Source organism: Girardinichthys multiradiatus, chromosome 5 (assembly GCF_021462225.1).
Source record: "Girardinichthys multiradiatus isolate DD_20200921_A chromosome 5, DD_fGirMul_XY1, whole genome shotgun sequence".
NCBI lineage: Eukaryota > Metazoa > Chordata > Actinopteri > Cyprinodontiformes > Goodeidae > Girardinichthys > Girardinichthys multiradiatus.
This window is the reverse complement of record NC_061798.1, coordinates 31,369,172-31,433,574: the sequence shown is the minus strand read 5'-3', so window position 1 is coordinate 31,433,574 and position 64,403 is coordinate 31,369,172. Positions and strand designations below refer to the sequence as shown.

At 39.5% G+C, this 64,403-nt stretch overlaps 2 protein-coding genes and 1 long non-coding RNA gene across 5 annotated transcripts; 1 reads left to right on the top strand and 2 right to left on the bottom strand.

The window, feature by feature from the left end:
* Window positions 1-19,474: 19,474 nt before the first annotated feature.
* Window positions 19,475-26,212, top strand: LOC124867856. Its single transcript, XR_007038162.1, has 3 exons — window positions 19,475-19,621; window positions 22,894-22,984; window positions 26,108-26,212. It is a non-coding gene; the product is annotated as an uncharacterized LOC124867856 (long non-coding RNA).
* Window positions 26,213-28,908: 2,696 nt separating this feature from the next.
* dennd1c (DENN domain containing 1C) lies at window positions 28,909-48,265 on the bottom strand. 3 transcript variants are annotated; one of them, XM_047364794.1, is made up of 23 exons: window positions 47,600-48,265; window positions 47,102-47,166; window positions 44,048-44,091; window positions 43,477-43,526; window positions 43,249-43,368; window positions 41,899-41,968; window positions 41,732-41,812; window positions 41,573-41,638; window positions 40,716-40,769; window positions 39,123-39,233; window positions 38,752-38,852; window positions 38,631-38,676; window positions 38,429-38,530; window positions 38,183-38,308; window positions 37,973-38,074; window positions 36,624-36,714; window positions 35,693-35,733; window positions 35,566-35,616; window positions 35,426-35,473; window positions 35,237-35,344; window positions 34,998-35,071; window positions 30,338-30,551; window positions 28,909-30,257 (listed from the first exon to the last, which is right to left on the bottom strand). In XM_047364794.1, exons 1-23 carry the CDS (start codon window positions 47,614-47,616, stop codon window positions 29,313-29,315), a joined length of 2,727 nt encoding a protein of 908 aa, XP_047220750.1. In that variant the 5' UTR covers window positions 47,617-48,265; the 3' UTR covers window positions 28,909-29,312. The 3 variants fall into 3 exon arrangements, with proteins under 3 accessions (XP_047220750.1, XP_047220751.1, XP_047220752.1); XM_047364795.1 differs by having other exon boundaries at window positions 41,573-41,629; XM_047364796.1 differs by lacking the exon at window positions 41,573-41,638.
* A 133-nt stretch (window positions 48,266-48,398) lies between these two features.
* Window positions 48,399-54,677, bottom strand: LOC124868031 (tubulin beta-4B chain-like). The gene is made up of 5 exons (XM_047364797.1): window positions 54,444-54,677; window positions 51,313-51,421; window positions 51,108-51,218; window positions 49,614-49,858; window positions 48,399-49,541 (listed from the first exon to the last, which is right to left on the bottom strand). The coding sequence occupies exons 1-5, from the start codon at window positions 54,498-54,500 to the stop codon at window positions 48,729-48,731; spliced, it is 1,335 nt and encodes a 444-aa protein (XP_047220753.1). The 5' UTR covers window positions 54,501-54,677; the 3' UTR covers window positions 48,399-48,728.
* Window positions 54,678-64,403: the final 9,726 nt, after the last annotated feature.

The window sequence follows — 64,403 nt, the reverse complement described above, 5'->3', positions numbered from 1 at the left end:
TCAGGTTTAATGCTATCTAGGGAGAGAAGGTCCTAGAAATTTAGGAGGACATCCTGCCCCTGTATTTTTGGTTTTTTGTTTTAATCAGTGTCTGAGGTACTAGGAACAATTTATCTTGTTTTCTGTCCTAGTCATGCTGAATCATTATTTCTCCGTTCAGGACAATCTCTGATCAGATGTCCTTCTTTTCCACAAAACCAGCACCCTGAGGTGTATTGTCTGTAGTTTCCTCTGCCTACTTCTCCTCTCTGACACCTGCGATTTTGTTCTCTGCCTCTAAATCCTCTTCTTCCTCTGTTGTTCTGATAATAAATCTGTTCTTCTTCTTCTTGCTGAAAAAAGGTGCTGGCTATCTTTTTCTGTTTTTTTTTATTTTTATTTTTTTTATCCTTCATCATTTTTTCTGCATGGAGGGCATGATTAACATAGTCTTCTAGATTTGCTGTGGGGAACCCTACAAAATGTCTCCTCACCCAGGTATTAATTGCATCCCTGGAACCAGCATCTAGTGCATTTTTTTAACTGCTGTCAATAAGCTCCTTGCTCGTCTTCATCATCTTGTAGACCACTATGTATTTTAAACACTTTTGTCAGTCTAATCCTATATTCTTCAAAAGGTTCTTCCTCTTTTTGTTTCACTCTGGCTATTTCTGCGTAGTCAGCTCTGCGTTTGTATCTAACTGTAAGCCTATCGATTAATCCTCCCACTCTGTCTGTTAGTTCCTGGTCATTATGTACAAGTACTGCATTATTGTGTATAGGGTTCCAATTTCCCCTAACGTGATGCCAGTCAGTTCCTGTGACTGTCATCCATACTTGTTGAACTTCCTCACCATTCAAATGATAAGATCTCTGAAGACTCTCTAAATCTTCTCCACACTGAATGGAATCCTCTCTGGGGGAGGTTACTCCCTCCACAGCCTTTTTAACATCCTCCATTGTCCATGTTCTATATACCAAAATGGCAGGAGGTTGATTATTTCCAACGTTTGGATTGGCCACCTGTATCATGGGATATGTTTCTGCTAGACTAGTGTTTTCGTCATGAGATAATTTAGGAGCTGTGGGGACTACTCTTGGGAAGTGAGTTAAAGTTGGAGAAAAAGTTCTCCCATACTGTCTAGACCATCTTAGGGAGATCTTATTTGATCTAGTCTGCGGTGGAGTGGAGTATTCAGGAGGTAGATCTTGTAGGGGCAAACCTGGATAAATAGATGAGGTTACAGCTGTTGCATGTGCCTGTGGTTGCTCATCTATCTGTGCTTCCTGCTCTTGAGCTCCTTGTGGTTGTATAGCTGCATTTCCTGGTTGTCTCCGTCGAGCCCCAACACACCCAGTCTCATTATCTTCTGCTCTATGAAACATTAATTATTTCCTACAATTTTCTTCTTTCTTTTCTTTATCTTCCTCCTCACGCTTTTTACTCCTTCCTCTCTCATTTTAGCTACTTTTAACCAATAATCTACATCCTCATAACCTTCTTTTTCCATTTTCTTAAATCACGTGTACTTTTAATGTACTTTTAATTATTGCATCCTATAGATTAACAAATTTTTTAGAGTTTAAACGACCATCATAATGATATGTGGTTATCCATTTATCTAAATATTTTAATTTTAATATTTTAATTTGATCCTGTGCTTCTATAAATGTCCAATCTTTGCATTGTTATTAATTTTTAGTTTATTTTTACTCGCCCCTTTTCCCGTTTTTTTTTATTTTTTATTTGGTCCAGCATATAAATACCTAGGGTATTCTAAATGCTGGATTATTCTGCTCAGTAGGGTGACAGAAAAATCTCCTTTTGTGGTAATTCTCACTTCAACTCTTTCGAGTGGAGAATTCTTGCCTTTGCATCCACAAAAGTTAGTCACTTACAATCCTACTGCTTTGGTATGAGGCAAAACCTAGTGGTTTAAATCCTCCATTCATTTCTCACATGCACACATTTTTAAATGCAGAATTTTCTTAGTATTTTTGTTTAAATACTTAAACGCGGACTCCGCCGTCCTGAAAACACGGAATTTCAGTATTACTTCTTAATACTTAAGAGGACTCCGCCGTCCCCATTTTAAAACACGGAATTTTTAGTATTACTTCTTAATACTTTTTCAGGACTCCGCCGTCCTACTTTTACCTGTTAGGACCTAGGATTCACAGGGTTTTATTTCACGCAATGATCCCCAGTCATTCGTCACACTTTTTAATCCAAACTCAAACTCACCACTTTGTCCTCTCCTCTCTCTCAGAGTTCCGTCAGCCGTCAGACCCCAGCGGGCGGGCCGAGATCCAGTCCCGGTAAGGGTCTGTGAGTCTGATGAAGACTTGCCGTGCGCACGGTCTTTACTGGTATCCACCAACCCGCTGGAATCATCAGGCGTAATTGGAATCCAGCTCTCGAAGGACCAAATTAATGTCAGGTTTAAACAACCTAAAATACTTATAACAACACAAAAAGAAGAGAAAGACAAATAATTTGTTACTTTACTCGCCGCGAGGAGAACGGACAGGGATGTGCTTCCAGTTACAAATCTCCTACCGCTCTGAAAACCATCTGTCCGTACCTCTCTTTTTATTATCTTTAGGGGGTCCCTATTTACAAAGAACGTTACTCTCTAAGGATGGGAAAAACAGCTGCATCGTAAACAGGTCATAAACACCATTATCTTGTAACAACACACTTCCACAGTCTCCCCCCATCTTAAGATCAGTGTGTCTTCTGTTCAGCACAATCAGCCATTATCTTTATGACCTCCTCATCTGTGACTGCTTCCTTCCCTGCTCCACCTTTGATCCTTGCCTGCAGACAAACTCATACTCACACAAACATCATGAAAGGTTATAAAGATCAAATAGTCAAGTTAAAGAAAAGGAAAATATATAAAATAAATCTATATTCAATTATTCCAACATTTCCTCCCTGTTTATCTTATATTTGCTCATATTCTCATATCACTTAACAGCCACTTCTTTCGGATTTTTTAACTGTAAGAGTATTTTCATGAGTACAAAGACAATTATACTCAGAGGCACTTACTGACATTTAAATCACACATTCATATAGAGATGGATCTGGGTATAGGCCAGAAAAGTGGTCAGTCGCATCCTCATCATCTTCATCATCCTGATGTTTAAATAAAAGATAGAGTTGGGTAACTCTGTCTTCCATAGAGAAATAGCTGTGGTGATGAGATGGTTAAGAAGAGAACGAAGACAGGGAATACAACAACATCCACACAATGTCAAAATTGCAGCAAACACTGCAAAGGAAATTATTACTGATGATACTAAAATGTTATACTTCCCAAACACATCCAGCCAGGAGTCCTACATCGAGGCGTCTACTCCAGAATGCTCCTTCATTTTGCCATTTAAAGATCTCAAACTTTCTATGGCTTTAGTGAGGCTACCGTCAGCCGCAGTGTTGTCAGGTATGAATGTGCAGCATTTTTCTCCAAAAATGGAACAAACTCCTCCTTTTTCAGCTAACAACACAGTATCAATGGTTACTAATGGTAACCATTGATACTGTGATCCCAGTACTCTTCAGGTCATTAACCAGGTCCTTCTGTGTAATTAGTTCAACATGAAAGCCAGAATCCTTACTGGTTGGTAGGTGATCAAATACTTATTTCATGCAATAAAATGCAAATTGATTATTTAACTATCATACAATGAGATATTCATTGTACATTATTTGTCTCACAGTTGAAGTGTACTGTCGTGGTAGGAAAACTTTACTGGCCATGCGTTAACTCTTACGTTACTCCTCACCTCTTATCGACTCTTTTTATTTGGCACCCCAAAGGACAATTGTCAGTCAGAGATCAGTTGTATGTTTCCACAAGTTTATTAAAACCAATCTGAATTCAGAGGGGAGACATCACACTTACACAGGTACCTGGTAACCTCTGTGTGTTGTCTCACTGGGGGCTGCATTAAATTACATTTTATACCCCACGCTGCTATGCTGTACACAAACACAATCATTCTGTCTGTGGATGTCTCCCCAGCAACTGTATCAAAGAAACAGAGATACATTTCATCATTTAATTAAATAATTGTTTCCCACACGTCTTCAGGAATCTTCAGGGAGAGGAGTACCATGCCTCCCTAATCCACTGCCAGCTTCTCACGATACAGACAGAAAACACCTGCAAGCTTTAACCTTGAATAATAAACACTCATTGTGTGAAATACTAGAGGCTACTTTTAAGGTTTTTTTTTCTAACTATCAAAAGCATAACTAAAAACTCCTAATAAAAATTAATCTATAAGCAGCAAAGTCCCAAATATATCTTAGTTTTAGCTACTAATAATAATGCATTTATATTTCCACACTACTAATAATAAGGCATTTATATTTCCACAGTACCTACAATGAAAATTACAGACCTCTCCATTCTTTGTAAGAGGGAAAACTTGCAGAATCTGCTGTGGATCAAATATTTATTTTCCACACTTTTACTTCTGAATGCAAGTTAATTGCAAAATCACAGAAACACAAAAGCTGCACTGAAGTGCTTTTCTTAAATATGTATAATTCATGTATTGCAATTTTCCTTTGAAAACATTTGCAGTTCTCATCCGGCCATTGTTCAATCAATAAGCAGATGCAGGATTAGAGACACTAAGGCAAAATACACAGAAAACCGATGTTGCAAACGTGTTGTTATGCAATTTCTAGGAAGATATTAGGTGGGACTTTTTGGAGTTACGAGAGAGCGTTTTCAAGTCACAGAAAAACATCACATAGACAAGTATGGTATAATGGATTTCATTTCGCTTCACATATTAATACATATATTGTAGGTACCTGTATACACTTGTATACTGTTATTTTCAATAAATTAGAATCGGGACGATGAGGCTCATCAGTCAGATTAAAAGTACCTTTAAAAATAACTGCTTTTAAGCAGGTGTTAAACATGCTTTTTATTGAGCCAACATCTCTGTGTTAAAATGTTTTTTATTGGTCTGATGTAATATTCTAATCTTAAATGATGGGTTTTCATTAGCTGTAAGCAGAAAATCATCTTAATTAGCAGAAATATAGGTCTAAACATATCAGTCTGTGTGTAATGAATCTATATAATGTGTTTCATTTACTGAATTGAGTTACTGAAATAAATTAACTTTTGGTTTTTAGATGTGCAAAGTTGGTAGGGACATAAACCAAAAGACTTGCAGCTGTAAATGCAGCAAAAGTAGTTTCTACTGGACTCTGTGGCGCTGAATAAAACATCACATCAAATTTTTGAGATTTGTATTTTTTAAAAGATTTTGTAAAACGTATCGATTGCTTTAAGCTTAATAGGATTGCACTAATTTGTGTTGGTTTATTAAATACAATTTTAAGATAATACTTTGAAGTTTGTGGTTGTAATTTGATCTCTCTGTTGCCATTGTGAAGCAAAAAGTAATTATTATTAAATATTTTCACAAGACTGTGGATTTTATTCACCTCTTGGCATAAATATTAATGACCATTTCCAGACTAATTTGTTCATTTTTTGATTACTATTTTTGACAGTATTTAAGGAATAGTAGAGAAGCTTTTTTCTGTTCAGTTTTATGTTGATCTAGATAAACTTTCTCTGGGGCTGCAAGCATCCAAACTACTTCAGAAAGTTAGCTTTTTCTTGAAATTATTTTTCCAAAGTTCCTCAAAAAGATCCAAGTAAGGACTGACGTTTTTCCCAACATAAACATTCCAAATAAAAGTAAACACTTCCAGGCACTGGCAGCATGTGTGTGATGTAACTTTTTTTACCCTTCACACTGCAAAGGTCCAGCTGGTCTATATAACAGCTAAAGGCCGTCCGTTAACTTACTCCAGTCTAGCTCAAGGTGGCGCCATTTGTCCCTTAAAGAGAGAAAGAAACTAAGAAAGAAAACAAGAAAGCAAGAAAGAAAATGAATAAAGTTTCATGCAGTTGAAGGTTTCTCTGTGAGAAATACATGTCTACACAATAATGTGATGGTTGTAGCATTATCTCCTCTCTCCTTCAATAGTTTCTCTTCTGTTTCTGGGCAGGGAAGTTTTTGTTTGCTCTTTTCTACAAGTTTTCAAGGTCATGTGAGGACTTTCACCAGGTTGTCTCGTTAAAAATTACTTTACAACAGTTATTTGGACAGCCTTGTTTGAACAGCGCAGAAGGCATGTTAAAAGGCAAACAAGGCAATCTGAACACAGGGCCTTCTCCCTCAAATTATTAAACCCAGGTCGTCACAAAAAGCAGGGTGACAGGATTTGAGTATTTTTCAGATACAGACAGATACAGATACATTTCAATATATTTGAATACTTTTTAAACATTTCTTTACTATATTTTAGTGATTTCATTTAAAAAGGTAAATTTATTCATAATGTAGATCCAAAAGTGAGATATGTTTCAAGCATTTATTTCTTAATTTTAATGACTGTGGCTTATTTAGAGATTTATATTATTGCATTAAGCAATAAAAACTATAGAGTTTTGAAGTGGTATGGTAATTTGATTTTCTGTGCAATCAAGGGAAAAACGCTTGTCTGGCACACAGTCATTAGAACTCACAACACGAAGGGTAAGCCATAATAGATCTTGCTACATAAGCTGGCTGTTAACAGAGCGGTGTATCCATCGCCGGCACTCCGCTCATCACGCACTGCGCGTGAGGCACCAAGGGAAAATTTGGCTCTTGAAAAATCATCATAATTATAGTAGGGGAGAGTGGGGATGGTTGCAACAGTTTTTACTTTTCCCTCAATTTCTCACAGGCTATTTGTATTTGAAAGACAATATTTTAACATAGTAAACTCACATCTGTCCCCTACATACCCATACAAGTACAACATTCAGAAGTCTGAAGTAAACCAAGTTACATATGGTTGAACAGAGATTGTCAAATGTTGCAACTGTTAGTCACGAGGGACAGTTGCAACAGCAATTTATTAACAAATAAAACTCATTTTCACACTTTTTTTTTTCCAAATTATCGGCTTATTCAACTATTTAACTGGACAATGTCTTTCATAAATAATCATATTATATTATCATTAAATACAATCACATAAAAAAAACCTGATAGTTATTCTATCCCCTCCTTGAACCGCCACCACAACGTGGTGAGAGAGAATTTAAGTGCACCCACCTGTCAAAATGTTTGATGGAAGGGTGCACTTAAATTCTCTGTGGTGGAGAGGTTTGAGTGCTCGAATGATCCTAGAGGCTATGTTGTCGGGGGCTTAAATGCCCCTGGTAGGGTCTCCCATGGCAAACAGGCTCTAGGTGACGAGTCAGACAAAGAGTGGTTCGAGAATCCCTCATGACGACTACAGAATCGAGGCACGTTACGTCGCCCGGTACGGCAGAGCCGGGGTCCCACCCTGGAGCCAGGCCTGGGGTCGGGACTCGTCGGAGAGCGCATGGTGGCTGGGTTGCTCCTCGTGGGACCTGGCCGGGCCAAGCCCGAACAAGAGACCGAACAAGAGACCATCCCCCAGTGGGCCCACCACCTGCAGGGGGAACCGTGAGGGACCGGTGCAAAGAGGATTGGGCAGCGGACGAAGGTGGAGACCTTGGCGGCCCGATCCCCGGAAGCTTAGGCTGGCTCTAGGGACGTGGAATGTCACCTCGCTGGGGGGGAAGGAGCCTGAGCTTGTGTGGGAGGTCGAGAGATATCGACTAGAAGTAGTCGGGCTCGCCTCCACGCACAGCGTGGGTCTGTAACCCATCTCCTCAAGAGTGGCTGGACTCTCTTATACTCTGGAGTGGCCCACGGGAAGAGGCGGCGAGCTGGGGTGGGTTTGCTTGTTGCCCCCCAGCTCAGCCGTCTCGTGTTGGGGTTTACCCCAGTGGATGAGATGCATCCCTGCGCCTTCGGGTTGGGGAGAGGTCTCTGACTATCATTTCGGCCTGCAGGCCGAGTGGTAGTGCGGAGTATCCGGCCTTCTTGGCGTCCCTGTCGGGGGTGCTGGATAGTGCCCCTCCTGGGGTCTCCATTATTCTGCTGGGGGACTTCAACGCCCACGTGGGAAATGACAGTGACACCTGGAGAGGCGTGATTGGGAGGAATGGCCTCCCTGATCTGAATCCAAGTGGTGTTTTGTTATTGGACTTCTGTGCTAGTCATGGATTGTCCATAATGAACACCATGTTCAAACATAAGGGTGTCCATCAGTGCACTTGGCACCAGGATACCCTAGGCAGGAGGTCAATGATCGACTTTGTTGTCGTATCATCAGACCTTCGGCGGCATGTTTTGGACACTCGGGTGAAGAGAGGGGCTGAGCTGTCCACTGATCACCACCTGGTGGTGAGTTGGATCCGCTGGAGGAGGAGAAGCCGGACAGACTTGGCAGGCCCAAGCGCATAGTGAGGGTCTGCTGGGAACGCCTGGCGGATCCCTCGGCCAGGGATGTATTCAACTCCCACCTCCGGGAGAGCTTTGACCAGATCCCGGGGGATGTTGGAGACATAGAGTCCGAGTGGACCATGTTCTCCATATCTATTGTCGATGCTGCTGCCCGTAGCTGTGGCCATAAGGTCTGCGGTGCCTGTCGCGGCGGCAATCCCCGGACCCGGTGGTGGACACCGGTAGTAAGGGACGCTGTCAAGCTGAAGAAGGAGTCCTATCGGCTGTAGTTGGCTTGTGGGACTTTTGAGGCAGCTGACGGGTACCGTGGGGCCAAGCGTGCCGCGGCCCGGACGGTGGCAAAGGCAAAACTTGGACCTGGGAGGAGTTCGGTGAGGCCATGGAGAAGGACTACCGGTTGGCCCCGAAGCGATTCTGGCAAACCGTCCGGCGCCTCAGGAGGGGAAAGCAGTACTTCGCCAACACTGTTTACAGTAGGGGTGGGAGGCTGCTGACCTCAACTGGGGACATTATCGGCCAGTGGAAGGAGTACTTCGAGGATCTTCTCAATCCCGGCATCACGCATTCCGTGGTGGAAACAGAAGCTGGGGACTCGGGGCTGGACTCTTTCATCACCCAGGCTGAAGTCACAGAGGTGGTTAAAAAGCTCTGCGGTGGCAAGGCTTCGGGGTTGGATGAGATCCGCCCCGAGTACCTCAAGTCTTTGGATGTTGTGGGGCTGTCATGGTTGACACGCCTCTTCAACATTGCGTGGCAGATGGGGACAGTGCCTTTGGATTGGCAGAGTGGGGTGGTGGTCCCCCTACATAAGAAGGGTGACTGGAGGGTGTGTTCCAACTACAGGGGGATCACACACCTCAGCCTCTCTGGTAAGGTCTACGCCAGGGTATTGGAGAGGAGAGTCCGGCCGATAGTCGAACCCCGGCTTCAGGAGGAGTAGTGTGGTTTTCGTCCCAGCCGTGGGACACTGGACCAGCTCTATACCCTCTACAGGGTACTCGAGGGTTCATGGGAGTTTGCCCAACCGGTCCACATGTGTTTTGTGGACCTGGAGAAAGCATTTGACTGTGTCCCTCGTGATGCCCTGTGGGGGGTGCTCCAGGAGTATGGAATCGGTGGCCCTTTACTAGGGGCCATCCGGTCTCTGTACAAGCGGAGCAGGAGTTTGGTTCGCATTGCCGGCACTAAGTCGGACCTGTTCCCGGTACATGTTGGACTCCGGCAGGCCTGCCCTTTGTCACCGGTCCTGTTCATAACTTTTATAGACAGGATTTCTAGGCGCAGCCAAGGGCCGGAGGGGGTCTGGTTTGGGGACCAGAGGATTTCGTCTCTTCTTTTTGCGGATGACGTGGTCCTGCAGGCCCCCTCTAGCCAAGACCTACAGCATGCACTGGGGCGGTTCGCAGCCGAGTGTGAAGCGGCTGGGATGAAGATCAGCTCCTCCAAGTCCGAGGCCATGGTTCTCGACCAGAAAAGGGTGGCTTGTCCTCATCAGGTTGGAGGGGAGTTCCTGCCTCAAGTGGAGGAGTTTAAGTATCTCGGGGTCTTGTTCACGAGTGAGGGAAGAATGGAGCGGGAGATCGACAGACGGATCGGTGCGGCTGCCACAATAATTGGGGCGCTGTGCCGGTCCGTTGTGGTGAAGAGAGAGCTGAGCCGAAAAGCGAAGCTCTCGATTTACCGGTCGGTCTACGTTCCTACCCTCACCTATGGCCATAAACTTTGGGTCATGATCGAAAGAACGAGATCCCAGATACAAGCGGCTGAAATGAGCGTCCTCCGTAGGGTGGCCGGGCACTCCCTTAGAGATAGGGTGAGGAGCTCGGCCATCCGGGAGGGGCTTGGAGTAGAGCCGCTGCTCCTCCACATCGAGAGGAGCCAGTTGAGGTGGCTTGGGCATCTATACCGGATGCCTCCTGGACGCCTTCCTCGGGAGGTGTTCCAGGCACGTCCCACCGGGAGGAGGCCCAGGGGACCACCCAGGACACGCTGAAGGGACTATGTCTCTCGGCTGGCCTGGGAACGCCTTGGGCTCCACCTGAAGGAGCTGGAGGAGGTGTCTGGGGAGAGGGACGTCTGGGCGTCTCTGCTGAGTCTGCTGCCCCCGCGACCCGGTCCCGGATAAAGCGGAAGACGACAAGTACGAGTAGTTATTCTAGAAAATTATGAGAACCCATTAGAATTTTTACACAGCAACACCCTGTCATAGGGATAAACCTGAGATGGCAAAAAAGATCCAAAAAATGCAGACCTGGAGACCAGAGTTGGTGGTGGTGACTAAAACAAATTTAATATTGAACACAGATTTAATAACAAAGAGATGAACAGAAACACACACACATGTGCAATGTACAAAATAATCTGGGATCTTGAATAGGCCTACTGGGGGATCAAAACTGAATGAGGTTTGTGGATCATATTAGCAAAACAAATCCAGGTGTGACAAATTAACCGGGACTAAAACAGGAAGTGAACCAGACTGTATGTAGAGGGTGCTGGCTGTCCAGCTTGGACAGGAGGAGATGTAGAGGACGCTGTCTGCCCAGCTTGGACAGGTGGAGACATAGAGAGCACTGGCTGCCAGGGTGGCACTGGAGAAACAGATGGCAGTGGCCTGTCTGTCACCAAAGAAGGTGCAAAGTTAGAGTCGTTGAATTTATCTCGATTTAAAGGCCAAATTCCAGTGGCATGAAATCTTGCCTGCACATACTGTCCCAGCCATTGGGAGGGCCAACCTAACAATACCAGGAATGTCATAGATGGGCAGAGGGAGTTGACGTAACGTTTCAGAGGCCCAAAAATGCTTCTGTCAAGAGGCTGAAGCCTTTGGGAGCAATGAGGGGGGAAGGAAAGCATGACAATTCCACTCTCTCTGCAGAAGTTAATTCCTTTGACAGAGAGGTGAGAAGAGTGGTTGTCCAGTATCAATAGGACTTTTGCACTCACTGAGGCCTTTGTGTGGTGCTGGAAATGTTTCAGGAATTGAAGGAAATTCAACAGTGTGTGGCAACTGTCCTCACCATAACTAAAATCTTTAAACTAGCAATGCTAGCTTAAAACATTAGTTTTGGCCCATGGTGCCCATGACTGTTAGAAGTAGAGTTGCCAATCGTCCCTTGAAAAATGGAATCGTCCCGTATTTAGAATAAAAAGTACGCGTCCTGTATTGAGCTGAAACGGGACGCACGTAGTCCCGTATTATTAGGTGGATCAAAAATCTTCACTAAAATGTCAATAGAATCAATAAATGATGGGGTGCTTTATATTTAACATTACAGTAAATTCATTACCAGCCATATCCTGCTCTGTGACCAATGAGCTGACAGAATATTTCGGCTCAGGTACCGTTGCTAAGGTGTTACGTCGATTCGCGTTTTCCCATCAGATACGGTTTCCCCAGCGTCTCCTCCCCGCTTACGTGACAAAAAAGGCGTGTGCTTGTTTATCGCTCGTAACCAGCGCGCCGTGCTTCCGCCGCAGGAGAACTACGGACACCGTGAAAGTTCAAACAACGTGTTTCGGCGAAGTTGTCCCACTTTCTTTCAACTGTGTTCTCATCACGGACGGACGGACGGACGGACGGACGGACGGACAGACAGACAGACAGACAGACAGACAGACAGACAGACAGACAGACAGACAGACAGACAGACAGACAGACAGACAGACAGACAGACAGACAGACAGACACAGACAGACAGACAGACAGACAGACAGACAGACAGACAGACAGACAGATAGATAGATAGATAGATAGATAGATAGATAGATAGATAGATAGATAGATAGATAGATAGATAGATAGATAGATAGATAGATAGATAGATAGATAGATAGATAGATAGATAGATAGATAGATAGATAGATAGATAGATAGATAGATAGGTGGATGCAAGTTCTTCAGGCAGCTAACATCCAGGCTATTGTACCATTTGTCCTCAGCATCCCTTCTTCTAGTGGGTTGGTGGAAAGGATTTTCTCCATCATGAAAAATAAGTGGACTGATGTGAGGAACAAATGTTCTACTGAATTAATGAGAAGTGAGCTAATTGTCAGTCTAATTAATGAAATGTCCTGCTCAGAGTTTTACTCGGTAGTCCTAAAAAGCAAACAACTCCTTGCAGCAGCAAGAGCTCAAATGAAATACAAATGGAAAAAATAGCTTGTTTCCACATAATTCAGCACTGCAGTTTTAGTTCACAAGTTCAATATTTCTTTCACTACAACTGTACAGTCATGGCCTTTAAGGCACAAGTGTTTATGTTTACAACTTTTCTACAGACTTTTTGTTTGCACTAAATGCACTATTACAAAAATGTTTTGCATTATACTGTTATGCTTTTTTATATTGTTTTAAGTTAAGCAGGACCGAGGTCTTTTCAATAGTGGTTTATTTATTTTAGAAGGATATTTGTTTTTGTCTAGTAATTTTATTTTGCAAAAAGAATAAATTATTTTATAAATTGCTGTATAATTGTTTTTCCATGGATATTTGTATCAGTCAAAAACATGCATCAAATTAAACTTGGGTTCGAGTCCAATGTTTCCAAAGTCATTTCACACAAAGAAAAATGGTGAACAAAATCACCAGGCCGGTAGAGGTGCAGACAGTGGGGTTGGATAGCCCTACCAGGAGGTGTCTCTTATTTATTTATCAAGGAGTTGGCAACCCTAGTTAGAAGCTAAGAAACTGCTGATTCAAACTATATAACTGTTAAGTTCTTCATACATGCAGTGTGGATGAGATCACAAAAAACTAATCATCAAAAAGATTACTTTTTTACCTTGAATTCTAGTTCTCCCTGAAGGAATGAGAGGTTGTGGCTGCTGTCTTCCAGAAAGAAGGAAGGGTTAACTGAGAATGTTCTGGAAGATGCTCATCAGTCCAGCTGAATGCTTATTGGTTAAATCAACAGTGTTGCAATTGCCACACGTTGCAACTGTCCCCACTCTCCCCGATTCATAATACATATTTAAAATAAATATGTATAAAGCATGTTATCAGATATTAGCAATACAAAAGAAAAATATTTGCTCAACAAAAGGATGGCCCTCTCTCTAGTCTCTCGTGGTGCCCCCCTCCCAGTGGTATGCTACCGATGATACTTTAACAAAGTGAGTTGATGAATGGAAAACGGCTTAGTGACGTGAACGTTGGAAAAAAAAAACCTGCTGTCAATATTAACATGTAATTGCGCGTTCATTTTTTTTAATGCGCGATTAACACACATGCTTCAGTACTTTGTGGGCCACGCCTGGGCTATAGATTGAACCTTACTTTGTTTTCTGTTTCTCCCGCTTCTTAAAAAGTCAGGGAGACAGCTCCACCCTGCCCCGCCTCCTGTCCACCTCTCCTACAGGGCCGCTGGTAGCAGCAGTGGGCACAGCTGTGGGCGCCCCTCTGTAGCAGCTGAGAGGGAGAGAAATAGAAAGTACATTTGGAGCTTTTTACTGTTGTTGATTTAAAAAAAATAATGCAGCAAAGCATCATTCTCATCCAGTTATTCAATACTGAAGCAACACTGAACTTCTTTGAAGAAATAAAAAATATGAAAAAGATTAATTCAAAAGCAACAAAAACATGATCCCATGTTCACCCTGTTACATCTGGAACTATAATTGTCCTCCCCAATGAATCCATTCTTATTTGTGGGGGCTGAGAAGAATACAAATACACCTTGAGATGGTTATGAAGCAAGGCGCATTCGTGACTCGAGATTCACAAGGCGTGGACTTGCAGCTGGAGTTGATGCTTGAAGAGCCTATGCCAGATTAAACAAATATTACCACATATATTAACAGCATAGAGAGCATAAATGTTTAGTGTTTGAAAATTAGCTAACATTTATTGCAATTCTTTGTGATATGCATACAGTGATATTGCAATAATGACAAATTTGAAAGACATTGTGCAGCCCAACAGAATCCAAACTGCTTGAGCTCCAGTTTTCACAGCCAGTGATGATTTGGGAAGGCATGTCATCTCCATGTGTTGGTTCACTTTGTTTGTTGCATCAGGTCCAAAGTCAGTGCAGCTGCCCACCAGAACATTTTAGAGCACCTCATGCTTCCCTCTGCTGACAAGCTTTATGTAGTTGCTGATTTTATTTTCCACCTGGTGCCTGCCCACAATGCCAACGGTACCAATGCTTGGTTTAGTCTTTATGATATTCCTGGGCATGACTGACCAACAAATTCACTTGAACCTCAAAGAGAAGCTATAGAGTATTTTCAAGATGAGACGAGAGACACCAGACCCAACAATGCAGATGAGCTGATCCTGAAAGCATAAGATCTATTGATACAGCAATTGATTCAACTGAGTATTTGTTGGATATCCTATATAGTACATCCACATACGTTTTTGATATTTTTGCATAAAAAAACTGAAATAAATGCGTGAAATATCCCACATCATGCAACCGATTTATAAGACTAACCTTTTGACAAGATTTGCTGAAAGAAATTATTGGTAATATTATAATTTAGAGGTCTTGTGTGAAATTGTGTTCCCTGTGAAGATCTGTTGCCCCCTGTGTCAGGAGTGCACACTGCAGCCAGACAGGCGGTTCTGACAGTCTCCACAGCTTTTCTGAACGGTTGTTCGGTAAAACGACGACACATAGTCATGTCAAGGTTGTTACTTTATTTTTTAATCTACAGCTCTGGGTATAAAGAGGAAATAAATAAAAAAATAAACCTGGTCTTGTGTTTTTAAAACACAGTTTTGAATGGGTTACTTTGTTTAATCGCAGAGAGAATCAAAGTATTTTCCAACTTGCGTCATGTTCATTTGATGGATATCAATCAGCCACCAAAAAGTTTTCCAACACATCTGGTTTAATTATAATGTTCTGTTACTGATGTAAAAGATTGGAAGCTCTTTCTGCTGGACACGAAAAATAAGGCTCCCGAAAGGTGAGAGTGCAAGTTATTATTCTGGTAAACCATGTTCTAATGTAAAATATGACACATTACTGAATTAATATAAGATATTTCTAGTAGCTAATTTTTCATCGTTAACATCTGTTGTGTTTTGTCTAAAATAATCAGCCTAAGCACGTGTATTACTTAAGGACTTTACATATTCCTCTTTCAAAGAATCCCCATGACATGAGAACATATTTCCTCTCTTTTAAAAAGAGAAGAAAATGTTTTAGGAACATCAAAGGGGAACAGAATATTTCCGCCTCACGGTCACATAAAGTTTTATTACCCCATGGGACGGGGATTAACCAATCATCTTATGTTTTGAGTTGTTCATTCCCCACATCATACACAACTATCCTTGTACATTTTGTCTTTATTTGCCAAAGTTACAGGGAGGAGCCTAATATTTCGACTGTCAGAAATATTCTGTTCCCACCTCATAATATGGGAACAAATTAACTGACCAGCAGGCTTTTTACTGTGTTTATTCCTTTCATCATAGATGATAACTCCTGTAAATTTGGACACATTTGCTGTATATCACAGAAACCTGGGAGGACAAGCAAACATGTCACCCTTACTGTAGAACGCATAACCGCCAACATTTTCTATACCTTTTCCTTTTTGCTTTGTACAAAACAAATCTTATACAACAAAGTCCAAAAAAAACCCAACCTGCATTTTTCTTAAAACACTAACAACATGCCAAACAAACAAACGAAACATTCTTAGAGCTGCATGCTTAGAGCTGCAACAGGTTGGCATATTTGCTGACACTCTAATAAAATCAATACTTACTGAACATTCTGCATTTAATCAGCTTTTATATTATTAGAATGTGAAGTAAATGAAAGACCACCAGCAGAGAAATTATGGATAAGAAGACAAAGTTAAAACACAAATTTGGGTGAGTGGCTATTTAGGTGCATGGCGCAATAGGCTCCATAGCCAAAGTATTTCAGATATCCACAGGTATTAATACAAAGACAGAAACTCTGTGCCAGGAGCGTTATCCCAGTGATCAGATGATGGCCTTACATGATAGGCACCTTAACCTGTGCTATAAAGCATTTTTTTTTATCAATTTACTGTGGAGAATTAGAAAGTTTTTCACAGTCCAGGAAAACATAACATGCCCAACTTGTACTGCAGGTTATTCACATCCACCCCAGTTCAGATGAGCAACAACACAAAAATTTATTGAGTTTCTTATATCCATCTGTGCCTGACCTAATACATATTCCTGAGATCAATTGTCCACTTAAGCAATGTAAAATCCTTCTGAATGCTCTTAAGGAAACTAATATCTATAAGCTTCACCTAGCTCATTCAAATTTAGTGTTCCAGATGTATTTTTCCTTACTGAAACAGAGTAAGTTGGGGCCAGACCTTAATGGTGTGCAACTTATTGTTTATATCACATTCCGCATAAAAACAGAAAACAAGAAATAAAATATTGTTGGGTTGGCTTATCACTGTTAAGGCCGAGAGTGATGGCAATGTCAAGCCAAAGGCTGTTAATTGCCTTTCTTGTGACGGGAAAATTGATGGGGTCCTTTGACAATATTCTTTCTGCAAACTGATATTTATTTCTTAAATTAAAAAGTATTATTACAGACAGACAGACAGACAGACAGACAGACAGACAGACAGACAGACAGACAGACAGACAGACAGACAGACAGACAGACAGACAGACAGACAGACAGACAGACAGACAGACAGACAGACAGACAGACAGACAGACAGACAGACAGACAGACAGACAGACAGACAGACAGACAGACAGACAGACAGACAGACAGACAGACAGACAGACAGACAGACAGACAGACAGACAGACAGACAGACAGACAGACAGACAGACAGACAGACAGACAGACAGACAGACAGACAGACAGACAGACAGACAGACAGACAGACAGACAGACAGACAGACAGACAGACAGACAGACAGACAGACAGACAGACAGACAGACAGACAGACAGACAGACAGACAGACAGACAGACAGACAGACAGACAGACAGACAGACAGACAGACAGACAGACAGACAGACAGACAGACAGACAGACAGACAGACAGACAGACAGACAGACAGACAGACAGACAGACAGACAGACAGACAGACAGACAGACAGACAGACAGACAGACAGACAGACAGACAGACAGACAGACAGACAGACAGACAGACAGACAGACAGACAGACAGACAGACAGACAGACAGACAGACAGACAGACAGACAGACAGACAGACAGACAGACAGACAGACAGACAGACAGACAGACAGACAGACAGACAGACAGACAGACAGACAGACAGACAGACAGACAGACAGACAGACAGACAGACAGACAGACAGACAGACAGACAGACAGACAGACAGACAGACAGACAGACAGACAGACAGACAGACAGACAGACAGACAGACAGACAGACAGACAGACAGACAGACAGACAGACAGACAGACAGACAGACAGACAGACAGACAGACAGACAGACAGACAGACAGACAGACAGACAGACAGACAGACAGACAGACAGACAGACAGACAGACAGACAGACAGACAGACAGACAGACAGACAGACAGACAGACAGACAGACAGACAGACAGACAGACAGACAGACAGACAGACAGACAGACAGACAGACAGACAGACAGACAGACAGACAGACAGACAGACAGACAGACAGACAGACAGACAGACAGACAGACAGACAGACAGACAGACAGACAGACAGACAGACAGACAGACAGACAGACAGACAGACAGACAGACAGACAGACAGACAGACAGACAGACAGACAGACAGACAGACAGACAGACAGACAGACAGACAGACAGACAGACAGACAGACAGACAGACAGACAGACAGACAGACAGACAGACAGACAGACAGACAGACAGACAGACAGACAGACAGACAGACAGACAGACAGACAGACAGACAGACAGACAGACAGACAGACAGACAGACAGACAGACAGACAGACAGACAGACAGACAGACAGACAGACAGACAGACAGACAGACAGACAGACAGACAGACAGACAGACAGACAGACAGACAGACAGACAGATAGATAGGCGAAAGGCTGGGAACACCCTGAACAGGTCGCCAATCCAATCCATCGCAGGACAAAACAGAGACACACAGAACAAATTGCAAAACAATTACCATAGTGGTTATACCTCGATTTCCAGTTCCATACCAGGACCAGTGTGTTTAATGTCCCACTAAAAGACTTGCAAGTAAATTAATTTGTTCCCATGTTTTGAGGGGGTAACTTTGGCAAATAAAGAGCAAATGTCACCAGATTCATATTATTGTCCATGATGTTAGGAATAAACACAGTAAAAAAAAAAAAAAACTTGCTGATATATTAACTTGAACCCATGTTATGAGGGGTAACAGAATATTTTAGACGGCTGAAATAAAAACCAAATGTCTCCAAATTCACAAGGAAGTTGTGAGGAATGATCCCAAAAGGATGATTGGTTAGTCCCTGTCCCATGGAGTAACAAAACTTTACAAGGTGTGAAAGTCAGGCGGAAATATTCTGTTCCCCTTTAATGTTCCTAAAATAATTTGTTCTCTTTTTAAAAGAGAGGAAATATGTTCTCATATGTCATGGGGACTGTCTGTTTGATAGAGGAATATGTGAAGTAATACACGTCCTAGAGCTGATTATTTTAGATAAAACACAAAACAGATTTTAAGGATCAAAAATTAGCTACTAGAAATATCTTTCATTAATTCAGTAATGTGTCATATTTTACATTAGAACATGGTTTACCAATATAATAAGTTACACTCTCATCTTTTCGGGAAGTCTTGCTTTTTCTTGTCCAGCAGAGTGAGCTTCCATCATTGTTTGTCAGTAATAAAACATTATAATTAAACCCGATAGTGAACATGAAGTTGGAAAATACTTTGATTCTCTCGGCGATTAAATCTAACAACACAGAATTGTGTAAAAAAAATGACCAGGAATATATTTTTGTTTGTTCGTTTTTACCAGCAGTTGTAGATTTAAAAAATAAAGTAAACACCTTGACATGATTAGGTGTCATCGTTTTACCGACAAATCGACCAGAAGTGCAGTAAAGAGTCTCTCTGATTGGCCCGGATGGGGCACGTGATCGGACTGATTCACCTCCGGCAGACAGGTGAGCGTAGAACAACCCAGTGTTACTTCTGCGTTGAACGTCTACGCGCCTAGCTCATGGATTATGAATCTTCTCGGTGTCCCGCAGCTTCTCGCATTAAACCCGGAGTCAACGTAGCAGCTGCATCTCACCTGGACTCTCACTAGCCCACAGGTAACTACCCTCATTAGCAGCGAAACCTGGCGTCTGACAGATGAGTTTCGTGGTGTCTGTGTCCGTAAGCGGTTTCACGTGTCATCGGCAGCAGGCTCACCCGGGCAGGAAACACAGCAGGTAGTCAGACAGGTGCAACAGGATCCGCGGCATTCCTCCCACCGTGAGCGGAGACCTGCGTCCGCCTGTGGTGGTATAAAAATGCTGCGGGAGGGTCATTGGTTTATAAGCTCTTTGGAGCAAAAGCAACATAGTTACCTCCGTCTGTGTGAGCTTAAAAACAAACGGGTATCTGATGAAAAATGATTTGTATCTTCAGCTTGTCACGACATTAATGGTAAGTTTTTAACTTCTCCCAGCCCTGCTGTATAATTAATACACTGGAGCTGTGTGATATCCTTCCGCTTCTTTCAAGGACTGCGGTTTTCGTTCCGGTCATATATGTTTTCTTCTATCAGGAAAGGGTGTAGTGCTGTTGAATTTTGTACATTGAATGTTTCTCAACGTTTTGCAATTAAACAGATTATTTTCAGGCCAGAATTTGACAATTGTATTAGGGGATTTTATATATATTATAGACATTTCTAATCTATAATGCTGGTATCCTGTTGTTACAGCTGACTGGCCAGGTGTATGTTGGGGGAAATGTCAATACAATATTAAGATACTTAGTGTATTTATATGAAAAGATAAAAATTAGAGTTCAAACGTTAAAAAGACATAGAGATGTCATTTAAGCTAACGTAACACACAGAAACAAAATGTATGAACATCTGAATTAAAGTTTCTACACTGCATTTAACAGGTGTTCCACACCTTTCAGCACCCTTGCCAAAACCGTGTGAAAAGGTTTCAGCTGTTTCCTTCCCAGTTGCTTAATCCAACACTGATACATTAGAAAAATTCAGCCTTTAATTTGGATTCATTTTTTCACTTCGGGTGGGATTAAACCCCTCTTATGGAAAGATGATCACAAGTACCACAATTGTTGGTACTACTTGCAGTTGTAAATTATTATTGGAGCATTTTATATTTACTGTTTTCAGCTGATTTGGAGTGCTTAGGAGCTTTTAATCAGTAATTTGTGACTTTCTGTTTCCCTGCGGTATAGAGATGATGTAATAGATGGCCATTCTTCATAATGGAAAAGACAAGAGAACATGCAACTCAAGTAAGGCAATAAGTCAGGATATGGCAACATCGCCCTAAAGTGTCCCATATCTACAGCCAAAGTAGGACATATAACAGCAACTGTGAAAAACAACGCTGGATTATCTTTCTTTTCCCTCATCACAATGTCTCTGCCACTTTTTGTTCACCCAACAGGCCAAATATACTGGCATGTGCTCTACTCAAACTATCATATTCGATCAAATGTTGCATCCAAATGGTTCTTTGCGATGTTGCATATAATGACATTGCAGTGGTGAGTGCAATGTCCTGCATGATGCAGCCCTAATGAGAATCAATACTTGTGGGGAATGCTGTAAATTTCCTTTCATTAACCTGAAAAGGCTGCAAGTATTCACCTAAATGTACAAAGTCCAAAGCAAATCAGATTTGTAAAAAGTTAGCAGTTATTTGGTTATTTACGTTAACTAATCATTGCAACACTGGATTATCTGCTCACAAAATGCCTTAATCGTTTCTTTCTGCTCATACTGCTGCTGGCTGTATATTTGAGTCAGACTGCTGGTGTTTTGGTAATAATACTGCCCTAAAGATGACAACACATCATTGTGCAAAACACATTCAGCCTTTCAGTAGGCATGTTTCCTTGGTGGAATTTCCTTTTTAATTTTAAGTCCAATAACACAACAGCTCGATCTTCCTTAGGGTTTCTTTTAAGAACCTGACATAATGCTGGTTTATGCTTTCAAGTACCTATATACCAAAAAGGCTATTTTGGTCCACGAGTATGTGCTTTTTTTTTTTTTTTTTTTTTTTGGCAGTCATGACATTTAAAACTGTGGGAATCTAGGAGAGGTTCATCCCCAACCTCCCTTTCTAGCATACAGCTTGAACATTAAATTTTTTTTAGCTGGTTAAAATTTAATTATTTTTTTGCATACAACTCTCATGAAAATTGTGGCTTACATATTTCTCATTTTAGTGTGTCTAAGAACTGAAAAAACAGCTTTTACATCCCTGCTTCCTGGTGTGTTGAGTTGTCTTTTACTTCTCTTAAACAGCTAGAAACAGTAAATCTGTCATGGTGGTTGTTGAAAGGCAGCAGTGTGACTTGTCGTCTGTTACTAAATCAAATTGCTAACGTTTTTGTCTTAACTCAGTCATGGAAACTATGATCACTTGGTATTTTGGGTGATAAGATCTTTCTCCTGCTCACTTCCTCTTTGGTGATGTTTTTTATTTTTGCATTACATCCAGCTGTAGGTTATTAGATTTAGCTTTTGAAAGTTTCAAAGTTACGCAGCTTTGTCTTTTTGTGGTTTTAATTTTCCTTCATGGGTTAGTCCAACAGCTTCAATTATAATATTGATAAAATATTTTTAGGACAAAATAATTAGGTGGACAATAAAATCACTTTCATCAAATTATTCTTACATTGATGTTTTTTCTCCATTTAGTAGACCAGGTTTTCTTGTTGTAGGTGGGCAAAAGAGGAGATCAGATGATCCCAATTCCATCCCATAGTTTACCGTTAGTCAATATACTTTAATCTAGCATATATGTCATTTAGCGTGCATGTATTTAAAAAGAAACTGACATGTTTGAGAAAAGGAAAAAAGGCATGAATTTATTTTCAGCACTCTGAAAAAGTGTTTGTCTCGTACAGATTTCTTCTTTTCCTGCATTTTTGTCACACAAAATTATTGTCACATAAATTGAATATTGGATCAAGATAAGCTGATTAATAACAAAAAGCAGTTTTGAAACAATGGTTTCATTCAGTAAGGGCAACAACGCTATCAGAGCACACATGACCCAAGGTGGAAAAGTAATTGCTCCTCTTGTTAAATCACAAATTAACTATGATTTAAAAAAAAAAAAAAGCTTGGCTCAATTTTACAGGCCAAAGGCACTTTACAAATTAAGTTTGATTTTGTCAAAACAAGTGTTCCTTTGGATTCAGCGTGGGGCATTTTCATCACCATTTTATCAAACATTGTAAAATTCATTTGTTTTGCAAATCATAATCACAGGTCATGATGGTTTCACATCTTCTTGGTATTAAGAAAAACACAGTAAACTTATTTTTTTGTTTTTCAACAAACTGTTTACATTAATCTTTTTTATTTTGCGTCCTTCAGGTGCTCCGCTGTTAATCGATCTACTGATGCTGTTTTGTATCAGATGTAAGAGATAAAGGCAGCACCGCTCTGATAAATACTCTCCAATAAGGTGAGCTGAACCTGTTTTTAATTCTTGTGATATATTCCTGTGACTTAAGAAAATTCCTCCCTCAAAGAACAGACCTGACCTTGTCCAACAATCAGTCAGTGGTTATTTATTGTCAGGAATGCAGACTTGTGTGGAGACAAGTTAAACATTATTGTCTGCTCCTGTAAACTGCAGCAGTACCAGATGAACTGTCTTTTTTTTTTAAGTACTACTCTGTTGACATGTGCAGCGGTTCCCGTAGGAAACTTCATGCAAATAATCAGTTACTGATCAGCACAAAAACAGAGTTGTTTTATTTACACAACTCACAAGCTGCATTCCTGTTTTATTTGTCGAAATCCACAAACTTATATCCCTGGGAGCAGCAGCTGCAGGAAAGCATTTTGTTTCAAATTTGTCAAGCTGTATTTTTTTTAAGTAACTGGTTAAAGTGCACACCTACAGACAGGTCTTTTCGAAGCCTGGACATGTTTAGAGATACCTACTTGTTTACATCTGCACCTTTTTATAAGATTAAGCTCAACCTGTTTATCTGGTGCATGTTAAAGATGGATTCTGATTATTTCAGCCATCAGTGGATTATTTTTAATCATTTACCAACAGGCGAGGAATCAGGATAGATGTGGCTGAAGAATCAAAATTTAAATCAACCACGAAAGCCCCTAAGGTGAGCTGTTTTTGCTAAAATGCAGGGAGGAGGAAAATCCTTACCATGCTGCTTGGGTTTCAACTAACCGCAAGACAAATAACTTCTTCTCTTCTGAGAGGGATTAAGGGCACAGCTGAGACCAGGCCCTGTTCGATCTTAGTTTTCCAAAATGACAAATAACAGAGTTATGTCCTCATATTGAAAATGTCAGATCAATACTGAGCTAAAGTGTTTTTTTGTTTTGTTTTGGGTTTTTTTTTTTCTCCATAAATGTCTGTAGCAGTGGGGTTGATTAGGTAAAGAAATATGCTGGTATATTTTCTTAACATACCATGTAATCCAGGAATAAGATGGATAGTAATGAAGTTGTACATTTAAACAAATGATGAAAGCTTTTGTAACATTTATTTTTAGTTTGATTGATCTTAAAATTGAAATATATTGTTGCATTATGGATGTTACAGCTTCTTTTGAGTTGTTTGTTGGTTTGGTCTTACTCAACTACTAGTTATGTACCTTCAACACTTCAACACAAGATTTAGGAAGTAAAATAGCTGACTGGTATCCCAGTTCCACAACTAGAACGGCCCTGAGGCAAAACCCAGAACACCACTGATTCTTTGGGTCTCCAGGTTATTTCTGCCCATTGAACATTTTGTACCAATGCCTGTACCAGTGGTTTATTTCCGTTTTATACCTTTTAAACAAAACACTGTTCTAAATCTGTTTATTTCTCGTTTTTGGTTTTTGTAGCAAAACAAATTGAAGAAAGAGCTTAAATCGGATGTAACGGCTTTATATTAAACCCTTTTTCCATCGATTATGGTTCTGGTACATGTTTGTGCCAGTTGATTCTGAAGTGTGGGTGATTATGCTCTCCCGAATTACCCAAAATTAGTCTGAGGAACCTCATGCCAGTAGATGATATTACTTGGAACATACACTCACTGGCCACTTTATTAGGTACACCTGTTCATTTACTTCTTAAATCAAATAGCCAATAATATGGGAGAAACCCAGTGGATTTAGGGATCTAGACATGCTAAAAGTGACTAGGTTCAAACTGAGCACCAGAATTGGAAGAAAAGGGGATTTTTTTTAGACCTCAATAATTGCTTAGTTGTTGGTGCCAGACTGGCTGGTCTGAGTATTTCATGAACTGTTAATCAACTTGGATTTTCATGCACCGTCAGCTGTCAGGTTTACAGACAATGGTCTGAAAATGTAAAAAAAATCTAGTGATCCATAGTTGTTTGGATAAAAATGCCTTGTTGATGTCAGAGGAGAATCTTCAGACTGGTTTAAGATGATAGTAAAGCAACAGTCGCTCAAATAACCACTGGTAACAACCATGGAATGAGAAATGTCATCTTTGTACAACAGATTAAACCTTGAATCAAATGAGCTGCAGCTGTTGCACACTGGGTGAACAAGAAACCGAGTCTCCAATTCATCAAAATTGAATTGGAAAAATGCTGACGGGTTTGACGGTGGGGTAGGGTTTAAATTTGATGTAAACCACATAAAAGCATGGGCCTGTCTTGCCTTGTATCAATATTTCAGGCTACTGCTGGTGGTGGGGTTGTTGTGACGTGGGGGATATTTTCTTGCCACACTTTGGCCCCTGTGGTACCAACTGAGCATTGTTTGAAATCCACAGCCTACCTAAATATGGTGCACACCATGTCCACCCCTTTATGACCCCAATGTACCCATGTTCAAATGGCTATATCTATCAGGATACTGCACCATGTTGCAGAGCTCAAATTGTTTTTCACTGGTTTCATGGACATGACAATGAGTTTATTGTATTTCAGTGGCCTCCACAGTCACAAGGTCTCGATTCAAAATAGCTAATTCAGGACATGGTGGCACAGGAGATTCACATTATGGGTGTGCAGCTGACAATTCTGGAGCAACTATAGGATGCTATCATGTCATTTTGACCCAAATCCCAGATGAATGTTTTTAACACCTTGTTGAATTTATGCCATGAGGAATTAAGGCAGCCTAACGGAGGTGCAATCCACCACTATCAATGTGTACCTATTAAAGTGGCCAAGCAATGTATAACTTCATTTCTGTACTGTAGACTAAGCAAATTATAGAGAATTACTTGTCAAAGCACAAACAAAACATCCCAAGGTGAATAGTATTGATGTATGATACTGTTCATACAAAAGGTCTCGTGACAAATTGCTTCCTTTTGTACAAAGTTTGGTATAAAGTGACCAAAACTGCAAATTGGTGATGTGCCAAATGTCCAGCAGCCAACAATGTTTCTATATTAAGTGCAACAAAAGCATAAACACCTCATAGGCTCAAAATTCTGAGTAAAGCCTTGATTGTGTCTTTTTGTGTTTAGCACATAGTGCTTTTACCAATAAAATTTACAAGAAATTGAACACTGTTTTTAAATGCTCTTTTGTCTTGCCTGCATAACTACTTGACCTTCATGTGATTTGTCTTCCCAGGAGTTACGCAATGCAGGTGTCGATCTCGCCTGCGATGTCGGCATCTGTCTTCAGCTTGTTTTCCCTGCTCACCTTAACCCTGCTGCTCCTGCTGTGCGTCATACGGAAAAAAAGAAAGATGGAGGGAAAGTACAGGCCCAGTGCAGAGGAGAAGAAACAGCCGAGAGCAAACGTACCTGAGAGGCCCAGCCTGCCTCTGCCGTTGCCCAAAGAGGAACGCCTTATATAAGGAGACATGGACTGAGTACCCTTGATGTTACCATTCTGCATTCATCTGGATCAGAAAAGAGTGCTCTCTGCATCAAAATGCTTTCAGATCATGTAAACACTCTTTGTGCGGTTGCTTTTTTTATTCTGCGTGACAACAAATGGACTTATTGGACATTCGGAGTGTTCTATCACTTGTTTCACTGTGAGAAGAAAGAAAACGTTAACTTGTGGAGGGTTTGCTCACAGTTTTCCTATTTAAACAATCACTTTTTCTACCACATAAATATGAGCGGAAGTGTATTTTGTATTTAAGTGCACATTAAAATATTTTCTTACTTTTTGTATATTTGTAATAGAACTTTGACCTAAAACAATAACTGGAATGCACGTATTATATAGTGTTCAAAGGCTTAATTGCAAGGAAGTATGCACACGTGGTGGCTAAGGGGTCTGATTAAAACAACCGTGTGCAAATTCAGTATTCCTGCTCTTTCCTTTTTGCTTGAAAGAAAATGTTTCAGTATACAAGTTTAGTTTATAAAATCTATTTTATTTAAATTCTGAGAACAGTCCACAAAACTGCAAAGGTCATTTTTTTAAATGTCAGTTTGTGCAGAAAAACGAATGAGAATATAGTCATCTACATGAATACACTTCAAGTACACATAACAAATGGGATTTTTCTATTTAAGTTAAAAAATAAACAGGAAACGACATGGGTACGTTTTAAAGGGATACGTTGCATTTTATTTTTAGCGTGAGGTTCTGTAAGTTATCACTAATAGTTCCCTTACCTGTAGTAAAATGAGGCAAAATCTGTGGCTCACAGATAGTTTTGACCAGATATATCAGACCATTTTCTCTGTTACAGTAACACCAATTCATATGCTGAGTTGACTTAAAATGTTTTAAATCATAAAAAAGTCACATGTCCACAACTCCTCTGATATAAGGATATGGCATCTGAAGGTACAGCCAATCAGTCAGTGAAAAATCTCTTGGAAAGCAAGTTTATTTTTCCCACTTCAACATATTTTTGTTTTAGCCATATCATCCAACTTTGTATTAAAACATAAGAATGGTACAGTGAAGTTAAGCAGTTTAAAACATCTTTCTGACAATGGCCAACCTCGCCATAGGTGTTAGCAGCCTCAGCTTCTCTGTAAACTGTTGACTCTATTAGAGCCATGCAGGCTGGGCCCTAATTGGTGGACCTTAAGCGGGTATAACTTATCAAAGGCATGATTACAAAGCCCAACACACTTGGATGAATGATTTTATTGGTTGGTCCCACTATCATTACTGATAGGGGCTCTCAGATTCAGTGTTGCAAGGTCCTCTGATTTTGTAGAGGGTGAACCAATAAGAGCTCATAGAGTCAATCTTCACATAACAACAGAGCAGAATGATTTCTGATGAAAGCTAAAAATTCAGGGCTGCACAGTGGCACAGTTGGTAGCACTGTTGCCTTGCAGCAAGAAGGTCCTGGATTCAATTCCCGGCCTGGGGTCTTTCTGCATGGAGTTTGCATGTTCTCCCCGTGCATGCGTGGGTTCTCACCGGGTACTCCGGCTTCCTCCCACAGTCCAAAGACATGCCTGTTAGATTAATTGGTCTCTCTAAATTGCCCTTAGGTGTATGAATGAGTGTGTGCATGGTTGTCTGTGTGTTGCCCTACGATGGACTGGCGACCTGTCCAAGGTGTACCCTGCTTCTCGCCCATAGACTGCTGGAGATAGGCACCAGCTCCCCCGTGACCCACTATGGAATAAGCAGTAGAAAATGACTGACTAAAAATTCAAATACTTTCTGATCAGTTCTTCTTTAGAAAAATAAGTAAGATATATATAATTCAGATGCAAATGCAAGGACGTATTTGTTTTGTTGCTGAGTAATAAGATTCTATAGGGGCCAGATTGTTCACCACCTCTGTTACTACATGAAATTGTGTTGCCTGGTGCTGGCAGCTGTGAGTTGTCCGTCTGCTCAACGTCTGTCAAAAGTTGAATTAACTTTGATTTTGCTTGATTTGTACAGCATCAATGAAAATGGTGCATTCCATTGCATTTCTTGTCATTTTGGAGATCAACCCTGCAACAAATTAACAAGGAAGTGTTGTTCACCAGAGAAAACGGTCTTCTGAAAATGTAGTTTTCCGATAAAATAGTGTTGCATCCCACAGGTGTTAACACTTTGAGTTTGGGTCATTTTCAGAATAATTTTTTGAAGATTTGAACACTTTGATGCAAGTTCACAAGAATATTACCAATGTCTTACAGATAAGGAAACATTTAGTACAAAGTTGACAGAGCCTGATTCAAAAAGTCCCAACTGTCCTTTTAGCTCAGTGGTTCTCAATCCTGATCCTCATGCACACTGTCCTTCATGTCTGTCTCCGTTCCAGGACATAAATGACTGCAAAACCTTGTCAACATGCTGTCCAGTGCTGCAGAAGCCTATTAATCACCCATTTATTTAAATCACATCTGTGTGAGCATGGAATCACCAAAAACACATCCACCTGTTACCATTGAAACCAGCAACTTCAGACCGGGGAATGAAACAGTTAAAAGAAAGACATAAATAACCTGTTAGTTTTTTGTATGTTTAGTGGTGCTTTAGTTTGATCCTGAACCCTTTTAAAACCAAAATATTTTCAGAGTCTTTTTCATATAGCAAATTGACTTGTCTTGGCTGAGAAAAGAGTTACTGGGGGATTGTTAAAACAAGGAAAAACTAAAACATTTTAGCATCTGGTCTGAATGCCTCCTGGGCACCTCCTTTGGAGTTCCTTTAGGGGCACGTCCAACTGGTAGACAACCCCATGGCAGGACTATATATCTCTTCTGTCCTAGAAGAACCTTGGAATCCCACAGAGCTGAAGAGTGTTGTTGGGGAGAGGTTTGTTTGGGTTTCCCCCTAAACCTGTTACCTCCATCACCCGACCTCAGATAAACAGGATCATGGATGGATGAAAACTAAGATGTTGCATATATTAAGCTTCAAATCTTTTCTTCAGTTCGGACACTTTGACTGGAGGGTGGTCTTCCTCCTCGGGCGCCTCTGAGCTTTGGTTTGTGTCTGAGTCACACGGAGTCTGTAACTTTTCCCTTGATCGAAATGCAGCCTCGGCAGAGTTCTTGGAAATGGACCTCAGCTGAAAGCCTTGTTGGCTGTATGGCTGACCCTGGAACCGTGCTAAAGCAGAAAGCACTTTGGGAGGAGGTGAGGTCAGGCACACCCCCTGCTCTTTTATTGGAGTGTTTTCACTCTTTTTCTCCTGAGATAAAGGTGGTTTAGGGTCAGCAGTAACAGGCCCTGGTGTGACTGTAGCTTCACCTTGCTGCTCCTTCACCGAGTTAAAAATTGGGTCATCCCTGTTTATACACTTTAATGTTTCTTTAGAATCATTATTTTTCTCATTTTGGGTTTCTATAATTTCTTCCTCTGTCTCATTTTCTTGCGTGTCGCATCTTTTCTTACCCTCCTCTTGTACCAAAGCCTCCCCACTCTGGATTTCATCATCTTTCCTTGTATTTTTTATCCTTTCATCTTCTGTTCCTTCAGTCATTTCTTTTACACTGCTCTTCTCAAAACATGCCATATTTTCTGGATCTTCTATACTTCTCTCTTCTTCTACCTTCACTTCCATGCACTTATTTGTGTAGTTTATTTCCTGCTTCCCATTTACTTCTCCAATTTTTTCTTTCTCTATTTCTCTGTTCTCCTTCTCTCTCACTTCATGCTCTGCGACATCAGATGCCACCAGAAGACATTCTGCCCCCTCCTCTTCTAGCAAACTGGTGTCCAGGCAATGCCAGTCTGAGTCCTCCGTCCGATCTGAAAGCTCTTCTGTGGTCTCCAGATTCCAGCTGTGCAAGCTGCCACTGCCGCTGATGGACAGCAACAGGCTCTCCTGGCTGGGGTTGGCTGGAACATGCTGACAAACGAATGAGGGAGAATTAGATCTGATTTCCATGTTAATATTTGGGAGTGTTGATTATTTCCTTATTGCTTTACCTTTATGATATAGTCATGGCTATCTGGTCCAAACAAATCCAAGCTGCGAGTGCCATACAGCAGGCCTCGCTCATGGGAGCTACGCGAACTAAGTGTGTCAAAGATCTCCCCAAGAAGATCCATCTCTTCTGGGTCACACAATGGTGAATTATCACCTTCTTCTTCTTCCTTCAAGAGCCCAGGGTCAGGTTGTCCAGTAGGTTCCAACACCTCACTGAGAACAAAAGGTAACATCAATAAAACTAAATGGAAGTTACAAATAGTAATATTATAAGATAAAAAGCACATTGTGCAGAACAAGCCATGGCACTTCAGTTCAACATTACAGAAGTATTAAAAAGCCTAATGCAATTAGGGAGTACCTATAAAACCTGTACAGCTATTAAGATGTTTCAATAAATGTATATCTAACCAAGAAGAGAATCAATTAAGTCATTATCTACTGCATTGACAAATTATCCACTTGTTAGATTAATCTGGGTATTTTCTTTTCCATTCTTGATATTTCAGGAGATTGAAGGTTATTTTATGTGTGGTTTTATTATATAGAGCAACAGACTGTCATATATCGAAATCATAAATTGGAACCAAAACTTAAAAAATGAAAGAGATAAAACAAGTTTCCCTCTGCATATGTCAGAGATGTCAGTAGTTACCTTCCACTTGGATGTGTTGGCCATGCTATATTTGTGTCACATGATCAAGCTTTGGCCCATTTTGTTCTTGAGATCTGGGTTGCCATGACCAATACATGTGCACTACATACAGGGGTTGGACAATGAAACTGAAACACCTGGTTTTAGACCACAATAATTTATTAGTATGGTGTAGGACCTCCTTTTGCGGCCAATACAGCATCAATTCGTCTTGGGAATGACCTATACAAGTCCTGCACAGTGGTCAGAGGGATTTTAAGCCATTCTTCTTGCAGGATAGTGGCCAGGTCACTATGTGATACTGGTGGAGGAAAACGTTTCCAGACTCGCTCCTCCAAAACACCCCAAAGTGGCTCAATAATATTTAGATCTGGTGACTGTGCAGGCCATGGGAGATGTTCAACTTCACTTTCATGTTCATCAAACCAATCTTTCACCAGTCTTGCTGTGTGTATTGGTACATTGTCATCCTGATACACGGCACCACCTTCAGGATACAATGTTTGAACCATTGGATGCACATGGTCCTCAAGAATGGTTCGGTAGTCCTTGGCAGTGAGGCGCCCATCTAGCACAAGTATTGGGCCAAGGGAATGCCATGATATGGCAGCCTAAACCATCACTGATCCACCCCCATGCTTCACTCTGGACATGCAACAGTCTGGGTGGTACGCTTCTTTGGGGCTTCTCCACACCGTAACTCTCCTGGATGTGGGGAAAACAGTAAAGGTGGACTCATCAGAGAACAATACATGTTTCACATTGTCCACAGCCCAAGATTTGCGCTCCTTGCACCATTGAAACCAACGTTTGGCATTGGCATGAGTGACCAAAGGTTTGGCTATAGCAGCCTGGCCGTGTATGTTGACCCTGTGGAGCTCCTGACGGAGAGTTCTGGTGGAAACAGGAGAGTTGAGGTGCACATTTAATTCTGCCGTGATTTGGGCAGCTGTGGTTTTATGTTTTTTGGATACAATCCGGGTTAGCACCCGAACATCCCTTTCAGACAGCTTCCTCTTGCGTCCACAGTTAATCCTGTTGGATGTGGTTCGTCCTTGGTGGTATGCTGACATTACCCTGGATACCGTGGCTCTTGATACATCACAAAGACTTGCTGTCTTGGTCACAGATGCGCCAGCAAGACGTGCACCAACAATTTGTCCTCTTTTGAACTCTGGTATGTCACCCATAATGTTTTGTGCATTTCAGTATTTTGAGCAAAACTGTGCTCTTACCCTGCTAATTGAACCTTCACACTCTGCTCTTACTGGTGCAATGTGCAATTAATGAAGACTGGCTACCAGGCTGGTCCAATTTAGCCATGAAACCTCCCACACTAAAATGACAGGTGTTTCAGTTTCATTGTCCAACCCCTGTAAGTGAATACTGTTATTTTAAAGAAAAAGACCTCTTAAAAATTAAACATGTGTGTAAACCCAGATTGTAAACTCTTTACCTGCAAAAACATTGTAATTTTGATTGAAACATGGCTACTTATATACTCATTTTGCAATAGAAAAAAAAAAAAAACTGATGTCTCACTTTGACTAAATAATTTAGACCCTAATTATAGTGTTATAGTTTTGCCCTTAGCTGGAGAACTTTAAAACTGGGTACACACTACACAATGTTTACTGTGTTAAATTTAGAAAAGAGTTTACACTGACTGGTTTCAGCTGATTTTTCTTTCACGACTGAAAGTCTAGGGTCACACTAAACAACTGCGGCTGATAAAGGATCACAGATTACATGGTGTGTCAAAGCAACCAAAGTGAACTCAATGCATCAAAATTTCACACATACTCTCACAAGGGCAGCACTTTAAAGGGAAACAAACACACAAATTGGTGCACAGATTTAGGACCTATTTAGGTATTTACAAGGCAAATTTGTTCATTTCAGCATAATGGTGCATTATTCTGACCACTAGATAGCAACGAAGTGCTTCCAATATGATCCTTGTTATATGTGGAATATTCATCAACAAGCATTTGTGGTTTACATGACACTCAGGCTGTGTGGTGGTTTGGGGGAAAGTGTTATCAATAGTCTATAACAAACATGGTAAAAATCGATTCGCTAATGTTTTCATTGGATGTTAGCAACAAATATTTGCAGTTGGAGCGGTAATAAGCTCACAATACCCAATTGCGTCCAGCTTTAACATGTTTGAATGACTGCAAGTGAGGTCTGGTTGGGTCTGCCTCCCAAACACTCTAACAGATGTTTGTGGCAAGTAGTCATGCGGACTATTCTCAACTAGTGCAAACTTTGCCTAACTTGAAATCGTGGGTAAAATCTGCCAAACGAAAATTTTACAAGATTGTTTGCAAGGAATCTTTTGACACCTCTGGTCATCCATTTGACATATATTTTTATAATCAGTGTTGTGTAAAACAGAGAAATGCTTTATTGTTACTAAACCCTAGTTTTCTCTAACGGACCTTTTGTCTGCATATCCTGTTTTTATCCAGACTCTAAATTTCCAGCGGTGGGTAGATTATATTTTGCTAAGTAACGTTTTGAAAAAATAAAGTACTTCTAGAAGTAGTTTTATTGCATCATACTTTTTACTTTTATTTGAGTAGCCAAATATTATTACAAAGTAAGTATAGCTACTCTTGAGTAAAATGTCTGGCTACTCTGACCAAGGTGAGTACCTTCACTAAATAAAGAACAAGCCTTGTTTTTACCAAAAATGCACCTAAAGGTTATGTTTAGGTGAAACTCCTCGTTTGTGACAAGCTTTACCGTTTTAATATTATTTTCTACCTACTGAGCCTGCTGTGTCATTTATAAATCATGTGAATATACAGTAAACAGCAGATAATGTCATAGGAAGTTCTTTACCCTATTCTAACAAATATACAATACCCACTGTAAGTATTAGCTTCATAGGTTTTATGTTGAAAAAAAGTGTTTCTTCTGCCTGAATTTATTTTGTAATTATGTTATTTATTACTATTATTTTTTTATTTGAGTCTTTAAAACATCAGAATTTGTGCATAACTGACTACATCCTTTTTAAATATTAAATCAGCTGTTATGATCAACTCAATACTTGAGTAGCCTTTTTATCAAATCCTATTTTACTCTTATTTGAGTAATTCTTTGGATGGCTGCTTTTTTCTTTTACTTGAGTAAAAATGTGTTGAAGAAGTGCTACCTGTACTTGAGTACAATCATTTAGTGCTGCGTCTATCTCTGTCAATTTCTCACATTCCAAGCTTGTGTCAAAACAAAGCTTTAAGACAGAGATGAAAAACGAAGAAAGACAGAGCTGCACATATTTATGTGTAATTCTGACATTATTGGTAAATAATTCTAATTCTTGTCACATCGGTTGTTTTAAGCCTCTCTTCTCATTCTCATCTGTGCTTTTATCAGTCTCTGTGGGTTTATCATCTTGGCCATTTTAATCTGTTTCATCTGTGGGGATCTACTGCAGTGAGCATACATCTAACAGGTTCAAAATTACATTGGAATGCAAAATCTGAATTTATAACATAAATAATAAAAGCCTAAAAATACTGAATTACAATTTACAAATACGACTAACAACTAAATTATTATATATTTTTTATTTGCCCTTAACAGCCTAGAAAAGCTTTTTCAGACACCTTGGCACTCCTCTGCCATAAAGACCAGACTGATGTAGTGTTTTGAGATGGTAGACCTTTAAAGGGGTTATCAATACAAAATAAATGTTAATTTAAAACAATTCTGGTTTTGTTATTACAGCTAAGTTGTTTTTATTAAGACCTTTGTGGTCATCTACAATACAGTGTGCATCTTTTCAAATAATGCAGAATCAGTCCAGTGAATCAATCCTGGAAGTTTCCCTTGTCACTATGGTGTTTTTAGTGTTTAGGCTAAATTTTATAATTTTTAAGAAAATATCACTCTAAATCTAAGTGCTACTGGAAAAAGCTAAAGAAAAAGAATGTGAAAAAAGATGAATTAAAGAAAACATGTTTTAAAGAGTATATAAGTCAACTTCCAACCTGTCCCAGAGATCTTCAGGGTCTTTTGTGATTTCGTTGTCTTTGTGTTTCTGAACAGGTCGACGAGGTCGTGACTAATAAAATAGAAGGATAAGACAGTAAAAACAAGTTAATGAAAACAGTTGAAAGACAGCACAAAAAAGCTGTATAAATAAGGCACCGTCTACAATATGAATTTAGCAGCATTTAAATTGAATCAGATATAGATTTGGTCCATGGGAAAAAAACTACAGTCTCACTCTTCCAAAGTGCTGTGTGATTGGCAGGCGGCTCTGTAAGCTGTCAGACTGGGCACGGCGGTGTGACATTGACCCTCCCCTGTGAAGGTTGTGATCTTCGGGGTGGACCTACATAACACCCAGCAAAGTGTAAAAAGGCAGCCGCATTTAGATGAATCAAAACATTTACCTACATGAACATGAGCCTACCTTGTGACTCAGCAGGTTTTTCAAACCGGACTTGCTAAGAACTTTGGTCTGTTTGAGACAACGACAAACAGTTAGGTGGCACCTGCAATACAAAGTGGTTCTCTCTAAACCTTAGTCAAACAATGTCTGGCTGTACTCACCTTCATATTTGCTTTAGTCTTCATGTTTAGGATTAGAGCTCCGCCCCCTTTCTGTTAGAAGTACAAATGCATTAATGTTGGACTTTTCAGCCCAATTAGGAGACCAAAAATAAACTAATGAACTTACCTTTAAATTCCCAACCAGCTGCTGATATGATTTGCCTCTTCCTATAAATTAGATTAAAAAGAAAGAAACCCAAATGTAGTTGTAATTTAGCAATATGAAAATGTATACACAAAGACGAGGGATGTGCCCATTTGATATCTAGTATGAGGTTGATATCCCAAGTATGGCATTTTTAAATGATCAGTATTGGAGTCCCTGATTAATCTTACTGTAGCTCCTAATCCTTGTTGTTGTTGTTTTGTTATGACTGCAAAGCCAGTTAAAAAAAACATATTTCCATAGGTGTTACCACACATGTTTTTTAAGCTTTATGTCCACAATGACAAAGAGATTGTATTGGCTGCTGTAGTTTCCTGTCTGTCTGCATCGTTTGATTTGCTCTGCTCACTGTGCTCAGATGTCCTCAGAAAGTAGAGCTGTTTAGTACACAGCTGAAATGCAAATGATTGGATATTTTGATGTTTACAGCAAAGGGCTAAAAATTATGAAGCAGAACAATTTCTGCTCACCTTTTCTAGAGCCACTTTAAAATATATTGCAAATCAATTTATGAACAAGTCATATCAAAACAGAGCTAGGATTAACATTGCAATTCAGCTTGTCTTCAAAACATCATTAGCAGGAGCATAGCTTGAGTTTTCTAAAACTGCTGAGTATGTCAGATGGTTAAAAACACAAGACTGTCTTAAAGGAACCCAGGTGGGACAAAATATCTCTCAAGAAAAATGGATATTCCAGCATCTGGAGTATCATTGGTGAGGGATTCAAAAATCATAAAAAGTAGTGTGTTATTTTAATGCATAAGCTTGCAATGATTTTATCAAATTATCTGACTGGGCCCACGATCTGCAAATGACTATTCCTAAATGACTTAGTATTGGCTGTAAGAAAAAAGTATGTATTGTGACATCTTTAAAACACAGGCACACACCTGCTGCTGTTTCACACTTTGTTATCTCTTCTTCAAAAAGGTCATCTGGTCCCTTCCCTTTGTTGAGAACATCCAGGCGATCATCAATGAACTGAAACAACAAAGAGAAACAGCTTTTAAACCAGGGAACAACTTCAATGATTTGTAATACCTTGTTATAATTAATAATTTTCATTTTTACTTTATTTAGCCTGCATGGATTATGATAACCTCTCTCATGATACATTTCCTGCAGTTTGGTCCAAAATTATTCATTTCCCTGGCACTGTTAGGTTTAGAGTAATTGTTTAATTTTACCAATATATTTCTTAGAACTGGAAGTAATATTAATGTTTTGGAGAAGTCCAGCCAGAGTCCCAACTTGAATTCAATAGAAAATCTTTAAAGGTAGCTAAAGATTAGGGTGATGGCAAAGAGGTCTTTCAGCCTTTAAGACTTAGAGCTCATTAAAAAGACAAATTATCAAAATATCAGTGGAAACATGCAAAAAGCTGTTCAGGGTTTATAAGAAGGGTTTAATGCCAAGAAAGATTTCTTTCACAAATTATTTAAAACGGCATAAATCATTTTCCGGCACACCATTTCCAATAAAATGCAAATAAAAACTCAAAAGCAGATAATTTTCAAAAATGTATCCTTTACATAGTTTAATTGCCTTTTGAGAGATCTCTGTCTTATTACCTATCAGAAACAAAGTACTTGCTTGAATGAAAATAATTTAAAATCTAAATGTGTCATGGTTATTAATACCTATGGGCTTAACTGTAAGTGTACACAATTTAATTCCTTTTTTAAAACATGTAAAGTCCAAAGACTTTTTCATCAAGTCCACTCAAGTGGATTAAGATTGACACTTTGAAATAAGCATGTGAAAAATGTATTAATAATACGTATATTGATTAAAAATAATATAAAGTTTTATTCGATAAACTAGTTTCCAACTTTTTAGCCTTCTCTCTCTACAGTTCTCAGGTGAAGTAATTGGCAAACATAGTGTTTTGATAAGAAAAAACGTTGCAGTCTAATAACAAAAATACAATTTCCAACAATAATACAGTCACACCAGCAAAGCGGCAATTTCCTTTCGCCATAACATAATTCTTAAGTATTTTATTCTTTAGTTTTTCTTTAGCCCTTAGTTATTAACTGGTGTTACTTTATCAGTCTGTAATTAATGATATTCCCAAGGCGCTCTACAACCTGTTGCATGAGTTTAACGTGTTTTGTGAAATTCCACTAGATGTCCAGTGGGTGGCAGTGTGTGGGGTGACACCATATTTCTATTTTTCACTCTCAGTCTCTGGCCAGGAAACAGTTACCATAAATGACCAGCAGAGTTCACTGTGTACCTGTTTGAAGAATTGCAAATGAATGGCGCTTTGCAGGAACTGCTTCATACTGGCAGACTTGTGATCCAAGAAACATTCCTCAGAGAAATGAATTTTACCTTCCTGTGAAGAAAGATGAATATAGTGTGAGCAGCAAGCACAAAAAATATACCGTAATTGGAAGGAGAACATTGATGTTAAGTCTGCAATAAGCCTAAGTGATTGACAAACCTTGTCACCCTGCAGGGCTTCCCTGTAGCCTCCAAACAGCAGAGCTTGAGCTTTCAGAAAAGCTCGTGATACACCACAGCCAGGAGACACCGCCTGGCGCTTTAAACAGACCTTCAGGCCGGACATCTGAAAATATAAAGGCATGAAACGTATGAGAAGCTGTTGCCTGGTGATATCGATAAAGCAGCAGAAACACTCTAATAGCATTTTCCTTAGAACTAACTCAAAACAACTACATCTGTTTACCACATTTGAAGGTATCCGCTTAAGGTCATCAAAGGGGGTTTCCAGAGTGTTTGTGTCTACATTCAGAATAACGACTTCCTCCAACCCACGACTCCTCACCCTCTAATGGACGGAAATATTTAGTTCAGAAGTCACTCAATAAGAATAGACTTGATCAATTCATAATGCTGGTGGGATATGCATGATTTAGTTAGTGACATACCTCTGAAAGACTGGAGTGGACTCCAATCAGATAAGGCATGGGGGCACTGTAACCAAAGGAAAATGATACTATTCTATTGTCAGGTTGGATGGATAGATGGATGAAAGGATAGATTTCTCACCAGCAGTAGTCGAGTAGATGTGGAGGCAGGACAGGTATGAAAATGTGCTGCCAGTACATGGGGTACAACACAGCACTAAGCGCATGTACACAAGATGTTAACTGCACACACAAAATGGAGAATGACTTTGAAATACAGCAACACATTCAAGTATGTTTATCTCATCCAAATGTGACCAACAAGAAGAGAACAATTCAGTTACTTGTCAAAAAATAAAGCAATAGTAGTCTACTCATGGTTTTTTTGCAGGTTTAGAAATGGCCTTATCACACTTCAAAAGTAATTCTTATTTAAGGTAAATGTTCTAAATATGAATAGGCTGCTGTAGGTTTTGTGAATGCAAAAAAGGGAGAACTGAAAATGTGTCTTACAGTGCTTAGTTTGCTTGCAAAGATGAGGACCCGTCTCTCAAACAGCATGCTGGCATAGAGCTGAAGAAGATTCCCGACATCTACTGCTACTATCAGCTCAGTCAGGTTTCTCTAGTAAAAGCCAAAGAAATAGGATAGGATATGTGAGTACTTTGTTAAATGATTTATATCCCTAGAAATCTTTTACATTTTGTCACAATACAATCATAAACTTTGATGTTTTTCATTGGGATTTTATGCAACAGCGGAGCACAAAGTAGTGCATAATTCTAGGGAACATGAACATTTCAAAAAGATTTTATGAATGAAAATTGGAAAAGTGTGGCATAATTTTTTTTTAGCCTTCCTAAGTAAAAACTTGCAGAACCACCAACTTTTTGGAGTAAATGTTTCAACCGGTCTTGCACAAATAGCATCCAAAATGTTTTGCAAAACAGCTCCAGGTCAGTGAGAGTAGATGGAGAACATCTATAAACATAACATTTCTAGTTTTGCTGCAGATTCTCAATGGGATTTAAGTCAGGACTTAGACCGGGCCATTCTAACACACGAATACGTTGTGAACCACGACATTATTGCTGTGGCTCTATCTTAAAGGTCGGTGTCCTCCTGCAGGAAGGTGAACCTCTGCTCTAGCTTCAAGTATTTTGCAGGCACTAATAGGCTTTCTTACAGGTGCAAATGCGCAGCAAACTGCTAAATGTGCTGAAAACACATAAATGATGCAAACTCCAAAGCACGCAAAAAAGATTCAACAGAAAAATGTTGCAAAAGAAAAAATACTGAAATCACGGTAAATAGAGAAGCAAAAACCTACAACCAACAAAACAAATGCAAAAGAAAAATGCTGCCAATGGAAAAAACAACAGCAAGTTAAGAAAATCTACAAACTCCCTTCACAAAACTAAAGTGCACCGGACCACTAAGGGAAGTCAACCACTAATATCACCAACGTAGACATGCTGCTGTTCTATTATACTCTAAAATATTATGACCACTTTTTAAAAAATGACATAAGGGAAAACGCACCCTTTCTTTCTGGTCTGGAGTCTGGTCCGATACGACTTGTTGGTTTGTTGCACTTGTTTTGTTGGTTGTAAGTTTTTTCTTTTCTTTATTTTCATTTTTCTTTTGCGATGTTTTTCTGTTGCATTTGTTTTTTGTGTTTGTGTGTTTTGGAGTTTGCATCATTTATGTATTTGCAGCATGTTTAACCATTTGATGCACATTTGCACCTGTCAGCCACCGGACCTTCTACTATGATAACCCTGTATTTAGCTCAATCTATTTTAACCATCAATTCTTACCAGCCTGCCACAGCATACTGCCATCATCATGTGGCTATAGACAAAAAAGTAATTTTGTTTTTTCTACCAACAAGAGAACCATCTTCCACATGTTTGCTGAGTACGCTACATAGCTTGCTCCAACCCTGACAACCAGTTTTACTTGGTCTTTATGATGCTGTTTGCTCCCTAATGTTATCCGACAAACATCTTAGGTCCTCAGATAATAGGTGTGTTGATGCCAACATAAAATTACTCACTGGTGGACTTTATCAAATAACTAAATATTTTAACGAATCATACTCACATTTTCAGGAATAGAAGGAAGACTTCTTGGGTCTGGAGCAATAAAATATGGAATCTGCCCAAAATAACAGAATAAAGCCACAGTGAGAATAATGCAAAACAGAGAAGAAGTATTTGATTCAGCAGCATGATGTAGTCTAAAATATTTGTGGTAATATGAATAAAAGGCTGCAAGGTAACATTTACTATTTTCATTCCAAAATTCTCTGCCCAACAATTTTGTTTTAACATGCAAACTGTGCTGTTACCGAACTATTTTTTGTTTCACAGCTTCAAGTCAAATATCCTTTTTTAAACTATTTACACTGCAATTTTCTCCAAAAGCCATTTAGTGCACAAGATTTGCTTAATCTTCTCATCCTGGGATGATATTGCCAAAACTGCAATAAAAAATTCTTCTATTTCCTAACATAGATACGCTGGTAAACAAGACAGTTGGGTTTTCAATTAGAGGTTAATTAGTAGGGAAGTGAATTTAGAAATACATACAAACTTGTTCATGGTGCTTTGTCATTTTGGAATCAAACTCAAATGTAAAAATGTACATGATACAACAAGCTGTAGTTTACAACCACATTCTCAGACAAATCATTTTCATTGCAAAGCATTAGTCATGGTTTTTGATCAGACTAATATAACAGATCCAAAGACCAGGATAAAAGCTGGCGAGGGTTAACTGAGTTAGGTTCAGCATTGACATGTAATCTTTTAGACGGGTGAGTCAACACAGTTTAGTTCACACGTAAAAGCTTAAGTCATCAAGCACAGGCAGGCAGCGTTTTCCCAGCAGGAGGGAGTTAGTCTGTACAGGCCCAACTGGATCTGCATCTGGGGCACATGAACTCCTGTGGGACTCACCCCCTCTTGTCCCCCTTTGTGTCCAACAGGACGGGACACTTCTGTGTACATCAAAATCTGCTCTCCCTCAGGAAAAAACACAACATGCAAACCACTGACAGAACACATTCAAACTCAAATGTGAGTCCCTGTTTCTCATTGGCTAATTAAGAGATTTACCATCTGTAGGGTGACGGATCCAAGAGCCAGCGGAATGGACTGTTGGTAGAGTGCTGCCAGGAGTGCTTTTATCTCATTGATCTGTTGAAGAGGTGTTATATTCATGTTATGCTCATCAAGGTGTTTGTAAATTTGAGAGTAGAAATGACAAACTAGAGATTACTCACCTGTCCTTTGGAGAGGTAATCAGCCAAATTGTTGAGAAGTTTGTAAAACACTTCAAACCATGGAAGATAACTGTAAGAAATTGATAAAGGATGTAATTATTGTGAAAAGATATTGAAAACTCAATGAGGTTCTCATCTCTTCTAGGTCCCTTGACTTTTTAAAATTAAATTTAGCATTACTTTGGCTGGGTTTATGCTAATTTCATAATAATCTAGCCAGGTTGGGTTAGGGAAAAGGTATTTAATATTCAGTTCAATTAAAATCAGTCAGTCATTTTCTATCGCTTATTCCATAGTGGGTCGCAGGGAATCTGGTGCCTATCTCCAGCAGTCTACTCCCTGGACAGGTCGCCAGTCCATCGCAGGGCAACACACAAACAAACAACCATGCACAGACTCATTCATCTAAAGGCAATTTAGAGACCAATTAACCTAACAGGCATGTCTTTGGACTGTGGGAGGAAGCCGGAGTACCTGGTGAGAACCCACGCATGCACGGGGAGAACATGCAAACTCCATGCAGAAAGACCCCAGGCCAGGAATTGAACCTAGGACCTTCTTGCTGGAAGGCAACAGTGCTACCAACTGCACCAACATGCAGCCCTCGGTGAGTCAGACTGAGTCAGTTCAGTTAATTTATATCGTGTCAATCGAATCATACAGCTTCTAAAATAAAGAACCTGTTACCCATTTTGAGCTCATATTCAAATAAAATCTTTAAAGAAAAATGAAACTGAAATCCAAGGAACACCTTTCAATTTTATGCTTTATTATTTTCCACAAAGTGAAGATATTTTTTTGAGTACTCTAAATCAATTTCTATAATATGAAATTGAAAAATTACATTTTGGCAACAGTTTTACAACCTAACACAAAATAATATAAATTGATCAGATTCAGTATTGCTTCCAATTGTTAACACTGGCATTTGAAGAGTTAAAACATCATAAAATGCATGAACATTTGATACGCATTTTTGCAAAGTCCAAAGGGACATTCATTTAATATGCACCAAAATTTAAAAAAGAAATTCAAGATTATGATAATTCTTCCCTATAACATTTTTATTTGCATGTACAGAATGGGAAGTACCACATTTTTGTGTTTTTCTATAGAAAAAAGAGAAACCATTATTTGTAAAACTGGTATCTTAAGAAGTTAAAATTCAGAGAAGTAATTTATATTTATAATGCATAGTGAGGTATTAAAAGTTAATAATAGGATTCAAGACAAAAATTCAAATATCTTTCTATGGGTATCTTTCCAAGAACGTTGTTTGTGTCCAACAGACACAGGTGGAGCACAAAATGAAGGGACCCCAGCAGGTTAAATATGCAGACATAAGGATACCTGAGAATGCAAAGGCACGTCTGTGTGCTGTTGGTGAGACGACAGAAACCAAAGCGCTGGCATCCCTCAAGGTCAGTCAAAACAAAAGTAAAGTGCTGCACGGTGACACTATCCTTTGGTCTGAGCAGACAGGCGTAATGAGAAGTGGACATTTAGATTAAATGAAACAGGCAGGATATGTAACCAGGTGTGCAGCTAAAACCCAGATACTTCCCAGTTCATACTCACCTTTGTATGTCATATGGAAAGCAGAACCTGGGCAAAGTTTGGCTAGATTCCTAAAAAATGGACCACGAATGAGCCAAATAAAAAGGGAGAGACACAAACAAGACCACTATGTTAAAGTGCGCTCACTCCATCTTTGGAAACTATTTCAGGTTCATGATGTTACATCCTGAGCAAAGTAAATACTGACTTTCATCTAAACAATCAGAAGATGTTATAAAAAAGTAAAAGGTAAACAACACGTCTACATGTCAAAATATTATTTAAACATTGTTGATCAAATGGACTTAACATGCCTGACATTCACTATCTTTTCTAGACTAAATTTGGACATGACCTGTGAGCTTAATGAAACTTATATATTCCCTGAGCTAAAATAAAAACAACTGGCCATCATGAAACACCCATACAAAAATGTCCATGAACATGTAGTGTTTAGAGGATAATTCTTCCTCATTGGTAATCAGTTGGTCATTGCATTAACTATTTGAATGGTCAGGCACGATAAAATGAAGCTACTATGATTATTTAAAAATAGTCCCAACAACATATTCCCTGGAGCAGCAGTGGCTACCTCATCCTTGAAGTCTTCTGGAAACTGAAACTTCACTCCAGGATCTGCAACGTTAAAACAATATAATGAAATAAGAAGTAATGAAAAGTCAATGAACAAACTGACTACATCACATAGGTGCATCTTGAAAGGTTAGAATTTCAGCAAAAAGCAAATTAAGAAATTAACTGACATAGAGAGATAAGTGTAGTTTTATCATTTGTTCTTTTCTGTTTAGTTTTTATAATTATTGAAAATCAGAATATACCATGAATTTAAAAAAAAAGTATTTTTTTTAGCAGAAATGTTGATCTACTAAAAAAGTATGTTGACGTACTGTAGAGTATATGCACTCAAAATTCAGTAATGGCTCCTTATGCATGAATTACTGCATCTATACAGAGTGGCATGGAGGCAATCAGCCTGCGGCTCTGCTGAGGTATTCAGGAAGCCTGGTTTGGTTTAATTGTGGGCTTCAACTCATTTGCATTGTTGGAGCTCGCATCTCTCACCCTCTTGTTTTTGGTTGCACAAAATGCAAGGTCTGAAGCAAACCTCAACTAAAGAGGGACTGCATGAGACTAAAGACACAATGCAAGAAAAAAATAGTTTTGTCATGGCTTCATACCTGAATTTTAACAAACTACTTAAGTCTATTAATGAAGGAAGCAACTACCACCCTGAAACACTGCCAGAATAAATGGTTCCCATTTCTTGGTCTTAAATGCTTTTCAGAATGGCTGGTCAGATATGAACCAAGTAGAGCCCTCAGGTTATCCAAGGCCTGTTTACTCGCTGTTTGCATGACCAGAACCAAACAAGGTGAGGTAGCATTAGTCTCCTTGCTGCTCTGCTCAATGAAACTCCATGAAAACCTGAGATGTGCACAGACCGTTGACTCCTTTGAATTAGGACTTTTTATTACTGTGTATAGCAGCTTACCATAAAGGTCAGAGATTTCTTCATTATTTCTGTCATATCTCAGCTTTTGTAATTTGCTAAAGTTTTGTCATTTTAAGCTTTCTTTTTTTATATGATTATGTTTCATGTCATTTTATGTTTTACTGCTGTATCTTAATTCTTTCTGTAAAGCACTTTTAAAAACCATTTTTATGTATAGTCATATACAAAAAACTTAGCATAACTTCTTAACAATATCCTGATTCGCTTTGGAGTTTAAGTCAGTTAGGTTTGCTAGCCAATCAAGCGCAGTGATCCCAAGGTCACTGAAGGAGGTATTGGCACTATTCATAGGGCAATCAGGTGCCGAGGCCTGCTGGAAAATGAAATTAGCATCACTTCTAAGCTTGTCAGCAAAGGGAAGCATGAAGCGTTCCAATATTTCCTGGCTGTGATGACCTTAGACCTGGTAAAGCAGGGTTCACAATGAACCTGAAGCAGCTTCAATTCTGTGTCTCTCCTCTCTTCCTTCAGATCCTGGGGCATTGATTTCTAACTGAAATGAAACATTTACTTCTAAAATATAAAAGGAAGATTTTGGACCACTGAGCAACATTTATTCCTTTTTCTCTTCAGTCCACGTCAGATGCTTCTGAGGAGTGGCTTAGCTCAAGGAATTCAACATTTGTTGACCTAATCCTGAATATGTGTTGGGTCTTAAAGCACTAAAGTTCAAACCTTTAGAAACTCCCCTAAACTCTGGAACGGGCTTTTCTTCACAATCCTCTTATTGTTGTTTTTAACCTGTCACTTGTGAACCTTTTTTCTGCCACATTTTCCTTCCATGTATCATTAAATCAATATGCTTGAATACAGCACTATATGAACAGTGGGCATCTTTAGAAATAACCTTTCATGACCTACCCTCCTAGTAGAGGGTGTCAAAAACTGGACAACTGTCAAGTCGGCTTATAGTATAGACCATACCATGGCCTTTTTAACTGGACTAAAGTAAAATTATAATTTTAGACTTTAGCTGTAAGTTAAAATGATCTGGTTTTAAATGAATGAACACTTGAAATATGTGATTCTGTGTGTAATTAACTTATAAAAAAGTTTCACTTTTTGAACTGAATTACTAAAATAAACTTTCAATTATACAAATAATTTGTTGCGATACACCTCTATTGTGTAAAAACAAGAGCAATAGTAATTTCTCAAGACAACAACAAATTCAATAAAAACAGTTTAAAAGGATTAAAAAATCTTGAATTTGAAATCTCATCGGGTCAGTATTGGATCTTTCAGATCCTACAGAGAGTTAACAGGATGCTGTCTTTGGGCTTACTTGTGACTAAAAAAGCATTGTGGTTTCTTCTGATCACATGACAGGAAGAAAGTGTGACAGTCAGTACGACACAAACAGCTTTGCAGATACAAATTTATACATTTAATTTTTTCCTAATTCACAAACATTAATATTATTTTACGTTAGAGGCCACTTTCAAACCTTGGTGTAGCGAGTGTTTGAGTCACAAATTGTGTGCAGTTCAGTTTGTGCAATCCATTGAATCATGTTGGAATATGACAAGTTGAAGGTGTATAGAGTGACAGGAAAACACTGGTGGAGTAACTTCTTTGTAGCAGACAAAATGTCAGCATCGGTTTATAAAAAGAACAATTTAAAACAGCATGACTTCAATCAAAGCGCCAAACAGAAAATAAAATCAACCATTAGCTATGAAATTATGCACACTGAAAACTGATTACACAACATCAACATCAGTATGATTGAAAGAGGAATTCTGAGATTAAAATCCCAAGTTAAAGCCCCAAAGCATCAAAATAAACTAAATCGAAAGGTATAATTTACTTATATCTACTATTAGTAAAAAAATCTGACATTTATATGTTTTAAAATTTCTAAAGTCTACACAGATCTTATATATGATTTAAAGATGTTTTGTAATTAGAAGCAGACACCACAAAGCCACAGTCCCCTCTGTTTTCAATATGTTTTTACATTCAGCATTTTGTAAATCGCTCTGTAGAAGATAATAAACCTAAGCACAGGTTTCAGAGCAGTCAGACATGCAAAAAAAAAAAAAAACTGTTAATTGCAGTCATCCTGGTTGGGTACTGCTCCAAAAATAAAAAATAAAAATGTGTCCTCACCTTTGTCTCTGGCTACAGGACATGTTGCTTCAAAGAACCAGTTGAACGTTCGTTCAGGGTTTTGTCTGACAGGAAAGACATTAACATCATGTGGTTATTAAGATTATTCTCAGTGTCTGGTATTTAACATGTGTGTTCACACTAATGCAAAAATGAAAAAATGGCTGCTAAACATTTAACAAAAGCAAGGAGATGCTGAATGTATCTGATTTCGAGTAAGTATAAAATAAATTTGCTACTAAAGACAAAAAAAGAACTGGTTTACTGCTAGTAGTAGGTTTATTATATAGATAAATGTCAAACTAAATAAGTAAAAACTGCTTAACAAGAGCAAGTCCACTAATATGTGTATGGCAGTAGATACAGGGGCAGCAGAGTTGATGCAGGAAACTTCCTGTGCAGTTTTGTGAGAGGAAGTTAATAAAAACCACAAGAACTGAGTGAGAAGCAGAATGACAATGATGGACGTCGACAAAAATCATACATCAGTCAACTTACTTCAGTCTGGAGCCCATCCTGCCTGAATGTGACTGTTTCCATGTGTTTGTTCTGGAGGAGAAATAGGTCCTCAGTTGTTTGTTAGATGACTGCCATAACTCTGATGAAACACTGTTATAGATGAAGGCAGACAGCCGGCAGCAGCAGCAGTCTGCTCAGTCAGCGCTGGATTGACAGAACACTTCCTGCTTCATCTGAATATGTTCTTGTCAATGTGTACATGACGTGTATTATGAGACAGTCTCCTAATTTAGTTTGTCTTCTTGTGTATAAATATAAAGTATCCTACAATTTATTAGGCGAATCTACAAATAACAGAACAGCTGACTGAGTATGCAGGTTTCTGCAGTATTAACATAGTTTTAGAGTTTAAACATCAGTAGATTGGTCAGGGAGAATCTGGTATAACATGATTTGTGCCATCATGCATACTTAAGTTTGTTAATGCATAATATTGAGTACAGGAGGACTTTTTATGTTTCTTGTTATTGTTCAAATAAAGAGATCAGAAACACATCACAATGCATTTGTAGCTTTTCTTCTGGCTGGAGAGGCAAGAATCCACATCCTGATCAAAAATGCACTTTAACAGTCCCTTTGCTGCCCCCTTGTGTCACTTGAGCTAATCTGAAAATTACAGGTCTCCATTTTGATTAGTTTCCTTTAGTGACATCCAAAACGAAAACTGAAAGAGCCTTTAAAGCAAAGAGAAATTATTTCAATAATGCATCAAAAACAGATGTGGGAAATATCCGCAAGCTGAAACGTCAAGATGTGGAACTGATCACACAGACAGAGACTGGTTTAACGATATATTTATTTCAACAAATGACAAGTCAAACAAGTTTCAATGTGGGCCCAGAATGAAAGGTTCTCTGGTGATAATGAAAATGAACAAAAAGCTATACACAAAAGATCACTCGCACACATGTCTTTGTTACCTCTACTAGGGTCAGCTACGTGTTTAGTGTGTGAATCCTACTCTGACAGAAGAGAAAGGTGAAGACGAGAAACAGAAGAGGCAGGGAAAATATGACATGAATAAGGGAACAGGAAAAGGAAGGAAAAGTACACACTAAAAATAAGAAAAGAGAAGAGTAGGACTTGGATAAATGGAGCAACTTTAGCCTCAGGCAACTTCCTCCTCTCCTTCTTCCTCAAACTCTCCCTCCTCGGCTGTGGCGTCCTGGTACTGCTGGTACTCGGACACCAAGTCGTTCATGTTGCTCTCCGCTTCAGTGAACTCCATCTCATCCATACCTTCTCCAGTGTACCAGTGGAGGAAGGCCTTGCGGCGGAACATGGCAGTGAACTGCTCTGAGATGCGCTTGAACAGCTCCTGGATGGCCGTGCTGTTGCCGATGAAGGTGGCGGCCATCTTGAGCCCACGGGGCGGGATGTCACAAACGGCTGTCTTGACATTGTTGGGGATCCACTCCACGAAATAGCTGCTGTTTTTGTTCTGCACATTCAGCATCTGCTCGTCCACCTCTTTCATAGACATGCGGCCTCGGAAGACGGCGGCCACGGTCAGGTAGCGGCCGTGCCGTGGGTCACACGCCGCCATCATGTTCTTGGCGTCGAACATCTGCTGAGTGAGTTCGGGCACAGAGAGTGCTCTGTACTGCTGGCTACCCCTGCTGGTGAGCGGCGCGAAGCCTGGCATGAAAAAGTGCAGACGGGGGAAGGGGACCATGTTTACAGCAAGTTTGCGGAGGTCAGCGTTGAGCTGGCCGGGGAACCGCAGGCAAGTCGTCACCCCGCTCATGGTGGCAGAGACCAGATGGTTAAGGTCTCCGTAAGTGGGTGTGGTGAGTTTGAGGGTGCGGAAGCAGATGTCATATAGGGCCTCGTTGTCAATGCAGTAGGTCTCGTCAGTGTTCTCAACCAGCTGGTGCACAGAAAGGGTTGCATTGTAGGGCTCCACCACAGTGTCTGACACCTGCACAAAAATACTCAAGTTCAGGGTAAAGACTAAAATATACTAAGAAGAAAAGTATCATAATCATCATACCTTGGGAGAAGGCACCACACTAAAGGTGTTCATGATACGATCGGGGTACTCCTCCCGGATCTTGCTTATCAGCAAGGTTCCCATGCCAGAGCCGGTACCACCACCCAGGGAGTGTGTGAGTTGAAACCCCTGAAGGCAGTCGCAGCTCTCGGCCTCCTTCCTCACAACATCCATGACTGAGTCCACCAACTCGGCTCCCTCTGTGTAGTGGCCCTTTGCCCAGTTGTTACCTGCTCCACTCTGGCCTGTAATGGCAGGATTAGTTTTGTACTATGAACTATGCACTTTGCAATATGGCTCAAGATCTTGCAATATCAAATTGGCACAAAAATCTCATTACCCAGTACAGCCTTACTCACAAAGCACTATCAAGTTGATGTCATTGTGTTACTTCATCTGGCAAAGTAAATCTAGGTTGTTATTATTAGCCATGGATGTGAAGGGGAATGCTTTCAGTTTGGTACATGATGTCTATAGTTTGAGACTTTTATTTTGACGTAAGTAAGTATTTCTTTAGCTCTTGTACTGTTGTGTCGAGAGACTCAGCATATAAGGGGCGACAACAGTTATACAACATGGAAGAAGAAGCCTCCATGTCTTTTAAATTGTCTGGAGTGGGATCTTGGATGCTTGGTAAAAAAAAAAGAAAAAAGTAATGGTGTCAAAGAGACAAACAAGATACAAGCAATATCTAGGCTCTAGGAAAATACCGTCACTATCTAACAACGCTAAAGTTGGCGTCTGCTTTAGAGTGCTAAATTAAAGGGCTATTTCATAGTTCTTTATACATTTTCTTTACTGCATTTGACAATCTAAGGTTCAAAGTCTAAAATATTTTGTTGATATTTAACTTAATAAATTGGCATGGAACAGAGGTTCTTAGAGATAAGGAATTTTTTTCTATTTGTAAAAAGACAAAGAGCATTTTAAAATGTTTTGGTATTAGGACCACCTTAGAATTAGACAAGCATAAATACAGCTATATCTGAACTAGTTATAACTAGACTGGAATATTCAATATTGATTAGATTTTTTAAAACACATTTTTGATTTGTATAAACCATTTCTCTGTATGTGAAAACCAAAAAATAAGATCTTTTTGTTTACCCAAAAGTCTAATCTTGTTTCCGTGAACCAAATGTTATAAATCATCATGTGAGTTCAATGTATATCTACACCACCTACTTTACATTAATGTACGTACGTTTTTTTGTTTTTATCCATCTGCGTTTTCTATTATCTACCTGCTGAATGATTTTTCATACTAATCTGTGGAAGATTCAGTAGAAACGCTGCCTTGTTCTGTTGTATGCTATTTAGTATACAAAGTAGTGACAAAGTGTTTTGATTTTATCTGATAAAGATTATTTAAAAACACAAACCTTATCAAGTAGACCAATTCATTCAGTATAAAGAATTGGAGCCCAAGATTAACTTGAGTTTTTTTTTTCTATTGTATAGCAAATTAAAAGGTGCATGTTTCTCATTATATACCAAAGACAAAGTTGTCCGGCCTGAAGATCTGTCCGAAAGGGCCAGAGCGGACAGAGTCCATAGTGCCTGGCTCCAGATCCACTAAGATGGCCCTTGGCACATATTTTCCACCTGGAACAGATATACATGTGTTATTTGTTTTCCTGAGGGGAATCTAAAATTTCTAAATACAATCTAAATATTTAGACAAAACACATCATCAAACCTGAAGCCTCATTGTAGTAGACATTGATCCTATCCAGCTGCAGATCACTGTCCCCATGGTAGGATCCTGTTGGATCAATCCCATGCTCATCACTGATCACCTCCCAGAACTTCAGACAGATCGATATGAGAGATTAGATACAGTGACAGGAACACGTTAATAAACTGTCTTAAAAATCCCTATATGTACAGCGCGCATTAAATTACTGCACATCCCAACATAAAAACGTTAATATTTAATGAAAGTAGCTATGCTACTATCAGTGTCTCTCCAGCTGTTCTAATAACTTGATTGGTTATTGATCTGATTAACCCATCAAAACACGTAAAAAAACATTTTTATTTCCCATTGTGGGTTCCAGGTACAAGAATCCACATTAAAAACATTAAAACTAAATATATCGTCCTTAACTATTAATGCAGGACAAAATTAGACAAGTACACCTTTTTTAATCAACGAAATAGTCTGTAAGCATAGTTGGATTATCTTTATTATGGCCGTTGGGCACAAATTACACTAGGACTCTCAATGACACATGAAAACCAGCCTTTTATATCCCGAGGCAGCATCAATTACGTTGTATTTTTTTTAGTACTACGAAGGTTGATGGAAACTTACAAAGGAAGGGGCCCCAAGTAGCTGTGGGGCCTCGGGCAAGTGCCCACTTTCCTGATCAAACATACACACATGTCTGTAAGACAGTGTTTTCATGAATTTATATAAAACAATAGTCTAATATGTGAGGTCTGGTTCTCATCACACATTTTAAATGGTTTTTAATTTCAATTTCAGAATTTAACTATCATGCATACTTTTAAAATGGAATGTAAGCACAATGCCACTTCTGTTCTTACTGAAAATATTCAGTCACTGTTTTTAAATGGTTAATATACATTCAACAGTAACGAACATGACCTTTAGGCTGGAAAAAGGCCTAATTGAAAGCTACCAGTTTGATATACTGTTTGCTCGCCTGCTAAGCCTGTACGTTTCGTGAGCTGTACCTGCTCACCAGAGTTCGTCAGAGGTCTTTGTGGATGTGTCAAGTGCAGCCCAGATGTTTGTGATTGCACTGACAGCTCATGCTGACAGTGTCAATGATACTGCCAATCGAAGGGTGGAGCCAAACACTACAATACGGGTCAAATCTTGAGCAGAGGGGAAACAATGATTGTTTTTTTGGTTTTTTTTTTAAGTTTTGAGATTTGCCGTTTTCCCATTATGGAGAATGACTCTCTCTAGGATAACAACGACACAAAGCTGCATTGGTTTCCTGGTAAAAACCACCTTTTCCCCTTTTAGCTCATTAGTTCTTCTCTTCTGATTAAGAGTAGAAACTTATGGATTATCTGCAGAGAAAACTGTATGTGTCTTTGGTTCAACTGAGCTCAAGAATTGGGCGTGTTTCTGTGAGCATTGTCCAAATGGCTCAGAAAGGTTAAAATTATAAATCCATCAACTTACATTTAATTTCACCTGTTAAAAGGCTAACTATTCATCAAAGATTTTTCTTTGTATAATCTATCATCTTAGTAACATTTAAGATAGATTTATTTTTTGCAGCTTTGGTTTATCTATTTCAAATTACATTTAGAGACATAAATTACCCCAGGAGTTCAAAATAAAATGTTTAACCTACACGGATGATCTTGGTATCATTGGAGTTCTTTCAGAGTAAATTGATTGTTTTGACATGCATATGGGGTAAGAACGCTGTCAAAAACAATGCGTATGTAAAGACGGAAATGTGTGCATATTAGTCAATAGTTGTGCATAAGTAAAATATTGTATATTTTCTCTATAAGAATACAAAATAAAATGTTACATCTTCAAGAAATTACAAACACGATATGCTACAACAGTTTGTGAATACGATTTCTTTTCTTTGAGAATACGAATTTACATCAGCGACATCACGTGATCTCAGGCTCAGAATATAGTGGGTGGAGTTATACAATGATGTACACTAGGTGGCGGTATGCACCTCTGAATTTGTTGCGAACCGCCAGCAGAAGAAGAGAAGAAGCAGCACTAGCGCCAAAGGAACGTGAAGAAACTACGGTACAAAGCCAGGTAATGTTAAAAAGTTTATATATGTCTTAATGGCGTTAATAAATGCTCTTGGTCCGTTCTTTTGGCGCTAGTCCTGCTGCTTCTTCTTCTTCTCTTCTTCTGCTGGCAGTTCGCAACAAATTCAGAGGTGCATACCGCCACCTAGTGTACATCATTGTATAACTCCACCCACTATATCCTGAGCCTGAGATCACGTGACGTCGCTGATGTAAAATTCATATTCTCAAAGAAAATAAATCGTATTCACAAACTGTTACAGCATATTGTATTCATAAAGAATAAACCACAACTGTAAACTTGAACTTTGCGTTTGTAATTTCTTGAAGCTGTAACATTTGATTTTGTATTCTTATAGAGAAAATATACAATATTTTACTTATGCACAACTATTGACTAATATGCACACATTTCCATCTTTACATACGCATTGTTTTTGACAGCGTTCTTACCCCATACATGCAACTGCTGAAATTTCGCTCAGATGCCTAATGTAAACCCGTCTGTAATTGCAATAATGCATTTACTAACTGTATAATAAATAAAACGGGTAATGTATGTCCAACATTTGATTAAAAAAATTGTTTATGTCATCTGCATGACTCCAGTCCTTCCAGTACATTCGATGTCTGAGCCACACCCCTCTGTCTGTGGACGTGCACGGCCACACACGCACGCGTATGAATTAAAATACTTTAATTTGACGGTTAATGTTAACCTAATCCCACAAACACGCTCTCCACTCGCTTTGCGGCTCCATTCGAGGACATTAGCCGTCGATTCAACGGACTTCATGTGACAGCTGCGGGGATATCTCGGATTGCCACCGCCCATCCTGAAGGATGCTTTTCTACGCTGCTTTCTCCGATCCGTTAATCACGACAATTTCCTCCCCACAATGTTTGACCTACTTAGCTTTTCCTGAGGACGGCGTGATCTCTTACCAGCTGTCACGTCACGATCAGCAAGAAAAACCTGTATTTAGTTACATAAAAACCCGACTGCGTTTGCTAACAGGCAGGTAAAACACCGACAACCGGCTGGCTCGTCTCTCTCCATACCTTCGCTCCAATCTGGTTCCCGCACTGCCCGGCCTGAAGATGCACAATCTCGCGCATGTTGTCGCTGTTGCGTTACGGGGAGTTTGTTAACTGCTGGAGAAACGGAGGAAAAGAAAAGCGCAGAGGTTTTTTAGCAGCTCTGATCCCACTAGGCCCACTTGGCTCGGTCGAACAGGCAAGCAGTATGGCTGAATGGCGGAGGGGTTTGTAGCTGGGTTTTAAGCTCCCCTGTCTCGCCCTTCCCATCCAACCACGGCTGCGCAGAATCCTGTCTGTGCTGCAGAATTACGTCATCTCCATGGCAACGATAACTGGGCAAAGCCGGTACGAATGGCCTGTCCAAACCGGCCGGCTGGAAGAGAGCAGCAAAGCAAGGAGACTAATCTTTGTTGGAATAACGTTAGAAAAACAACAGAGTTATGTTGCACAATGACGAGATAATCGCTTTCCCTTTTAGAGCTTGAGAAACACCTTTCAGTGGAGCAGACTATATATATATATATATATATATGTCTGCTCTTGTTTGAATACGCAATCCCTCCTCCTACCTGCAAGCGCACATACCCATAATGTGTTCCAAATTTCTTCAGTGTCCACAGTGTTAGCTTTGGATGTGAAGACAATGCACCTTTTTATTATTCCACATTTAGCTTCTTATTTTGTTTGAGTTGTTGCCCATAGAGACAGGATGTTTGACAACAGAAGCTGGAAGGAAGTTAAGGTGATATCATGGAAATGGCATGCATTCCTTACTTTTTTATGCAGCAGATCGTTTTCAAAAGACAGCTTCAAACATGACTGAAGAGGTAAACTCTCATGAAGAAGCATGCAGTTGACGACGTATTTGCATACACTATTAAAATACTAGCATTTTCTCCAAATCTAAATCAGAGTAAACGTTTGCTGTTTTTAGATCATTTAGAATTATTTAAATTATTTATATTTGCTAAAAGCCAGAATAACAAGAGAGAGAACATTTTAGAGCATTTTTTATTACTTTCTTAAAAGGCAGAAGTTGTGTTACACTAAGGATATCCCAGTAAATATGGAAAAGCTCAAATGATGACATGACTTTATAAAATTCTGATTATTTGCAACATTTGTGGAGGATTGTGGATGTTTTTAAGGCCTACAAATTCCCATGATAATCCTTGTGTGACATCATGGGAAGATGAAAACAAACCAGGCAAATCATAGATTTTCACAAGACCGGTTCATTTTTGGGTACAATTTCCAGATGCCTGAAGGTGCCATGTTCATCTTTTCAAACTATTTTAAGCAAATATAAACAGTCACAAAGTGTAGGATGGGTTATCCCATTAGTTATCAAAGGTTTTTTTGGGGGAAGAAAGTCAGTTAAAAAAGTGTAACTTTTTTCATACAGAGAGATCAGTAAGTTTAGAAATGGATAACACCTTTACTTTTGTAAATTTCTATAAGTTATTTAATGAAAAACTACTTGGCAGGAATCTTTAGGCAAAATTTGGATTTTCTGAGAGGACTCTGAGAATCTTTGAGAATACGGGCCCAGGCTTCCCACCGCCTGCAGTGGGTCGAGGGGGCATCCTGGTACAGAGTTGGCCTTTTGAATTAGCTTTTCTAACAGCTTTAACTCAACTGCAGATAGGGTGCTGCTCCAACAAACTACATCATAGAAGATGGCAGATACCACCACAGATTCAAAAAGGTCTTCAGTCTCCTTTGCGGGTAGAGTCTCCTCTTACGAGTATGATACGAGTCCACTGGCAAGTCCTCTGTCCACTGTCTGTACTCTGAGTCTTCCTCACCTTTACTGACGCAGACTGTGGCAGAGTCATGTGAAAACCCTTGAAGATGGCAGCCAGAGGAGCTAATGGAGATGACTGCAGTAAAGAGGGTAAACAGGAACGGATAGTTCCCTGTGGGGCCCCCGTACTGCAAGTCAGCCTGTCAGAGACATAGCCCCATGTCCTCACGTATTGCAGGAGATCAATGAGGTAGTCCAGTATCCACTCGGACAGGTGGTGGTCCACTCCTGACAGCTGCAGCTTGTCCCTCAGAGGTCCCGGCTGGATGGTAGTAAAAAAACTGGAAAAATCAAAGGACATGATCCTTACAGTGCTTCCAGGCTTCCCCAGGTGGGTCACAGCTGAGAGAAGGAAGTAATGAGGCCATCATCCGCCCTGATGCAAGGCTGATAGGCGAACTGCAGCGAATCCAACAAAGACCTGACTAGGGGGCAAAGTTGGGTGAAGATCAACCTCTTGAGGGTCTTCATCAGTTGTGAGCTCAGTGCTACTGGCCTGTAGCTGGTTGTTCGGGTGTGTGTTCTTAGGCACCAAACCACACAGGAGGCTTTCCATAGCTGTGGTTCTTTCCTCAGCATCAGGCTTATGTTGACCATGCATTCCAAGATATTACATAACACCAAAATAAAAAGCATTTGTGATGCAGAAATCTTATACAGGTCCTTCTCAAAAAATGTGCATATTGTGATAAAGTTAATTATTTTCCATAATGTCATGATGAAAATTTAACATTCATATATTTTAGATTCATTGCACATTAACTGAAATATTTCAGGTCTTTTATTGTCTTAATACAGATGATTTTGGCATACAGCTCATGAAAACCCAAAATTCCTATCTCACAAAATTAGCATATCATTAAAAGGGTCTCTAAACGAGCTATGAACCTAATCATCTGAATCAACGAGTTAACTCTAAACACCTGCAAAAGATTCCTGAGGCCTTTAAAACTCCCAGCCTGGTTCATCACTCAAAACCCCAATCATGGGTAAGACTGCCGACCTGACTGCTGTCCAGAAGGCCACTATTGACACCCTCAAGCAAGAGGGTAAGACACAGAAAGACATTTCTGAACGAATAGGCTGTTCCCAGAGTGCTGTATCAAGGCACCTCAGTGGGAAGTCTGTGGGAAGGAAAAAGTGTGGCAGAAAACGCTGCACAACGAGAAGAGGTGACCGGACCCTGAGGAAGATTGTGGAGAAGGGCCGATTCCAGACCTTGGGGGACCTGCGGAAGCAGTGGACTGAGTCTGGAGTAGAAACATCCAGAGCCACCGTGCACAGGCGTGTGCAGGAAATGGGCTACAGGTGCCGCATTCTCCAGGTCAAGCCACTTTTGAACCAGAAACAGCGGCAGAAGCGCCTGACCTGGGCTACAGAGAAGCAGCACTGGACTGTTGCTCAGTGGTCCAAAGTACTTCTTTCGGATGAAAGCAAATTCTGCATGTCATTCGGAAATCAAGGTGCCAGAGTCTGGAGGAAGACTGGGGAGAAGGAAATGCCAAAATGCCAGAAGTCCAGTGTCAAGTACCCACAGTCAGTGATGGTCTGGGGTGCCGTGTCAGCTGCTGGTTTTGGTCCACTGTGTTTTGTCAAGGGCAGGGTCAATGCAGCTAGCTATCAGGAGATTTTGGAGCACTTCATGCTTCCATCTGCTGAAAAGCTTTATGGAGATGAAGATTTCGTTTTTCAGCATGACCTGGCACCTGCTCACAGTGCCAAAACCACTGGTGAATGGTTTACTGACTATGGTATCACTGTGCTCAATTGGCCTGCCAACTCTCCTGACCTGAACCCCATAGAGAATCTGTGGGATATTGTGAAGAGAACGTTGAGAGACTCAAGACCCAACACTCTGGATGAGCTAAAGGCCGCTATCGAAGCATCCTGGGCCTCCATAAGACCTCAGCAGTGCCACAGGCTGATTGCCTCCATGCCACGCCGCATTGAAGCAGTCATTTCTGCAAAAGGATTCCCGACCAAGTATTGAGTGCATAACTGTACATGATTATTTGAAGGTTGACGTTGTTTGTATTAAAAACACTTTTCTTTTATTGGTCGGATGAAATATGCTAATTTTGTGAGATAGGAATTTTGGGTTTTCATGAGCTGTATGCCAAAATCATCCGTATTAAGACAATAAAAGACCTGAAATATTTCAGTTAGTGTGCAATGAATCTAAAATATATGAATGTTAAATTTTCATCATTACATTATAGAAAATAATGAACTTTATCACAATATGCTAATTTTTTGAGAAGGACCTGTATTATGACAATGTTATGGTATACACAACCATGGAGAAGATTGCTGAGTTGATCATTTTCTGGTGACAGTCAATGTCATCCTCCAAAGGGCAAGGTAAACCTCAAACAATTGTAAATAAAGACATTAGCTTTTCACAGAGGGCTGTTTCCAAATGATTTTAGGGGAAAGTTGAGATGATGGAAAAAGCGTCTAATAAACTGGTACATACGCAACAAAACAAAAAAGCCTGGCCTAAACCTCATAAAGAATCAATTGATTATTGTAAAGAGGAACATGGGTGATATCAGAGCTAACAATAAAGCTAAATGAAGCTGTTAAACCAATCTGGGCTTCCTTAATTGAGCTGATCGCCTCTATGCCACTCTTAATGCTGAACCTCATGAGAAAGGAGTACTGACCAGGTATTGAATGTAAATACTGTACAGTATATGCTCCTCCTTTTCAGAAGGTTAACATTCCTGTAATTAACGTCCTTTTTATAGGTGATATTTTGATCTTCTCAAGAGCTGAATTCTGACTTGTCATTAGATGCCAGCCACAATCAGCAAAAATGACCAGAAAGAAGCACTTGAAATAAAACACTGTCTGTAATAAATCTATGTTTGAGTTCCCCTCTTAAATTTAATTACTGCCAAGATGCACCCATGGAGAAAGGTTTCACCTTGTAGTGTTCTGTCCCCTTCCAAGTTAATCCAAATTGTTGTGTTATTCAAATTTCTCCAGAAACTGCTGGTGTGATCTCCATCTACCCTCAGCACATATCCTTATTTTTGATTATTAGTTTACCCTTTTTGTAGGTGGAAGCTGTTGACCAGAATAGTCGGTTGTAAGAGGGACAATTGGCTTAATTTCACATAGATAAGAGAAAGCGTTTGTGTTTATTTTGTGTAAGAGTGATTATCTTTCAAAATAAGTTTGGTAAGAGAGTTGATAACACAGTGACATTTGGTGTGGTTTTGGTTAATAATGATCAATTATTAATGATAACTAATTGTAATTATTAAGTGCTGTGAGCCCTATAATAACACCACCAGAGTGTACCTCTGATCTTTATTCAAAAGGAATTATTTTTGTTTAGAAATTTGTTTTACTAAATTATGATTTTTAATTATAATATTTGATAAATATTTATAATAAATAATCATAATCCTTACACTTGTTGCAAAATTACATTTAGATATTGGCAGTTATTGTTAATAATTAAAAATCCGAAATTAATATTTTTATTATTAATAATAATAATCAGAAGTTATTATTAATATTATCAAAATAAGATAAATCACACACACATACATTATATTTAAATAAATGTTTCTCTGAAGATTCTAATATAAAGTTTAAAAAAATGACACCAGGTAGTGCCTTCAGATTTTAAATCATCCCTTGTCTGCGGCAATTGCTCCATGCTGCTCACTTCGCCTCCGGTTGTTTTACTGAGTCAAAACCTTCCTGTAAGCCTGGATTTACACTGTATCTGTTCTGGTCCAGCCCGTTCCGCTGCGAAGCCCAGAGGTGCTCCAAGAACCATACCCAGGTTGCTCAATAAAAGCCAGTGATAAATCCGGTAGCAAGTCCAAAACAACTCACTTCAGTTAACAAAGGAGATCGGTGAAAATCAATCAAACAGGCACTTTAATTAATTAAAGAGGTATCTTCTTTTGGATAAACAAAACCTCCATATCAGGGGAAGGCCCTGCATTCCAGGCATCTCTAAGTGTGGCATGCTGACCTGGCAAGAGTAATATTTATTGTATTTATTAACGTAGCGAGATCTAGTCCGTCTTTAGTGAATTATTTTAAAAAGCAAGATGTTGTGCTCATTCTGTTTCCAGTTGGTGCGGTATGATTCATGCGTATGGACTCCAACCGTGCTCTGCCATCTGATGAAAGCTGACTTTCTTCTCCTGACTGCTGCATCTCTCTGTGATAGTGACTGAAATATATCTAAAGAAATATCAGATTCTTCGCTGCTGTCTGTTTTGTCAGCCATTGTAACAGTAATCAACAGCAGTTACATGCGGGGGTTCCCCTGTGACGTCATAAAAGAGCGCAATAAAATCAAAAAATAGTGTGGACATGCCTTTTTAGTGAAATATATGACCATATATCTCAACAACTGTTCATGTCAGTGGTATGAATTTACTTTTTTAAAGGCAAACAGACAATTTCACACTTGTTCTGTACAAGATTTCACCTTTTAATGTGAGCTTTATCATCAGAGCATAGAAAGTACAACAATTAACAGGTCGGTTCAATGAACAGGCAGGTTAAAAACAGGTCAGTCCCACCCTGATCTTTGGCAGTATGCAGTAATCCTGTGTACAATCATTTGATTAAAGCAAAACATTTTGTGAGTTATAGTTTTGTAGTTCTAAAGGGTCTGACTGTAAGGCTTACACATGGAGGCCGTTTCAAAATGCTGCAGAGGAATGTATCACAGTAAATAAAGAAAGACAAAATTAATGAAAACAAAAAAAGATTTTTCAAATACAGTGGTATAGTAGTCATATAGTAAATGGGGCTTAGGAAAGACATCCTAAATAAGGTATCCCCAGATCCACAATACAATATACTACAATAATAGAACAGAGAGCGATGAAGCTATCAGGCGAGGGCCGTCATAAATCATAGACCACAGGTTCTACAAATAGATAAACCCAATTATAACATTACACTCATGTCAAAATCCTCATTTAGGCCAAATAGGTTGAAGAGCATTTAAAGTGTAAATCCAAAAAAGCTCACTTTGGCATAACTTCAAATTTATATCTTTTGCATCTGGCAAATCTATATGTTCAATGCCCTGAAAACGTAACGAGAAGACAGGATGGAAGACCTCATTGAAATGGTGGGCTACAGGATCATTTACATCATTACATCTAATGATGATGATGGGGGGGTGTACTTAAATTGCTGGGCCCCTGTAGGATCAGAGGTCAAAATAGGCCAGTATTTTCAGATGGTATTCTTTGCTATATTGGACTGAGGAGTGTATGTGCTAAAAGGAAATTGAATAACTGTCATTTTTGACACGTTTTTGAAGAAGATTGGACTGGGTTTTAGAAGATGCAGCCTGGAAAGCGTCATCTATACACTGTGCAGAGTAACCTCTCTTCAGAAAACGTTTTTTCACAACAGCAACTTTATCAATGAAGTCCTCATGAGAGTGACAAACACGTCTTAGTCTATAGAATAGACTCTTTAGTAAACCATGTTTAAGAGCTCTTGGATGAGCACTACCGGCTAGAAGGAAAGTATTTTTGTCAGTATCGTTTTTGATATAATGTAGTGATGAGGCTGCCATTGCATAATTCGACCCACATATCCAAAAAAGACACATTTATGATCAAAGTTAACTGAAAATTTGAGATCGGGATTCATACCATTGAGAAGATTAACAAACTCAATCAGCTCATCATGGGCACCTTGGCAGATGCAAAAAACATCAAGATATCTAAGCCATTTGAGGATCTTATGTCCAAAAGGATTTCTGTCAATATCAAAAACATAACTGTGTTCACAAAAACCCACATGTTGCTTTGCATAATCTGGGGCAAATGTGGAACCCATTGTTGTCCCTTTATACTGGAGAAAGAATTTTCCATTAAAAGAGAAATACTTCAGTTTAAGGAACACAAAAGCCAGCTCGCAAATAAATGTGCTGGAAGAGCTTTCTCAGTACGATCTTTAAGATAATACTCAAGAGCCTCGAGACCTCTATCTTTGGAAATGTTAGTGTACAGACTCTACATCCAAGGTAGCCAAGAAGATATTGATAGGTAGGTCTCTTATTGTTGATATCTTGTTGATGAAGTCTATAGAGTCCTGAATGAATGAAGGATTTAAAAATAATATTGAAAATAATCAACAAAGTTAGACAGCGGTTGTAAAAGAGAGTCATCACTGGCAACAATAGGCCGACATTTAGGTTTATCCAAGTGCCTTCGGACTATTTTTGGTTTCCAGCACCTTAACCAAGACATATCCAGGTTGAGCGGTAGTCCTGCTGCAGCTTTATGAATCTACTTTTTAAAATATTTTATCAATGTTTCCTTTCCATCAATTTAATTGGATTTATCGTGAAAATTTGATGTCACAGGCACATTAAGGCCAGTAGTGTGTTTAGCCCAACAGCCCCCTCTAGTGACCAGAAACATTTAGAAATATTTCTGAAGATTTATTTTACTTTTTTATCACTCTCGATCTTACAAGGTAAGGTTTCTGTAAATAAAACCCCCTGCATGCATAGAAGTAATTTTGTAAATGTAAGTCAGTAGACGTGCATATAAAGATTTGCATTTTTTGCTGACAGTCAAATCACACATAATGGAAAATCTGTATTTGAGCTGTGAGAAAACAAATTCAAATTATACAATGTTTCAACAAAATACCGATTGCAAATGTATGGATGTGAATTCTTAGCTTTAAATACAACTTCACACGTGTGAATAAACTGTCAAAATGTCATCATGGGTCAGTGTACTTTTGCGTTCATTCATTATTCTATTTTTGAAAGTGAAGTCAAATTCTCAAAAAGGTGTCAGTTTGGGTTTTTTAATTTGTATGAATTAAAGAAAACAACAAAAATGGCTTTATTTTGCTGTCATAGTACATTTTAGTTATATAATGTTTAAAACTATAATACAAAACAAATGTTAAAACATTTATTTTGTATTTCTAACCTTTTAATTTTCTGACACCTGTTTGATCCGGAAGTGGCTGAAATTGCGTGGAAATTTGTTGTAAAACTGCTTTTATTGTGAGCTTGCTGCCATGGACCGTTATACCCTCTTTAAAGAAAACAAAAGGGTAAATATGAGAGAGGATGATATGATGCAGGACAAAACTGGAAGAATTTTCCATGTAATTTTAGATTTTTTTGACATTGCTTTTTGCTAACATGGTACAGCTACCGGTAGACTTTTCACTAGCCGAGCCAGCTTAGGTAACTTGACGTAATGCTAGCGCCTTCTGTAGATCCTTGAAGAGCCCCCTTACAGCTAGGATTTTTCACACTGAAACATTTCCCTTGGCTATTATGCCTTACTACTTTACATGCTAAGACATATCTTTTATTTTTTATTAAGGTAGGTTTCAGCACAAAGCCTTTATTTAATGGGTGAGTCAAATATAGCCATATTCCCATCATCTACAGGGAGCTTCAACACCTTTGACCTAAAACCACATGCTCATTACGATGTTTATGGAGAAGTTGCAACTACAGATGCAAGCTCAGCACCACCGCCAGCTCCTCCACCACCCCCGGTTGCAGGTGCTTCCCAGCACTTCTTTTTCACGCCCAGGTGCTGCTGCTGGTTCGCCCACTGCCTCTGCAGCTGTAATATCAAGAGTTTCATTTATTGTTTTAAATAAACTTAAAAACATAAGGCTAACATTATACATCATATTTTTCTCCAAGATGTCTGGGCATATTGTTTCTTAGTATACGTCTTGGATGAATTTGTAAATTTTATGAAGTTGTGCACAGAATATTTGAAGAATAGTTTGTCATATGTATTTCTTCACTCTTTTGAATATATTCTAGAATTAAATTGGTGAATGCCAAACTAAGGATCAAGCAGAATGGTGGTGATCCGTTTCATGGAAAATGAGGTCACTGTGCAGGGCATGCTCAATAAAGTCCAACATGCCCTTGGCAACTATGTCTCGTTAATCCTCACAGGGCAATGAAATTCTTGATTCTGAAACGAGGTACAGTAATTTGTTTTATTGGTTTTTAATCACAACGTGTAGAGAACTAACCAAACATTAAGTGCAATCTATTTAAATAACTCTTACATGTACACAGAACAAAGTCAACATTGTGCACATAAAAGATCCATTAATAATTTTCTTCATTGTCGTACTCTGCGTTGGCTTCCGATTCATCCGGGACCGGGTCGCGG

Coding starts and splice junctions, on each gene's coding strand:
- LOC124868031 (XM_047364797.1), bottom strand. CDS start 54,500: ATGCGCGAGATTGTGCATCTTCAGGCCGGGCAGTGCGGGAACCAGATT. Junction 51,422..54,443: donor GGAACCAGATTGGAGCGAAG/GTATGGAGAGAG, acceptor ATCTGTCTGAAG/TTCTGGGAGGTGATCAGTGA. Junction 49,859..51,107: donor GCCGGACAACTTTGTCTTTG/GTATATAATGAG, acceptor CTGCCATTACAG/GCCAGAGTGGAGCAGGTAAC.
- dennd1c (XM_047364794.1), bottom strand. Junction 43,369..43,476: donor TTTCCATATGACATACAAAG/GTGAGTATGAAC, acceptor CTGTCTGCTCAG/ACCAAAGGATAGTGTCACCG. Junction 35,734..36,623: donor AAAGTGTGAAACAGCAGCAG/GTGTGTGCCTGT, acceptor TCTAATTTATAG/GAAGAGGCAAATCATATCAG.